Below are 57,589 nucleotides of genomic sequence, written 5' to 3'. Positions count from 1 at the left end.
GAACCCTTTGCCAACGCATGGTGACATGCATTACTGTATTTAAGAACAATGATGGATTCAAATACATAACATAATTACTTCTAACAAAAGTGAATTTAATAATGATTAGAAGTATTCTGATAAAGCCCAAGTTAACTTTGAATCAGTGCAAACAAAGAATCAAACCTTGTGGAACTATAGCTGAGGGAACTACAATAGTCTGCCTCTATCAACAGGTGATGCTGCTATTAAAGGACCAATCACAGTCCAGCAGGGTGTTTAAGACGCGAGGGACTTTCCGCATTTTTCATCTTTCTGATGAATAAGCCGGTGCTCCTTCCTCATTTCTAACACCGTTTATCAGCCAGACGCGCGGGGCTTTCTCCAGTTTGTTGCTGTGAACTTGCTTTGGACGTTGAGACAACCCTCCTAGAAGCAGATGGCCGACTCTGCAGAAGATGCGCCCCTGTCCAGAGGGAGTCTGGCGGGCAGTGAAGAAGTCCTTGTAGCCTCCGCCAGTCCCGCCGGGTGAGTGCACTTATATTAGTGAACTTATATTAACTCATATTAACAGCTGTCCGCTCGGTGGTCACATCTGTGCACCACTGAATAAAGCTCCCCTTTGTAAAAGATGTGTTAACTTGTTTAAGTTGTGATCCTATTGTTTTGTTCCCTGCATGGTACGAAAATGATGACTGCATTTAATTAAGTCATAGTCCTTAAAACGATAAAGGGATTTAGTTATATGTTTTCCTTTTTTCATGTGCAAAACATATTTGTAACTCATCTTTAGTTGCCTAACGTTGAATTCGGTCGCTTCACAGAGGTCGTCTGCCTAGTAACAGGTGATGTCGATTGGTCATTCGACATCACTGCATTCGATTGGTCCGAAAAAACAGCGAGAAAACATCGGCCAATGTCTGACATTTAGACCTCAAAATGAATATGGTTCATGAGAGTTACCAACTGTTTGTGTGACAAATATTTGTGTTATTTGTGAGGGATAAGGTTTATCTTTTCCCAGTTCAAGTCACTTATTTTTTCAGCTTTTCAGTCACAATTTAGATTTGGTGCCATTGTTTACATACTGATGTACAATAAGCTGCTGGGTTTCACTTTTTCACTATAGCTATACTGTTATAAATAATATAATGTTATATATATATATATATATATATATATATATATATATATATATATATATATATATAAAATATGACGTTCAAGTGACCTTGTGAGAAATATCATGTTTTAATAGGTGTTACATTTTAGTTGTGGGTGTACTTCCTCATAACCTCAGGAAATTTCTCTGCCTGGAGACAATTGATGCTCACATTTCATTGGGTGATTAAAAGCAGCCAATGAAATATATGTATATTTTATTGTTGTATATATATAGTATGTTATATATATCATATATATATAATATACAATATATAATGTACCAACTAACTTTTACAATGCAATCTTTTCTAAAATTCATTCAAAGTTCATGTGCCTGCCCCCCGCGTCTCTGCATATCCTCACATAGTTTTCTCTCTCTCAGGGGCTCCAACCAGCGTGCCTTTAAAGTGGCAGCGCTGACCACCATTGCATGTCTGCTGCTGGCCAGCCAGGTCTTCACTGCCTTCATGGTATTTGACCAGAAGCAGCAGATCCACTCACTGCAGAAAGACTCTAACCGACTGGGCAAACAGCTGACCCGCGCATCCCAAGGTAAGCGCAGGCATGAAAAGTCCCAATGATCAGACGTTGTAGGTTTAGCAGGAATGTGCCACAAATGAGTGAGCAGCCTTTGTCAGACAGGAGGAGGAGGAGCAAGAGGAGGCTGGAAGGAATGAGGAGGTAGGCAAGGAAGTGAAAGTGGATGTGAAACCTGGACAAAAGAAATGAACATTTGCTTCTGTTTTGATTGGTTGGTGTCACCAGCTTTGTGCTGCTGATGTTTATCGTATAAGTTTCAGCAGTATCACACATGGAGTTCCAAAACTTATCTACTATTCCACGCATCTGGTGTTGCTGTGATGAAAATCAGTCTTTGGAGGATTGATTATGTGTCGCCTCCATTTAATTCAGTTTATTTCAAGTTGTTTATGTATTTATTCATTCTGTGGCACAATTTTCTTGTGTATTGAAATGTGCGCCTGGTTAATAACAAAAACAACAAACCAGTTCATTAGCTTTCAATAAAAAATAAAAATAATAATTTCAAACAAGATCATTTCCTCACTATCGTAGTTTTTATTTTTTCACAATGACATATTTTGTTTCTTGGGGGAGATTAGGGATCTTTATTAATTATCAAATGTGTCTGTCTGTCTATTTACAGCTCCAGTGAGGATGCAGATGCCCATGAGGAGTCTTCCTCTTCTGACGGACTTCACTTCCATCGACGACGACAAGAAACCCCTGACTGTGGGTTTAAACTGGCTTCACATCAAATACAATACAAGACCTTTTGGATGATGTAAAATGAATTAATGTATTTCAAACAAACATTATTTTACTCCTGTTTTCCCCTCCTATCAGAAACTGCACGACACTGTCGTCAGCCTGGAGACCCAGGTGAAGAACCTCATGCAGGTGGGTCCTCGTGTCCTTGTGTGTCCTCACGTTGCTAACGTTGTGTGGTCACTGAGCTCTGGCCGTGTTTTTGACGCAGGGCTCCCAGCTCCCGCAGTTCAACGAGACCTTCCTGGCCAACCTGCAGAGCCTGAAGCAGCACGTGAATGAGAGCGAGTGGACGGTAAAGCCTCTCTGACGTTTACACGGAGACGACCGAAGCAAAGATAAGCAAGAATATATTAACTTGCCTGAATTACTACATTTTTGCAGAGCTTTGAGTCCTGGATGCGTTACTGGCTGATCTTCCAGATGGCCCAGCAGAATCCTCCCACCCCGACGCCTCAGTCAGGTTACTGCAACGGCCTTTCCTTTACATCTGAGTGTTTTCTTTAGTATGTCAGTGGGGCTGATGTGCTGCACGTGTTCATATAGCTGATGGAGTCCCCTGATGGGCGTTAATGGTAATCATTCACACTCCATGTTACAGCTTAAAATGTTTATATCAGTTAATATGATAAAAAACAAAAAACAGGCATCCTTGAATAAACATTCAAAACAAACGCTGATCATTTCTAGCATTGACACAAGTATACATAACTACTAGTTTCTGTCATAGAGTTCGGAAGTTATTATTTTCAGATCAATAGTTGGCAATATTTTTATATCGCTGTCTAAATAAAAATAAAATTTGATATGAGATGAATTACCTTGGTGGAAAAAGGTTACATTTAAATGCCAGATATTGTCTTTGAGAGGGTGTTACTGTATATTTTGCAATGGGTGACACGTTTTATTTCCTACACTAATCAAGTGAATAGTGAAAATGAAATCACAGATTTAGCCTTCAAGGAAGAAGTGCTTATTCGCTCACCGGAAGTGACTTACAGGAGAAGATGAGTACAACTTTCATAAGTGTCTATTAAATATGAAGTTGCAGCCTGTTAGCATAGCATAAAAACTAGAAACAAGTGATTGGCTCAGTCCAAAGATAACTAAATCCACCCGCAGAGTCTAATCCCCACTTTAACACATTGTTTAACACAAACTGGGTTTTGTGTATTAACAAAGAAAGTTTGATGCGTTTTTTTTGGATCATGTGGGTGTAATTTGCATACGTGCATTTTGGCCCCTAAATCCTTCCTACTCGAAACTTCTCTGCAGTCACCTTCTACTATTCAAACAAACTCACGTCCTCCACTATTTCTGCCTCTCAGCCGCTATGATCAAGACCAAGTGCCAGTTGGAGGGAGAGTCTGGAGTTACCAAGATCGGCTCCTACAAGCCCCAGTGTGACGAGCAGGGCCGCTACAGGCCCGTGCAGTGCTGGCACGCCACCGGCTTCTGCTGGTGTGTGGACCCGACTGGCAAAGCCATCCCGGGCACCAGCGTCCGCGGCCACCCCGACTGCCAGAGCGGTAGGAACACAGATCGCACAGATTAAAGGACTTGTCAGGCAAGATGAATCTAATTCCTCCCCACCCCTCAGGTTATCCCAGCCGCAGGATGTTGGCCCCCATGCGGATTCAGAAGACCCTCAGCGTTGATGGTGAGTGCCTCAAATCAGCTTTTTCAGTCCGATGCGGAGCTAATAAAGGATTATTTTATTGCAGTTGAACTATTTGGTATGTTGAAAACACCACTGAACACTCACTTGATTATCAAGTGCCTTTACCCAGAATACACCTGTCACCAATTATACCGATACCTGAATCAGAGCTTGATAACTATAGTTAGGACTCATCTGTTTGTTACCACACGTCATCGCATGTTGTGTTGTCTCTTTTTACAGATGAGTGAGACCAATGAAGCAGAAGGTGTGCGGTTTCCTTTCACCAAGCACAGATGTGGGAAGAAGTGTTTCTAAGCTGGATGCAGACGGTTATTGCTTTGAATCTTGATCAGTTAAAGCAATTACATGTGATTTTTAATTTCAACTATTTTTGCTTGCTGTTTGAAATCAAATCTCTATATAGGGCTACTACAGTGCATTGCTTTTACTGTGTTTTACAGTTTTGCCTTTTATATTAAACAAAGCTTGAAGTTGTTCAACATTTTAATTTTCCTATTCACATAACACGTGTAACCCTGGACCACCATGTAGACATGGAGGTAGTTCATTTTTAAAGTTACTGTTTGAGAACATTGAAGGCAAGTTGAAGTTTAGGATGGATACAGCGAGGGAACATCACATTTGAAACATGTTAAGAGACCAGACTCTTCCCCGGGACAATGTTTAGAATACTTTGATAGAATACAGGCCACACTTCTTTGATAAAGCAGTAAATCAGTATTTTCAGTGCTGTGTGTGCCACGAAAAAAGGCTGGATGAATAAAACCAAAACTATCTGCATGGCTACATGTGAGTTTAGTACGAAAATATTCTTTGTAATTTGGGGAAACGAAAAAAGTTGTGAAAGTAAGAGCCACCGCTAGCTAACGTTTGAGAGCGTTTGCAATACAATCTTTCAATAAAGTCTTTCTGATCACACTATTTAAAATGTCTCTTTATTGATGCAGAGACGCACTCGGTTTTACATATTTGCAATTCGAGAACTTAATAAATGTAGCAATTATGGATTTAATCTGAAGAACCTGAAATTCTTTTATTTTCACTGCTTTGTACATGGATTTACAAACGTAAATTACAAACATCACTACTTTTTTCCACAACAGAACAATCCGAACAACCGGTTTAAGCACCGAGACAAGCAATTAAATTTACCATCGCATCAGGAATTCATAGAATCAAAACCAATGTTTGTTCTAAAGGAGATTCCCAAGAGGAGGGCACACCAAAGGAATATGGTAAAGTAGTAATCACTACAACCAAAATACACACCTACTGACTTGAATTAAAGGTGATGAATTTGTATCTCATTAAATATAGTGCCACATTTCTCAGACATGACAGAGTAATGTCTCTGAGTAATGTCTACCAACAGTAATGTAACAAATGTGTATATAAACTCTCTGAACACACTTGCAGACAACCTTAGCTTGACTTGTTGAGTTAAATGTTCTTTCAATGCATTTTGAGATCCCGTTTTAGATTATTGGAGATTCATTGAACTTTTATATTTTTAACTCAAGTCATTGTTTAGCAAATTTAGTTTCAAACAACTTGGAATTGAGAAAACAAACAAACAACTTTTGACATTTCTATCGTAACCCCAAAAACTGTATACAAGTAGAGTTTATTTAGGTGAAATAATTCAGTAAAATGTCAAATTCTCTCTGGATCTCGACCTTCTCAGGTGACGATGACTGAATCAGAGCCCGACTCTCTTCCGTTATTACAGATTGAGAAACTCTTTTCAATGACGTCACTGTGAAAGGAAGCCAGCCTTCAGAGAGTCCAATCCTGCCAGCGTCTCAAATAAAAACACTACCTGAAGGTGTAAGAATGGACCCGGTTCTCCTACAGGCCTCGTTCCAGGGGCTCCGTCGCTGTTTGTTTGGCTCCCTGAAATCTCTTCACCTTGTTCGTTGAGATTGACTGCCGCTGGGCTCAAACAGTAAAAAAAACAGGCAGCTCGATCTGTCAGAGAACCTCATCTCTCTTACCAGCCTGCAGGTAATCTCAGATTGCTCGTCCCTTTCTTCCATCTAAAATCTCTTCATCTGAGACGCAGCACCCCTTCGCCTCCCTGCGGACTCTCCCAGCGAGCTGCTGAGACTCACCCCCGCCTCGCCGCGCTCCATGTCTGGCCAACCGGTCTCAGCTCCAGGAGCTAAAGGTGGACAACAACCAGTCGGCCATCTTGATGAATGGGACACGTCCAGAAGAACACAGCGCGTCTGTGGTTGACCTCCCTGAAGGTTGCCAGGGTGCCTCGCCTGAGGATCAGCAGGGTGTAGCGACCCTCCTCTCCGCCTGTCGTTCTTTACGGGTTTATTGTCGTACCTCGTTTTTGTTTGTTGATTGTTTGCAGACGGCATCTTTGTTTTTGCGTACCACTTTGTAATAACGCAAAATGGATTTAATTAATAGCTTTATAATAGGCTAATAGACTACTTACTACGACATGTTTGCGTGTGATATGCCATTAGTGATGACCTTTGGGTTGCCAGGTTGTGAAAATTGAAAATTGAGAAAAATATTAGTCATTCATTTATTGCATACACAATCGGGGTGCATCTAAATGACCACGTTATCATTACAAACTACGCACACTGGGCCGACACACTCCGAGCAGTGCAGTTAACCAGTTGCGCGCGCACACATGCACTAAAAGCACTAAAAAAAGGGACCAAAGCAAGCAGAGCATCGATAACGACAGTCGGAGGGAGAGACACTCCATTCTCTGCTCGGGTCGACACAGAACAAATAGTTGTTTGTCATATTTTGTTGTTTCCAACATCAGTAACTACCGTTTCCACAAGATTTTTTTCCCACCACCTGGCACCTCATAAATATCTCCAGAACTTTATGAAGGGTGCCATAGAAAGTGACAACCCTGTGAGTGATACAAATATAAATGAAGACAGGATACATTTGTTTCACATATTTCTTTTAATTCCTCCATTGTTTGCAATATCTTTGTATATTTAAATGATTTGAAACTGATTAAAATAAATGGGATGAATTCCCTCCTGTTACTAATCTACAATTGTGATATCTTTCTGTTATTTTGACAAGACACGGTAGAAGGGTTTTCAGGCAATTGTTACATAATTTGTTCCATCTTTGTGACGACCTCAAGCCGACCAGTGAAAGCAGATTCTGGCTCATTATTATTTCAGTGCGGTGTAATGAAACCCAGGTGATCTGGTGGCTGTGGGACACATACGCACGGGATGGCCGCTGCGAGCGCGAAGGCACCTGTAAGTACCTCCTAAATCAACCGCATCCGCGTGCAAACATGGAGGGACAACAGGGGATTTAAGGCGGCTTTGTTTCGACCAATGTCCATGTTTCTCCAGTTGTGTGAGGGAGGAGATGAGGTGAGAGTGGGAGTAGTCCTGGCTGCGCTTCCAGGTAAAGGAACCACAACATTTTCTTTTTAAAAAGGCTGTGAATTGGCCAAGCTGTTGTTGAAAATGTGTGTTTGAACGTTTCGTTTTAAAGACTATGTGGTTATTGACGAGGAAGGGTGTGGTGTGCACTGGAAGTTGGCAAAGGACGAGGTAAAACATTTGGATCCGCTTCCATCAACATGCAACAATTTGCTCTCTCAAACCTCTGTGATGTGATCTTAATGTTGTAACGCGTTTTTCAATCAGGAAGCGAAATCCTTCTCCTTTGACCAAGTTGTGACTCTTGACAACATACAGGTAAGAAAGGATTTTATCTGAGCTGTTCGCCGCTACGTCTCTTTATAGCTTTGCATCACATTTTTCTGAATGTCTGAATATAAATCTACAGAGTTTGCACCCTGAGTTCCTGCAGCCCCTCACAGAGTCCACATCAGGTGGCTACAACGCAACGCTGCTGATATGTGGAGCCTCTACCGAGGAGATCAACGCTCTGATTGACCAAACTATCATCAAACAGGTGGAGCTCAAAACACCAACTACTCTAAATATTGCCAGATTTTATTTTTTATCTAATCATGTTACCTTAAACTGTCTTAGGTCTTGGCAGATCTGTTGGGTCGTATGTCGTCACAAGGGGAGGAGGATTTGTTCGTCTCTGTGTCGTTCGTTCAGGTTTGTCCTCCTATGAATCACAGTATGGACACATTTTTGGTGCAGGATCTCACGATCGTTCGTCAATGTCAGTTTTACCCAGACGGCAACGCTGTGGATCTCCTAAACCCCAGCGGGAAGACGCTGGAACTCGTGCTACACCCCGTCCTCGGAAGGTGTAGTGCAGCCGATCACCATTAACACGTCCACCAACACCACGTGTGCACTTACCCGAGTATCAAATGTAAACCAAAGGATTCATCTTTGTCTATTTTCTCAGTCTTGTGGGAGGTTTATGCGAGGTGTGCGTGTGCTCGGCAGAAGAAGCCTGTGCTCTGTATGAGACCTGCAGGGAGGCCCTGAAGGCCGATGCAGCCGCCGTGTTAAAGAGGTAAAGCGCAGGTCAAATAGACTCTGGTCATGCAATCCGTTAATTCAATTACTTTGAATGGATTCATTACGTTTCCCCGGAGCCAAGTGTCTCACTGTCGCATTAGTAACGGGATTGTCACGGAGCAAATGCGTCGCTGTGTTTTCTCATTAGGAGGCTGTCATTCAAGTTTGAGCCCTGAGCTGCAGGACTGAAGCTCACTTTATGGGTCTCATGCTCACATGGCTGTGCGTTCGCTGCCCTTAGATGCAGTTCCCTGTTCTCTGTGGCCGTTGAGAGGAAACTTCATCCACAGGAGGAGCAGTCGGAGATCTGTCGCAGCAGACTGCAGCTGTTCAGACTGGCAGGAGGAGCCAGCAGCACCGACCTCAGAGGGTCAGCCGTGCACTCCGTTACTGTCAGATATCTATTACATGCGCCAGAAGGACCGGAAATGATAATCCAATTTCTAGCTATAGGTTTAAGCAATATTCTGACTCACTCATTTTTTCTGGGGAATTAAAAGGGTACAAGAAACAGGAAATTGAGGAGGAAATGATTTTATGTCAACAGTGAAAAAAGAAATAAGAATCAAGTCAAATAAAAATAAAGCAATTTGCTGACAAAGCAATATTATTATCAAAATCATATAGGATCATCCATCACGGAAAGACTTTATTCCAGGCTGATTTCATATACATTGTTTTAAATTAATTTCTAAACGAGCCTTGCAGCTTGATGCTCAAGCAATACCTCAAAAAACAGACCAAAAACAGCAGCCTTCGAGGTTAGACAGGATGTTTATAATCAGTTTTAAAAAGCCAGGAAAAGATAATAGTTCAGTTTAAACACAAACCCTGAGATCGTGGTACAGCACGGAAAGCTGGGCAGCTCTAAGAAGGTTAAAGTAATAAAGTGCTCAGCTTTATGAAGCACGGCCTCATATATTATCACATAATCCCACCACCAGTGTGGAGGCTAAACAACGAGTATTCCTCATGGGGAACGTCTGCAAGGTCCTGGTCTTTATCTGAACACCCACACACACACACGTTTGAAGAACTCCGAAGCCTCTTGAAAAACTGAAACCATGACAACACGTCTCATCTTTTTTTCTACCATAAACCCTCTGCAGAGTCTGCCCTCTGGTGAAGGTTGTGGACCAAACGCAACGTGAAGCCGCAACCAGTGAGAAGATCCTCCCTTTCCTCCTAGATGATGCCTTAAGGGGAAACAGCAGGACGGCCCTCATCTACTGTATCAGCCCTCAGGGTAAGTTCGGCCACACCAACTTACCGGTACCCATAATCCTTTGATCATAGGAATGACTCGTTTCTCATCCACCAGGTCTCCTAGACGACGAGACCCCCGCTGCTTTAGCTTTGGCCCAGAAAGCGAGAGGTTTGGTAACCGCGGCCACTGTTTATCGCTGGTGTCCGAGAGCAACGGAGCAGAAGATCAGAGATGACATCGCGGAGCAGAGAAACGCGATGATGTCGCAGGGGGAAAGTGACGTTCGGTACACAGTAAAGCTAGCAGGGCTGACCCGAGACCTGCAGGTTGTTCATTATTATTCAGCTTCCTCGTGACCCGTAGAGATTCAATGAGATTAAAGCTGAAGCTTCTGCCATCTTTCAAACAGGTTGTGAAGAATCAGTCTTGGGAGAAAAGGAGGGAAGAGTCAAAGAAGATAAAAGACAAAAGACAGGTTCATAGCAAAAGCCACAGTTTAACAGAATGAGAAGAGAATAAGTGCTTCTCCAACATTATGAAACGAGTACCATGCTGTGCATTGATTTGGCAGACTTGCCGGACTCCAAATAGAAATGTGCACAGCGGCGATCGCACAGCGGGTTCAGACACCGTGAAATATTTACAAGCCCAACTGAAAAAAGAAATGGAAGAACACATCAGAGGTGGTTTGCTGTTACATATGATACTTTGGCATTGAAGCACATTTTTCTGAGCATCTTTCTCATTCCCGCAGAGGGCAAAGGGGATGTGGAGAAAGTGCAGGAGAGAGTGGGACGAATCCAGCAGCTGAGCGCTGCTCTCAGAGGGGAGACACAGGAGGCTGCTGCAGAGAACTCTGACCTCTGCCAACAAGTAACGCTTTCCATGGATTAAATATCACATTGAATGCCTGTGTATCTGATTGGATAATGTGTTTATACGAGGCTTTGGGGTCGCACGCGCTCATTGATTGTGCGTGTGTAAGTCTCAGTTGGAATACAGCAAATCACAGGAACAGAGGAGGCGACTTAAAGAGGACCACTGGAGATTACTTCAGGAGGAGGTGGAGAAGATGGAGAGAGACTTGGCACAGGAACAGCTACCGGTGAGATAATGAGATACACTGTTTAACATTATTCACTCTGCGATCTGTCTTAGCGGAGGATGCTGAGTCAGTTTGAATTTATTTAGGGCTGGATTCGGGCAGCGGAACGCACTGCGTTTGCAACCTGATTATGCTGTTCCCTCGCATTCTTTTTACGGCTTCATCCATTCCCCTGCTAGACAGAAGGCCTCCAGAGGGAGCTGCTGGTGCTGACCAGAGAGAGGAGGGTCCTGGTGCTGCAGATAGAGGCCCTGCGCGCTGAGGCCCAGCAGGCTGAGAGAGACCTGCACCATCAATATAAAAACCACCAAGCAGAGCTGCGTGGTCACAGAGAGGAGAGCCTGGAGGTGAGAGAACACTCATTCCCGTTTAATTTACCGTGTTACAAGCTGGACAGTCCTTTACCACCAGGTGTCTGGATACCGCAGGTGTTCAGAGTGTTTCGTCAGGTAAGCGAGGAGCAGAGGAGGACGTCGGAGGGCAGATACAGGAGCGTGCTGCTGGAAGCTGTGCAGGACGCCGTCTACCTCTCTGCCCAGAACCAGCAGCTGCAGGCGGACAACAAGCAACTCCGTAAAGGTCGGCGCACCTGTGGATGTTGGGTTTTCGTTTCATTATCATGTGGCACAGAAGACAGGATCGGATTCTTTCTCCCAGCATTCTAACGGAGTCTTTCCTTCTTCAGCATTGGGGGCGTTAAAGGACACACTCGCTGTGCGAGGGGACCCTGCAGCTGGACTAGGACGCCAACAGCAGTGAATGGATGACGGGAAGATCACTGTGCTAAATATAGAAACCATTACACGATGAAACTGGTTTTCATGAACACACTTTATTTGGACTTCGACATTGTTCTTGGCATAGAATGAAATAAAATAATTACGCTAGCAGCAGTCTTCAGGATTTCTTTACTGAAGATATAATAATTCAGATTTATTGGTATTTACTTGAGAGTGAGAGGAAATTGTGAATTCAATTTAAAAATTGCTAAATCACCACACCAGGGCTCGGCTGACAAATGTTCCCACATGATGTGGTATTTTTTCACAAATACAAATACGCGCCAGATTTCAGAAGGCCGGCGAGATGTAGAAGGCTGAAAACAAATCACATCTAAAAAAAAACTAGAAAACAAATGTACATTCTGTAATGGGCCTTGCGGTTCCATTATTAACTACCTGTAGTACATGAAAGCCGCCAATCCAATCATAGACACCGGAAGGAGGAAAAAAGGCGTGAGCTGCAGCCCCAAGACGGCCCAAGACAACAGAGCGTTAACCAGCATGGAGCAGGAAATGACAAACAGTCTGGTGATCCCGCTGCCGTGCTTGAGCACCACGGACATCAGGAGTCCGTTAGCTGCCTGCCCGGCTATAACGGCCCAAACCACCCCAGAGTATCCCTCCAGAAAGCCCTTCTCCCCTGCTACGAAGGAGAGGGAGGAGGAGACGCCGTTGACAGCCACACCAAACCCGTAGAGGTAGAGATTCTGCAAGCTGAGGGGAAGCTTCTGGCCCTTCAGGACCCGCTCTGTGTAAACCGCCGCCAGTCCCGAAACACAGCAGTACACCAGCACAAGGAAAAGCCCCCAAGCGGTGACGTGGAGCCCGGGGCCGTCCTCGGCCCTCGCAGGGTCCCCTGCATCCAGGCTGCTGTAGCTGTGACACACCCCTGCACTCACGAGGAGCCCCACGGCCAACCACTGAGAAGGCCGCAGCCGCTTGCCCAAGCACAGCGAGTACAACAGGGCCGTGGAGGCAATTTTCAAGTTAGAGAGGACCTGGTATGAGCTCGGGTCCATGTAAGCCTGCATGACAACTACCAGGTTGTTGTTGAGGGCGTAGAGCACGGCAGGGGCCGCGTAGGGGGCCACACGGGCCAAAGATGGAGCCGCGAGTAAGGCGGATGTTCCCCCAGTTGAAACCAGAGTCACCAGAGAGATCAGGAGCTTGAGTAGCTCGATCATTACGACGCATGACGAGGCGCTGAAAGGGACGTGACCGTCCACCTTCGTGAGGGTGAGGAGTGGCGCATGAGAGCCATAGATGAGGACCATCAGCGCCAAGAGGACCCCCCACACGGTCCTTTTCAACACCGGCCTCCTGATCCTAGCTGGGGAACTGGGCCCCGCGTTCTGGATCACAATCATCCTCGATGATTCAAAATACACAATTTCTCACAACCTTAATACTTGTTATAGTGCAAAACAAAACCCAAAAAAAACTTGCTTTTGGCTTTTTAAAATAAATTAATCTTCAGTTTTTAAATACCTATTTAAAATGCTTGTGCATATCTTTATATAACTGATTATGCATTTCGAGCGGAACAATAGGGGTGTATGAGGGAATAACTGCCTGTTTTACACATACATGCTCAAACAAGCAGGCAAGTTAGGAAACATGATGGACCAAACACTAAGACCTTCCATTAGGTGTTAACATTACACCTTGCATCCCAACAGCAGTGTTCAACTGAACCCAGGAGAAAATACGCAAATAAAAAACATCAGGCTTTTACTTTGACTCCTTGTTGAAATTGCAGTTCATTGTATCCATAGTTCAGTCTGCAAGGACATCCTGAAGGCAGTTTGGTCAGTATTCCTTCTCTTGTGCCCTTTACGTCACTGACGAGACCAGCAGTCAGCCCAGATTATCTTGGTCCTTTTTTAAAGCCGTTCATATATTCCTTCACGGTCCTTTCGATGTCGGGCACTTGATAGTTCTGTGCGGCGTAGATGCCGGTGATGGTTCCCAGCAGCACTCCCAGGAAGGCGGAGGAGCGCAGCTTGGCCACCACGTAGCCGGCCAGAAAGCCCTTCAGAAACGGAGACGCCAACACCGAGCTCCCCTTCAACACAAGGAGAAGGACAGTCCCAGCAAAGACAAGAGGACAAACAGCTGGGTAAATACAATCAAATAGTCAATTTAACAATACAAAACAGCCAAAACAAACTTCATCGCCTTCAGTGTGGCAGAACTTATTATTTCAGAAATACAACAACAACAAAAAAATGTTTTCCCTATGCATTTGCCTTGATAACTACATTCACCAGCGCAAACATATTTGAAACAGTCCACGTTGGTGGACGGACTAAAAACGTTGAATTGATCAGAGACACCTTAAGACAAGCTACCTGTGGAATCCCCACAGAGACCTCGCTCTCCACTCGCCTCTGGATCTCCTCCAGCTGATGTTTGAGCTGCGTCAGGTCCTTCAGCTGTTTCAGAGGATCCTGCAACAAAAGCAATAACTCACCTTCAAAAGCGACAGATAGCTTCACAGTACAAAAGTTAATGAGAGGATTGAGCATGAAGAGCGGCTGAAAATAAACGGCACATTCTCTCGAGGTTTGCTGGTTTTTACGGTGATGACAACATAACTTCCTGAAAAGGTCGATTAAGTGAAGTTGGAAGCGGTCAACGGCGCGGCAACGTGATGGTTTAGCCAATTGCTGCCGGTGACTCATTTGTCGTCCTCCTGTAGCAGTTGCTGCCATCCGAGGAAATATTTAAGTCGAAACATTTCAAGACCAGAAACTCACTCACCTTATCACCCGCCATGTTTGCTCGGTGGGATTATCTGTGTTCGGCTCATCGGCCTGGGACACTCCGGTTCCCCCTTAAACTCGATTAATTCGGCCTAGCGGGTTATTGTCTCAGTGTATCTGCTATTATGTTTTATAAGATGAAATACTTTAAGATGAAATAAGTCATCCCGAGGAAAGGTGGTCCCTTGCCTGTGACGTGTCTTGATTTTATCGTTCGAAATATCTGGTTAAAGTTAGTTAAGTAACCCCCATGACACTAACATGTATGGGGAATAATATAATAAACCCTAGATGAGTGGGTTGCACCCGGTACAAATAGGTTTAAGTAACTTAATATAAATTGTGTTTGGATAACGGCGTTAGCTGCCGTAACGCTAATGTCAAACCGCTGATGAAAAGGGGCGGAACGACAGCTACGGGAAACATGCGACGCGATAGTTCCACGTGTCAAAAACGTCGTTCGTGATTGGCCCGTACTCATTCATTCCGGCATTTTATTGGTCGAAGACCATGGCAACAACCCGCCATGTTTTTACTAGCCGAGGAGAAAGGAAGCTACTTTACAGACATTTATGGAACGCAACTTATTGATTTATTTTGCACTTTAGTCGAATTGCAGCATTTCTCATCGTCGGAACAATACCTGACTTTGTCGGTGGCTTCTAAACGTTGTTGAGAGTAGTTTGTAGCGCTTCGGGTCGTCGTAGGTAAGGCTGCAATAAGAAAGCATTTCATTGGATAGCTCACTGACTGCAAGCAGTATAAGCACACGCCATTAAACCTACTTTTGAAGCAGGGAAGGACCATGCATGTTTAATGTTTATCGTGCGCTTTATTATTCTCTCAAGAGCCCTATGCATGACACGTTTCCATGATATTGTATTTAGACAAAGACACTTTTGTTCGATTCTCATTTTATGGGCTAAAATATTTTAGCCGTTGAGCTAAGATGAACTTCAGTGAATCAGTTCTGTCATTAAACTACACATGATGAATGTTGTTCAGTTGTAAGGAATTGGCACAGTTTTAGGCAAAGCAAGTGTGATTTGAAATCCCTGCAATAAACTTTCACGGAGCCTCAAACATAAGAAATCATCTAATATTATACTATTTTTCAAGATGGCCCGAGATCATAGAAAACGTGGACGTGTTGGAAGTTGTGAAACTTGTGAAAGTGACTGAGGAGGTGAAGAGCCACTGCAGTCAGATGGATGTGACTATTCCAAAAAAGAGGAAGAGCAAAGCTCAAGAAGACAATGTTGAGAAGCCTAAGAAGCCCAGGTAATGCACATAGTCCATAGGATTTGTTCACACTGCTGTTAAAATATGTGTTAAAATGTCTTTGTCCACTGTTGTGTCCCGATTGAAGATGTGTCTGTCTGTTTATAGGTCTGCCTACCTGCTATACTACTTTGATGTACATCAGATTATGCAAAAGGAAATCCCTAATCTACCACAGTCCGAGATCAACAAGAGAATCAGTAAGAACTGGAAAAGGCTCAGCATAGCTGAGAAAGGCTACTATCTGGAGAAGGCCAAGTCCGAGAAAGAAGGCACAGACACTGTGAGCCGCATCCTCATCTCTCTCTGTTCGTTAATAACTCTTATTAATAACACATCTGAGCATCCATGGCGACTTTCATTTTGTCTATAAAAAACCTCCTCATGCTAATAACATTGGAATAAACGTGCCTTTTCTGAAGGAAGTCAATCTTTGTTTCGATATCTTTCCATTGTCAGAATATCACAGTTTCTTATTTTCCAGGAGATACTCAATTGTGGTGATGCCACGTTAAACCCAAGACGTTTTGATCAATTCAAGGGTCATTCAATTAATGATCAAAAAACACAAATAATTAGCAGAAAACTCTAACCTCAATGATGACCTGAATGTACTATGATAAAAGATTCAGAAATGATTACACAACTTGTTCCTGTTTAATGAGTCCTGATACCTGTAGGAGGAATAATGAAATTCAGTTTCATCTGTACAACCTGAACCTGTAAATGAATGATGGTGCCAAGCAGAAAACCCAGGCATCGTTTCAAAATGTTTTCCCACAACTTAGTGCTGATTTTGTATTCGCTGTTTAAGAGATCAGAGACCGTCTCTGTGATTACGCACTGCGGAGCCCTCATGCAGCCAATCGGCTTGATTTATGTGTAATGAACACATTTGGCTCCTGTAACTACAGATCATTTCAGGAAGAAGAACCACCGCACAGATAAAGCAGCTTTTACCTTTCTTTCTCTAGAATAGCGTCTAATGGATCTACGTATAGGTATTAACAATGTTCTCCATTCTGCTTCTTCCCCTCAGTCGTCTCTCAGCCCCTCCTTAGACCTGCCAGGCTTCCGCAAAATCCTCCCCCGAGCCAGTTACTTCCTCCTGTCCAAAGGCTGTTCCTCACATCATCAGCTGGTGGCTTCTCAGTCGGAGGTGAGCTCGGACTCAGGCCCACCTTCCATCTCTCTGCCCCAAGAGCCCCCGTTCACAGCTCTTCAATTGGAGAGTGAGGTGGAGCTTTCCGAGCAGCAGATTGTTGTCGACGACATTGCAGGCGAGACAGAAGTGGCGTCCGCAGAACCCCAAAGCGTCCCGTTCTGCTTGTCCTCCTCTGTGTCGTGCAAAGCCCCGACATCTACGAGCACCCTCATGTCGCAGGGCTGCGGTGGCCTTGTGGCCAACGGGGTCACTCTGAAAGGAAATGAAACCAGAGGTACTGGTTTCGGTTACGGTGGTCCGGTGGTGCAGCAGATGCAGGGGGAAACCACACATGTAGTTTCCTTCGTACCCACACAGGTGAGACACAAAGGTCTTTCGGCCGCCTAGCAGAATTATTGATCCTTTTAATCACCAAAAGTGTTTTAGCTAATGCAGTGAAGCCATTTGTCCGTCACTTCAGAACCTGCTGGAGCACAAGTCTTTGCCAGGGGTCAGCTCTGTGGGCCCGGTGATGATGGTCTCTGTCGGCGCCAGCACGGAACAATGTGCCAAGCCGTCCTATAAAATGGTAAGAACCCCACATTATTCATCTGCCGTATTAATGTCAATACTGAAATTGGCGAGCAGGACGTCGACACGCAGAAAGAGCCAATGAGGAATGTCATCATTTAGAGTTAAGATGGCCGTGGGGAATGCAGCTGCTTGGAGACACCAACCTCCACAATTTGTCCTCCGTTGCAGTGCGTTAAGACGTACACCCGAAGAGGTCGAGGGAGGTGTCTCAATCCTGGATGTTCATTTGTGTATGTCACACGCCACAAGCCACCAAAGTGTCCTGAATGTGGGACCCACTTGGCAGGAAAATGGGTCCCTGCTGTAAGTATCAGACAACATCAGCACCGACAGGTTGGGAGGCTCAATCATATACCAACATCCAGTTTTTAGGTGCAGCCCGAGCCAGTAAACAGTCTACATTTATGTGTTAGGCAAAGAAGACGCAAGAGAAAGAAACCACGTCCAATCAACTGCCACAGAAAGCTGAAGCCATGATCAATGACAGCTGCCAAGCAACAGCTCTCCCCGTTCCGGAGGGGAACGCAGATGTCAGTGCAGCGAATGTCACTGCGGGCAAAAAAGTACGGCCCGTTCAACGGCGCTCCAAAACACCGCGTGCAGTTCCTGCTAAAAAGCCACCAGAGGGCGGCAGCACCGAGGAGCAGGAACAAACAACGTAAGCAACCATGAAATTTGAAGGCCCCGTTTGTAACGCTGTTGGTTTGGACCACGTGGACACAGTCGTGTGCAAACTGCTGTACTGTACCGATTCAGAATGTAGTCTTACATGTAGGCGAAAGTATGGCACAATGTAATGTAATGGCAATGTAAGACACATTCATGTCTTACTGAAGGCAGATTGCTGCTGCTCACTGCAGGTTTTGATGTACTTTCCCTGTGTGCCTCATTGAGTAGCCAGGTGAAAGACAGCTTTCAGAGCACTTCTCTCCAAGGTCCAGACAGAAGCAATGCTGCTGTTCAAAAGAGGCCCGTGAGACCCATCCTTCCTGCTTACTACAACACAGGTGCTATAGAACAGACAGGGCAAAGTAGTGTTCGAGCTGTTTTTATATGGATTTACACATTGACTTGTGTTTGTGTTATTAGGCCGAACTTTGTTCCAGATCATAACCGTCCCATCTGACAAAGGAAAGTGTCCGAGTGGAAACAACGATAGTTCATCCACTGGTACAGTGCAACTTTTTTTATTTTATTTGTGTGTATACCTGATGAATTATCATTGTCAGTGTGTTTGGATACGGCCAGTGCTTGTTATAGGCATAATATACTGTGCTACACGAAGAGGAAGAGATATAGATGGCCGCACCTCCTGTGCTCACAGCTCTTGGCTAATGTGGTCTTTATGGTGGTCTCTAATGTTGTGCCTTTAGAGAGTTTCTCAGGACTGAAACCCAGCACTTTGAAGCAGCTGGGCCAGACGCTCCCGGCATCAGGAGCGAAGCAGGTTGGCTCACACGCAAACACTGACATGCACATACAACACAAATACAGAGAGCAAAGATTCACCTCATGTTCTAATATGGTCTTTTTATGTATGTGTTTGGTAGGACTCTTCTGTCCCTGCAGGTGGAAGCCAGTCTATGTGCTCATTGGTTGATAAGGGAGTGAACATCCTGTCAATTGTCCCTTTCAAACAAAACACCATTTCCAGCTTTGTCAGTATTCTCGTTTCCTTATCTTTTATTATTGGTTTCTGCGTATCCCTTTTTATCTCGACCTGTGGGTTATCCATGCTCTTCCTTGTCCTTTAAGGATTTGGGACTGTCCACAGCTCGTGGACGGGGGCGATGTAAGAACCCCACCTGTGACTACATGTACAAGAACAGACACAAACCTGCAGTGTGCCCTAAATGTGGCTGTGAGCTGACCCAGAGGAACGCCAAGGGAACAAAGGTGAAAGCTCAATCCTCTCAGATTGCCCAAAAGTGTTGGATTATGTTTCCGCTGCATCTCTTGCACCTGTGTGAGGTTGATAGGAATCATAAAAAAAATCCCTCCTAAACCAGGTACACCATGAAAAATGATGATTCTCAGGTCTCAACGGATTCAATGGGCAGCCTATTTTCATGCGAATGTGTGTCAATGGGTTAATGTCAATTTCTTTTTTCCCTCCGTCAGTCTGAGACTCTGCTCGATCCGTACCAGGAACTGAGTCCCGCTCAGAAGGACATCCAGCGCCAAAATACCCTGCAGTTGCTGCACGGCTCCATGCAGATTCCCGAGGGCGAGACTGAGCTGCGGGAAATATTGACCCTCATCCAGGAGCTCAACAGTCTCCAGATCGTCCTGGTTCAACCGTGTGGGCAGGAGCACGAGGGCAGCTTGGAGACGGAGACGCTGGTAGAGTCCGGCTGGCCTCAGTTCTATGAGTCAGCAGCAACTCACTGTGGCTTGTGTAACTATCCTCTCTTCAAAGGAGATCAGAGGTGAGAAGACGGCTCTCTGTACGCCAGCCAACCGGCCTCTAACTTTAGTGGGTCAGTACCATCATGTGGTGGTGACGTTGGTCCACCTCTTATGCGTCCTATGTAGTACCGTCGCAGGACAGGAGGACTGCTGGCTGCTGACTGAGACACTAATCCAGACGGCCACTCTTCAGCTCAAGGTGTGTCTCAATGTCCAGTGTCTGGCTCTGCACAGCTTCACGGACCTACATCCAGGTAAACAAGCCCACTCACATCAACCGTTTTATTTATCGAGCGTTAAGTACTGAAGCCTTACAGGTTTCGTTTGTCCTGCATCATGTTCGGAATATCTCAAATCAGATTATGGTTCTACTTCTGTGAATGATGTGTATCACTTCTCCTTCATAACCTTCAGAAATAAGTTTAATATTACTCATAAGAAAAATAAAATATAATGAACATATTGTTTCATTTTAGAAGCTTCTAAATGTACAAACGGGTTGCTGATAAGATATTTAATTGTATATATTCAGTATTTTACCGAGGGACCATAAGGGGGCACCACAACTATGAGCTACGTGGGTAAACTGTATGAATTCACTGAATGGTACTTTATGCTTCTACGTTGCCACTCTTTTGCTCCCTTCTCCATATTTCAAACATGTTTACAACATGATTTACATTTCTGGTGAGTGCTGATGAAAACCAGCCAAATGCGTGTGATTTTGACATTAAAATACTTTTTCATCATGATATTTAGCTGCTTACTTCACACCCGGCATTATTGCACATTTGGAGATGAAAATGTATTAAATGCTATTATTGTTATAATTTAACACTAGTTTAGTATAAGACTCAGTAAGTGTAGCAGCTTTCCGTACTTTCTTTTGTTTGTGCGTAAGATCCCAGTTTTGCTCATGTACACATGGCAATCAATGCTTTTCCTGTAAATTCAATGGTAATGTTTTCTGTAACAGGTCTGTTCAACGTTGGGAACAGACTGCTTGTAAGTATCGACCTATTTCTGAAGATGAGGACCTGTATCAAGCAGGGCCGAGCCCCCCCCCAGGCCGCCAGGACCATACTTGACAACGACCCCAATCACCCTGGTAAAGACTGGAATCAACTCTGCTAGCATGTACTCTGTCAGTTTGTTAATTTAATGTCCCCCTTTCGTTTTGAAGCCATCTAGTATCTTCTGTGTCCCCCCCCCCCCCTCCATCAGTCCACACTCTGAGTCCAGAGGAGACGGCTCAAATTCAAGAGCTTCTCCTGAGTGGCTACTGGGCCTTTGAGTGTCTGACAGTGCGCGATTACAACGACATGATCTGCGGCGTTTGTGGTGTTGCTCCTAAACTGGAGATTGCCCAGCGATACACAACCAATGTACTGGAGCTGAAAAACGTGGAGGTGAGAGATTAATGTAAGAAAGTTAGTGGGGATTTAAAGTCCCAAATAGCGTCATGGCAGCCTAGTCAGAGCCCACCCGCTCCATCCTGAAGACACCTTTTTCACAAGCTCACACGCGTTATATTCCGTCCGCAGTTCACTTGGCCTGAGTTTTCAGTGTCCGATGAGGTGCTGGTGGACGACTTCTGGCTGACTATGGAAAGCGAGGCTATCGAGCAAGCAGCCTTCCCCGCGGACATCCCCGTCACGCGAGTGGATGCTTCCATCATCGCTCCCTTCATTCCTCCGCTGATGAGGAGTCCCGCCGTCATCAACACAGAGAAGAACAAGGTCGTACCGCACACGGGGCCGGTCTCAGGTACAGAGCTCCTTCTCAACACCACTGAGTCTTTCACAGCTTTCAACCGTTAATCCTGTGGTTGTGAATTATCCCGGAAAAGTTTTGAAGCATGTTGTTTGAAATAATGGAGATGTGGCTTTATAGAGAACAGGACGAAAAATGGATTGTATGCTTTGTGATGCAGCAAGTAACATGTAATAAGCTGATGATCTGGACACCCCCCCCCAAAATCATATTTTAAGAGAACGGTTCATCTGTTTTAGGAGATCCATCTGTTTTGGTGCGTCTCATTCACGACGGTCAGCTGAGACTTGATAAGATTGAAGATCACAGTGAGAACGAGCTGAGAACAATTCTGGACCGCTGCGCCGCGAGTGTCAGCCCAGACTCCACTAAGGTGTGTGTGTGTGTGTGTGTGTACACGTGTGTGTAACAATACTTAAAACACAAAGGGGGCCCGGCCTAGTAAATTATTTTGCCAGCGACCACGTTATGAGCATCATAAATTATTATCGCAGAGTGGCGCTGTTCTTGTCGTCTTATCTGCTCGTGCTTGTGGTCTCCAGGAGTGTAAAGTTTTGTTACAAAGTCATCCAGCATCCATGTAAAGCGACGGATACTCGCATGCTACTTACTTTAAACTAGTTAAAGGAAACACGTGGAGTGTAAAATACTTGCTACAATACATAGAAATACACCAATCATGTGATGATTTCTTGGCCTAAAAAACAGAAACCCCTCCCCTGCACCCTGGGGCCTGCAAAGACCTCATGTCTCACTCGAAGATATTTCGTCATGTTTGTTTGCTTGCTGTGACGGTCATGCTGTGAATGTGTTCATCCTCTCCCCATTCCCCCCGGTGTCCTCATATCTTTGAATAAAAGCCTCTTTTCTGTCTCTCTGAGTCAGAAGGAGCTACTGGCGTCCCTGATCTCCTTGTACACACTTGTTCACGGAGGCCTCTCCACGGCCCCTCCACCCCTCCCACACCTCACCGCTGGCAAGCTGTCCAAGGTCTGCCCCCACAAGGTAATGTCTGAACAAGGCATAAGTCGGATAAGTATAAAGGAAACTGGAACTGAAATGTCCCCTGTGTGATCTATAGGGTCTCGTGTTACTAGTCCTTCTCTCTCCCACACCTGTCTCCAGGTGGTGTGCGGCTCCAAGTACTTGGTGAGAGGAGAGACGGCCCGAGACCACGTAGACCTGCTGCTGTCCTCCCGCTACTGGCCCCCTGTCTATGTTAGCGACTGTCCCCGTCAGGTGGCGCTGTGTGCCGACGTTCAGTACCCAGAACAGGCAACCCAGATGTGGGGAAGGAACCAAGGCTGCTTCTCGGACCCTTTTGAAAAACCAGAGGTGAGTAATGGAAATTAAATCCAGATATGTATTCAGGAACTCCTGCGTGTGCTCGACGCAGGATTAATTTTATTTTAACATGAAAACAGGTAATATTTTTACATATGAGTGAAGCGAGACTGAAAATGCAACATCAGACTTTCTTTTAACAAACCAACGTTTCGAGTTATACCTCTCAATTCAAGAGCAAGTAAAAGCAATAATGAATTTCTTTTTTTTAAATTTGGGTTTAGCCTTTTACGTTGTGTGCAATAGGCCTGTAACACAGTACATCTATTTATATCAGGAAGATTGTCTTACTGTTTGCATGTATTTATTTCTTTAAAAAAAAGGCTCATACTGAGTGTTGCTTCCTTTTAGTTTGTGTCATGTGCTGAGCTACAAGAGCAGCCGTACAGCGCTGACCTCTCCTTGGTAGCAGAGAACCAGCAAGTCCACCCCATCACCAAATCATCCAGCTGCTGGCTGGTTCATCCTCCCGCAGCCGCCCAGGAGCGTCCTCCTCCTTCGTCAGAGCACCACTCGATGGTGCTCTGCAGAGATCTGGAGCCCCATGTCCACCTGTTGGCTGAGCTGGAGAAAGAGGGGGATGATGATGATGATGATGATGATGACAACAACGGCGAAGGACAGAAAGCCGAGGGCCACTCCGCTGAGAGCTCAGAGGGATGCTACTCGGTCAGCCGCGCGCGCCGCCAACCCGTGGTTTTCAACAACACAGCTCATTACTACCTTTACAACCGTCTGGTAGATTTCCTCACCAGCAGGGACATCGTGAACCAGCAGATCAACCAAGTGGTGAAGGCCTGCCAACTGGGGGAGGTGGTGATCAGGGACGCTCTGTACCGACTGGGAGTGGCCCAGATCAACACGGAGAGAGAGGAAGATGAAGGGAGTGGAGCGGAGGGACAGACGCAAGAGGGAGGGACAGAGCCATACGAAGTTCAGGATGGACATGAGGAAGAATGAGGTCCCCCAAAGAGAGAAGCAAGTACGACCAGAAGGAGCCGAGAGTTTATATGCGTTGCGGTGCTTTCCTTGTCAGTGGGGGAGATGAATTTCCTTTAAAGTAGCCTGTGCAACTGCAGAGATAATGAGTTTCTGATGGAACATGCTGAGAAGAATCAGTAGTGTTAACTGTGAAGACACTTACCGAAAACAGGTATTACTCAATCACATTCTTAGTTATCTGTACTTACAGTAACAGGGCGTGTAAGAGTTAATAAAAGGCAAGATGATGGAGAGTGAATGTGAGAATTCTTTTTTTCAAATGACTAAAGGAATGTAACAATATCTTTAGTTCTTTCTTTCTTTCTTTTTACTATTGTGGAGACTTAAAAAAGTGAAGTGTGGATAAAGGTGATGTTTCCTGTGATTTTAATAACTCTTGTAATTCCAGTTGGAATGTATTTATTATTGAACCACGAATATAGTACATTGTATTTCTATGTCAAGAAACCATTCGGTTTTCACCTCTCCCATGCCGCTGTTTTGGACTGAGGTTTGCTTTTGAAAAGTGATGATAAATGTTTAGCCGTTGATTGTACGGAGTGTGGGGGTGGACCTCGAGGCCTTCGCCTTATTTTATATCACGGTTTCTTCTCAAGATTCGCCTGCATGAGTTGCTTTAGAGAGATTATTTTTTTCTCAATAAAATAAAATTGATATTGCTGGGCTAACCAGACCTTTGTCAAGCATTGAAGTTTGTCCAAGTGGTTAAAAATGAGTGATCAACGGGACAACTGACGACAATAAAGCAACCATGTGACTGCCTGTGCACAGCGCTTCAACCTCATGCACGCTGCTACGACCAGAACAGTGAGGGTTTTCATCCATGTGGCTTAAGCCTTCAAGATCACTAAGATCTTCTGACACCAATCTGTTAGTGATTCCCAGAGTAAATACAAATCATGGGAAAGCATCATTTAGTTACTACGCAACAAACAGCTGGAATAGACTTCCTGAAGATTTAAGACTTGCCCCAACTCTGACCACGTTTAAAACAAGACTGAAAACTTTTATGTTCAGCTTTGCCTTCTGCTAAATTTTACCTACATTGCACTTTTAACCTCTGCCTTTAATTAAACAAATTAAAAAAGATTTTAATTTATAATTGTATTTGCTGTTTTTAATTGTCTTTTAATTCCTGCATTTTATTTCACTTTATTGTATGAAATGAAATGATAATGTGAAGCACTTTGAGTCTGCCTTGTGTATGAAAAGTGCTATACAAATATAATTGCCTTGCCTTGCCTTGCCTTAATTAAAACTCCCTGAATGACCACCAGAATAACCATCACTAGCATATCAGCCATGCGGTATGAAAATATCCTGGAAGTAAAAGCCCCAAATTGCAGTAAAAATAAGGGATTTTATATTTATTTTTGTTTTATTTTTTAAGCTTGGGAGTTGCTGAATTAACGCTCATGTTATTATTATTATTATGCCATACTCTGATATAAACTTATACAATAACAGATTCTTGATGGACAACTGAACAAATACTTTTGAGTACAAAACAGATTATATATCTGTTTTGACTACTTCAAAACAGATATATAATTGTTAGGGCTGTCCACATTAATGCATTGATCTATGAGATTAATGTGGCCTAGATTAATGTAACAAAATATTTTAACGTAGTTAACGTTCATTTGTTTACTTCCGGTACCGAAAAACAAACGAACGGTCCCGGAAGTAAACCGGAAGTTAAGCGTGGAAACGAAACGGCCGCTCGCTGTATTCTCCATCAAGATGGAGAGAGCTTTACGCATCTCAAGTAAAACCAACAGAGGCGCGAGAACTGTGCAGAGAAATTACTCCACGTGTCAAACACAAGGGGGGTGATTGTCAAACGAACCACTGCTATGCTAAGCTAGCTGCTAGGCTACTTCCATCTCAACATCTAACTTTACCCTGCGCGGCACCCAGTCTGCAGAGGACCACCATTGTGTCCCTCAAAGACCGTGGTTTGAATACGTTCTGGCTAAGTTTTGTGTGTTTGGTTTGGTTTGGTGTGTAAAATACTCATTACTTTTAAGATTTAGTCTTGAGAAAAAAAAACATTCATTATAAACAACACTGTAACAACAACAACATTCATTAATCGCAAATTAATGAGATTAATGACTGTGGGAAATTTTCCAGAGGAAATGCAGGTTGGACGTTATCCAATAAAAAAGGGAAGTGAAGAGAGATAAACACAAAGGCAGCACAGTTTCAGCTCAGCGAGGAACAACAAAGATAAACTTGAAATATCTGGCACCACATGATAAACTCGAAGTAAAAACCTTTGCATTGTGCAGGTTCAAAGGTAAAGCTTAATTCAAAGCCTCCACAGTTTTTCAGTGATTTAATATGTAGCCTTTGCATTGATAGTATCATCTGCACACAAAAACACAACACGTACATGACATATCGATGAACTACCATCTACTACCATCTGCTCTACAACATTCCAGCAAATACAAAGATAATTGTTGATTTACATCATGAGATATTTACATTATCTGACCTTCCCACCGTTAATTATTCAGATGAAGCACATCTGAAATGCCTGGATTCACCCAAATCTGCAGTGTCCATGTCTCACATAGCTTATATAATATTCTAAAGTCTTCAAAAAGTTGGCAGTAAAGGCTGACTGCTACAAATAGACATCATGCTAACACTCATCTAAAACTACAGAAAATAAAGATAAAGATGTGCTCCGCAAATGAAGAAAAAAAAAATGATTTCACATTGTAGCACTGTTCATTTCATGCATAACAGACCCATATATTTCTCCGCTCCTGAATCACACTGTGCAGTGCTTAATGAATTGGTTTGAAGTGGAACAATCACATGTTCCCACACAACGACAGCTGCTGGAAGCGTGTCACAGGAAATAGAGCTATGACCTCAGCACACAGGCGAAAACAACATGCTCATTCTTTGCCTTCTTAATGGTTGATTAAGCACGCTAAAACAGGGAAAAACACTCACTCTGTTTAGGTGCACTGCAAGGTGATCAGAGAATAAAACCTAACTTGTCTCGAGCACATAAACACAAGTATTCAGTGTTTGTGACGGCTGGCTTGCGTCTTCTGACAACCTATTAAGGCAAAACAAATGTGAACCTGCTGACGAACGGAACTGAAATCTACAAAGACGTTCATTGTTATGGGGAAGTATTATCTAATAGGAATAAACACAGTGCACGCTATATAATCAAGCACACTCTCAGAAGACAACTTATACCTCAAATACATATCAGAAAAGAGTGACGTTAAGGTACGCTCGCGCAGTTTGTTGACATGTTTCCTCCTCTTTCTCCTAGACGTTGTAATTACTAGTCATGGTCTACAAAGCAGCAAGTCACATGCTCGCTGCAGCTGCTCGTCCGTCTGGCGAGCAGGCGCAGCAGACAAAAAATAGCTGTGTAGGCGACTCTCTGCGACTGTCTGGCGTCTCGAGCAGGCTGTAGTGCTCTGGCCACAAATATACAGCTGATTCCACCCTTCTGATGCTCGTGGATTTACTCATTTACTCATTGATCGGCAGGGCTTTCAACAAAACTGGTAGTTATTGGTCTTCATCAGAGGCTGCCCCTCTTCCTGGCGGTCACAAGACGGGTCACGGGGGCTGTCGCAGTGCTTGAGCGCGTCGCTCACTTCACACTCTGTGACCTGCTGCTGCACATTCTGGTAGATTAGCTGTGGGGGGGCAGCATTGGGAGGGTGAATGTTAATAAGGTGTGATACGAGACGAAATTCTTGCATTCAAGACGTGTGTTTTAAAATCTCCCACCATGGAAAATAATTGGAATTGGTTTCACAGTTCTGTTGAAACCAGAATCAGTTGTATCTAAGGGAGGATTAGCTTTGAATAAGAAGGGTATTGTGGAAATTCTTTGGCCGCAGCATCACTGGTTTTGGCACACGCACATAGCTCTGCGTCACACTAACTCACCTGTTCCTGCTCAGGTTGTTCCCCGAGTAGTCTTTCTATCATCTGACTGATCTTGCTAAAAGTCGGGCGCTCCGTGGGCTCCAGATTCCAGCAGATCTTCATGATCGTGTAGCTAAAACAAAAGGGATCCATTTTATACAAAACTGATTTCAAAGTAGTTCACCGAACAAACAAAACCCTTGGTAGTAAACGTTTTATGGGGGTTACTAACCCAAACTGTACATTGTTCAAATCAAGAAACTGCATACCACTAAATTAGACAAAATAAGAGGAGGCTTATGGAGGTGGTGACACAGTTTGACAAGAGACCCGTTCATAAGAACCCACGCCCCTCCAGTCGCATTTTGCTGCCATGAAATAGCAGTTTCATGGCTTCCTTGCTGTGAGATCATGTGGCTAACAGGCAGAACTGAGGCCTGACACACAGCCGAACAACAGATGATTAGGCCCTGACTCAGATTCAGTCTCTTCTGTTTCCGTAATTACTCGGGGAGGAGTGACAGCCACGCTAGATCAGCACACACAGATGTTAGGGCCCTCTGAGACACTGGGAAAAACACTTTTTTGCTTGTCAACTTTGGCCTTTTTTGGATTTAGAGATAACCCGAAGCAAGTCAATTTAAATCAGGAATAATGAAAGTAATTCATGAGGTTACCACATCAGATTTAATAGCAGAAGACTGGCAGAGAAATAAGGGATCTTTGTTCTGTTGTGTTCCACATTTGAGAACATTACTTTTATAAACCAGTCATCGTTAAATTGACGTAAATGTACATGTTTGTTGTTGCCCCCCCCCGTGTTTGTAAGAATCTGATAAGCTATGTGCTAACATTTAATGAGTGGATACAGAAGCTCATCTGATAATCAGGTGACTTTTGCTGGAAAAATGAGTGTTAAAAAGGGATCTGTGGGAAAAAGCAGCAGCCACTCATCTTTTCATGAAACAGGCTTTATGTTGCTGAGGGGAAGAGCTTACATCTCGGCTGGGGCAAAGTTCGGTTGGCACATCTGGTACCCGCGCTTCACCATCTTGTAGAACCTAGAGTCCACAGCCACGCAGGGGTAAGGGCTCTTGCCTGATAGCGAATGACACACAGTCAGTTTAGCAAGCAAGTCACTGAAATACATGTAAATGTGGGGTACATTTGCCCACGTTCGTTCTGACCTAAAGAGAAGATCTCCCACAAGAGGATGCCGTAGGACCAGACGTCACTCTGGATGGTGTACACGCAGTCGAAGATGCTCTCTGGAGCCATCCACTTCACTGGCAGACGGGCCTTCATGAACAACGTAAAAAGCACAAACGTTGTTTTGTTTCTTGTCTAGACTTTATTTTTGGTAAATGTGAATTAAACTTTAGCTTTAATGTACTCAGGGGCTTACGTTGCCCTTCACCACGTAGTTGGAGTCATTCATGATGTCACGGGCCAGACCAAAGTCACAAATCTTGGCCACTCTGCGGTCGGTCAAGAGGACATTCCTAGCAGCCACGTCTCTATGAATACACTACACACACACAAACACACACACACACAGACACACACACATACACAGACAGTGTTTGTCTCTCACCGTTAAAAGACAAATATGTTGCTGAATATTGTTTCTCAATGCAACTCAGTTCCTTTTTCTAGTGGACAAATCACTTACGTTTTTGGCAGCCAAGAAGTCGAGGCCCTGAGCCACTTGAAAGGAAAACCTCAGCAAGTCATCAATGTCCAGGGGCCATTCACCTGTCTCCTCACACACAGAGTCTTGGCAAGAATAACACCGGAATGATGTCAGTGACCCACAGGGAAGTGAAGTGGCGGATCATTTTAATTCGCATGATGAAATCGGATCGGGGTTACAAAGCGTTTTACCTGGAGATGATTCCATATTGGGAACCTGGCTGGGTCTCATCTCTAGGTAACTGCTTGAAGATGTACTGGAGATCCCACTGTCACTGTTGGATGGAGAAAACAAGAGAACAAAGTGGTGTCAGAAATGTGACTGTTTTTCCCAAGTCCTCCGTCATCAGACTGCAGATGTCTGGCTGACGTACCTTCTGATGAACTGTCTCTCGCTGCAGACGTTCTTGTAGTCATTAGAGCGCTCCGTAATGTCAGGGACGCTCAGAATAAAGTTCTCAAACGTCTCTGCCTTGTGACGAAGGAAGTTCAGGAGGTCGCCGAGGCTGCAGTACTCCGTGATCACAAGCACTGGGCCTGAAGATGCGATACACCATTTTATGAGCCTCTCAACAAGTTTCATGCACATTACTTCAGTATACTGGAGTCTTTTGTGCAAAGGTTGACTTGCATATGCAGGCTCCTGTCTGACCTCCATAAGTGCATGCTCCCAGGAGATTGACGATGTTCCTGTGGTGACCCAGGTGGCTCAGGATCTTCAGCTCCGACATCAGAGCCTCCCTTTCATCTGAATGCGCGCTGGCTGCAGACATACAAAATTGATTTGCCATTGTGATCCTATCTGATCGCATGCAACAAACGATTTCACTCAGGGCAATTTTCTCTGGAGAATTTTCAGATTTGACGGTTACTCTGACTCGCTCATGAAAAACAATCCCTCTGTTAGATCTTAAAGGTCTTAAGATCGGCTCACCTTTTAACATTTTCACAGCTACACGCAACGCATTGTCTTCCATTCCAAGGCCGTAGGCTGTGGCCTCAACGACCTTTCCAAAAGCTCCTGCACCCAGGATCTTCCCTGGTGGGACAACAAATTATAACGAGAAAGGATTTTGAATATAACAAATTACATTTAATTATGTTTGTTTTCACTATTCAATCTTTCACCAAATTAGTGTTTAAAATATATGATTATGTTGGGCCAATTACATGATGCAGACCTAGCTTGAGCTTGTCTCTTGGGAACTCCCACTTCTCATTATAAGGGAGCTGAGTGGGGTCGATAAAGGTGTAGTGGTTTCCATCTCTCGCCTCAATGATCTGCCATCGGATCTCATACCTGGGTTTCTGAATATGGAAACGCAAGCAAAAGGAAGTGAACCACTACTACAACAGCCACAGAGTAGCCCTCTCATATGGAAATATTTAAATATCTAAACTATATTTTACAACTTGGACTGCTATATGTTTTAATGGCTGTTCACCGTACCTGCTTATATTTGTACAACAGAAAAACCAGTAGCACAAGCAGGATGGCCAGAATGCCTGCTGCTCCAGTCAAGGTGGAAGTGAACAGTTTGTCTGTAAAATCAGAGCAAGATCATCAACTCACTATTTAATTCGGAGCAACACATCGGAACAACCCTTTCAGAACAACTGCAAAGGAAGCTGACCATGTTGACACAATTTTACGAACCAAGATATAGTTTGCGAACCATGTGACTCCACAAAAAAACACTTGTGATCACATCCCGAAAAGGAACAAATGATAATGAAATGATCCGATGCTCACCAGAAACCTCCATGGCAAAAGTGTCGCTGCTGACGCCGACGAGGTTGAAGGCCACACACTCGACCGTCATCCTCCGGCTGGAGGGCCCGACGGTGAGGACGCTCTCCACCTCCACGGCCCCGTACTCCTCCCGCTGGACCTCCACTGTGGGAGCCTGCAGGGGGATTGCCAGCTGCAGCCCTGAGGTGTTTTCGTTGCATCTGCATCATTGCGAAAAAAACATACAGTCAAGCAAAGGACCAACGGCTGAGGGTTTAAATGAATTAAAGCACGAGACTCCAAAACCTAATGTAAGTTCGCCTCCGAGTGCGGTGATACTTACGAAGGCCGTATCCCAAAACATTGGTACCAGATGATTCTGGGGGCAGGAAAGCCAAATGAAGTGCAAGTGAGAGTGGTTATGTTTTCCCATCTCACCACAGCAACTGGTCTCTCTGCCAAGGAGAAGAAAATACGTATAAAGAGAGACTAACATGTATTTTGCTCTGACCGGAGAACTTGACCCCATTTGAGCTTTGTTTACAACGACACTTACGATACATTTGGACTTGGAATGTGATGGATGCATTGGTCAAGTCGCTCCTGGCGTAGAAGGTGTATATTCCCTGCTCCTGTGCATTCATTCTCTTTAGCTGCAGCGTAGCGTGGTATCTAAAACACACAAAAACAAGTAAGGAAAAAGAGGAATCTGAGGTGACTAATTCTGTGGTGTGAAATCAGACGGTTCAAATGTATCATCGCTGAGTAGCGAACACCACTCTTCTCTCTAGCGTGACGTATGGAAACATAATGACCTTGGAGTTCCATGTTAAATCTAGCCAAAATGCACTGACAGCATATTTCAAAACCACCGTCGCTTCCCCTTGCTACAGTACTCTTTATTGTCTGTGTTTTACATTTAAACTGCTGACCAATTGGAGATTTTGCACACAAACCTTTGAAGAAGGGCCTAATTCTCTGCTTCGTCACTTGTTGTACCTGTTGTTGTATTTGATGAGCTTGTGCTCCTGTGTGGACGTGTTGGGAGAAGTTGGGGTTTGCCATCTGTGCTCTGTAATGTGGGGGTAAGCTTCGATGAGCACGGTCAGCTCCAGGTCTTCTCCCTCGTTCACCTCCACTGAAAGTCCCTGGTGGGCTAGTTTAGGAGACAGCTGTGGCAACAGCCGTATGTAGGCTTTGTCTGTTTAGAAGAAGCAGAACGGTTGGCTTTCCAGCGGTCGATACATTTTTCATGCAGTAGCGATTGTTTCTGCAGCTTCATGCAGGAGCGATTGTTTCTGCAGCTTACCTACAACCAGCAGGTATGTCGTTGAGCTGTTCACGCCTGCTTCATTCGTGCCGTGGCAGGAAATGTTTCCCGTGTCTTTAAGGTCCACGGCGGGGATGGTCAGTATGCTCTGTATATCCAAGCGATTTTCTCCACTGGAGCGCACCCTCTCCTCTATAGTTGGTCTCTGAAGACAAAAAAAAAGAATAAGTTTGAGTTGAAATTGATTACCACAACAGTCAACAAGGTCCTTTAGACACGTCGTACGGACCGACTTGGTGGTGTATTTCCAGGTGACATTGTAGTTGAAGTTGGGGTTGTGTGTTGTGCAGAAAATCTTGAGTTCCTCCCCAACAATGCGCACATATTCATCCGTCTCCAAGAGTACGTATGGAGGGAAACGGAGTTCTAGAGCAAGAGGAAATCATCAATGAGTATCAAACTTGATGCATCACTTGAAACGACCATTTCAAAGCAACCTAGGGAACCCACTCTGAATGACGTAGACGGAAAAGACCTTGGAGATCATCTCCACTCCGTTAACCCTGGCTGTGCAGACGTAGTCGGCATTGAAGCCCGGGTGGAGCTTGTGGATGAAAATCCCACGGTGCCGGTTCACTGTAAAGTTCATGCCTGGTGGCACTGAAGTGCCGTTGTCCATGCGGAGGCCCAGTTCTGTCGCTGCCGGGTTGGTCAGCAAGCAGGGCAGCAGGTAGTCCTCTCCCTCCTTCTTCACCACCCGTAGGGACGTGCTGCTGGTCCAGAACGCACGGTTTGGATCTGGTTAAGAGAGGTATCACAACGCTTCATTAGAGCAATGGAATAACGTGAGATTTACACTGAAGTAATTCATTAAACAATCACAGAAATGCATAGCTAGCGTGGAAAATGACAGGTCAACATTAGGATGCTTGTCCTACTGTTCTGCTCTCATTGATCCGTCCTCACCTTTGACGTACACGTGCACCGAGGCGCTGGGATGCTGTGGCCCAGCGGTGTAAGCACACTTGTATGTTCCAGTAAATTCCGCAGAGGGACGTTCCACCCTAAAGGAGCGGACTTTCCCGTTGCCCCTGGACACGAAGCGTCTGTGTTTGGCCAACCTCGTATACCAGTTCACAGGCCCATCTCCCTCACACCTCAGATCCAAGGGGGTCCCAGGCTGGACCACCAACTCAGAACTCGCCACTTTAGAGTTGCACTTGATCACCGGACGCCTCCATTCCGCTGAGAAGGAACATTTCATGAGAGAAGTCATTGACTTTTTTTAAGCAATGGAATGAGAACAAATGAATCAAATCACATTATGGGTGGGACTTAATAATTGAATGTTTTAATAACTGAGCCTGTTCCATGATTCAGATCTAAAAAAAAATACCAGACTTCAAACCTGAGAAACTCCCTTTCTCCATCTCACTTCCCTTTTCACATCTCTACTCCTTTTTTACATAGACTCATGTAAAAATGTTCAGTATACCACTTCAGTCTCCCAAAGCATTTTTCTCTGAGTGTTTGATAATTACACGGACGCCCTGTGGGTTTGTGTCAGACGCCGAGAGGTGTCACACAGCGTCGGTACTCAACGCCCCGGCAATGCGAACAGGCAGAAAAAACTATATCAGTATTATAAAATGTTCAGTCTGATCCCTCCAGTGCTCACATAAAAGGTTTCTACATCTCAATGTCCCAGGCTGAATTTAAGCCCCAATGTGTCCGAGCTGAGGTCAGTTTCAATGTATTGTGGGGGTTGTATTTTTTATCTCCCCAGGGAGTGTCGCAGTTTTAATGGTGAAAAACAAAGCTCTGTTTGATGACTTTGTTGACGATTGTGGACGTTTGTGGAAAATAAGTTGGATAATTTCTAAAGTTTGTGGACAATGGACCACGTCTGTAAAGACCTTGAAGAAAATGACATGTATTTCCTTTTAACCCGAACAAACCCTAACCCATTTAGAACAAAGTACACACCTTCGGTTAAATATATAAAAGTTCCCTTTTAGAGGTTTGGACAGTGTGTTTTGAAGCTTAAAGCAGAACTCAGATTCTATGTTTAGCATTTTTCTTATTCACCACCGCAAGCAAGAAAAGGTCGAGAACTAGTTATGAACCAAATAAGCATATTTGATGTGAACATCCTGGCTGTCAGTGCAAGCGGTTGCCTTCCCTTAAAAGACCCTGTTCAATACTCTACATCAGCTATTCATCCAACCTCAACAGGACTCCGTACAATAAAGCAGCATAAGGCACAAGTAATTCATTCAGCCATAAGTAACAACAGATGCTTTTATCTGTACGTGAAATTACATTTTGATGCTTGATGGGTGAAATTCACATATGATGTGTTCAGAGGCAAGTAAAATGGAAGAAAAGAGAAAGAAAGTGTGTGTTGGATCTTGGTTAGAGAAGCATGCAGTGTTTTCTAGCTCTTTTGCATTGAACACGAGTTTCTGCCATGAAATGTACCATAAAATCATAGAGCGTAAAACATGAGAAGTCATGTTACTGTGTAGTATAACTTTTATAAGTTGGTCACTTGCGGTTCAGAGAAATGTGTAACTTATGGAATAAATCTAAAACCTTTTGGACCTTTTTTTTTACATATCAAAGATTAAAGAAAATCACATCTGTATGCTCCGAGTAAGCCTGTATTTTCATCACATAGTTGTATTCGAGATGGTTTAAATATATTATAGTTGTCAAAAAACTGCCAGAACAGGAAGAAAATCCACTAAATCCACATATGTGGTGACTCTTTGTTACCTGAAGCAGCAGAGGCCACGATCCCCAGCAGCAGAGCCAGGCAGGACTGCATCCTGGATCAACTCCCACCTGCGGGTTGAATGTTTAAGTTTGTGTGCTACCAAAGACTCTTCTTTTAATCTGTGACATTAGGGAGAGAAATGAGAAAAAACATCTCTGACCATCAGTCATCCCCCTCATCAACTTCTCCTTTCTGAACGCAACACAACGTACACTTGCGTATCCTCGCGAGTGTACGTTGACATAGCGTTCCACAACTGACCTTTTTCAAAAGTACTCACCTGCAGATGTCTTCAGTCCAACAAAGGGGCCGTGCTGTGATCGCTCCCCGGCAGGCTGTGATGGTTCCAGCATCCACAGCTCCCTTCTTCCCTTTCTGGTTGCCTCTGACCTTCCTCTCCCTTCAGCTTGTTTACAGTCTCTTCACCCGCTGAAGTCTCACAGCAAACACGATTTGTTTTCTTTTCCCGACAGCAAGTGGTGGAGGGTGGAGGGAACTGTGTTGTGTGTGTGTGTGTGTGCGTGTGTGTGGAGGCGGATCAGCACATCACGCTCAACAAATTAATGAGCCAGTTCCAATTTGCCACAGAAAGGCAGAATTCTCCCGAGACATTCGCTGAGGTGAGACTAATCACCTCCAACATGCTGGACCGGGGCCGCCGGGCTTTACAAGCCTGGATTTGTGGGAGAGTAAAGAAAAGTCAAATAAGTCTGATCTAGCAGTTAGAAAAAGGGTTAGAAAGAGAAAGAAAAGCCTTGATTTAAGTTTACTACAATAGTAAACTTGTAATAATAACTTTTGGCAGTTTTGACAGCGAAAAGAAATCGATAAAGACAGTATAGCAGCTAATGGAGAGCTGTTAAATTATTACAAAAGACTGACACTTAAAGTGCTACGATTATAATACACATTTATTGTCATATTAACAACATACAAATTGGCACATAGAAAAAATACATTTGTAAACGTTAAGAAGAGCTTTGGTACCATAGCTTGTGATACAGTGATCTTGTGCATTTTAAATTGCAGAAACAGAAAATGACAACGTGAAGGTTTAAAAGGGTGGACAGTTGTCAATAACACAACACTGAGAGTTGAAACGTTGTGCGAGTGAATGCTGAACAATGCGGTAGAACACAAAAAGCATCGGTTTTACATCTATACATATGAATATCTACATTTATTGAGTAGAGTGACAATCCGTAGCTGGGAGGCAAATATGGGTCAGTCTGTACAAAGACACTCATGTGCTATCTGGTGATAAGGCAGTGATACGCTGTATTTATTGTTCTTCCCTTGAGAGTCACCTGTCACCACAGAAATTGATTTACCGTAACAGCCACATGTTTAAGTAAAAACGTTTAAGTGACGAGTGGAACTTCTGAATCCATGTTTTAGTGTATATTTATATCCTCATTATGAATCCCCACATTTTTCTAAAAAAAGTGCAAATCTGACACAGCTATGAATTAAAACTATGCAAAAAAAAGTATTTAAAATTCACATATGACAGATTTTATATAATTCTCAAGAAAAAGAAAAATGTCTGGCACAAATGTAAGTAATAGTTTTCATAGTAAAACAGTGCCTGTAATTCACGTCCTTAAGAAAAATATGCAAAAAAACAGTTTAAATTCACTTCCATACATTCCATGGCTGATTGTGGTCTATTATATAATGTTAATAATTGCCACCACTACGGGAACTATTACACATTGTTTTTGATTGGACTGTATTCTGTGTATGGCTAAACTAAGCTGTGTAAAAATGAATTAGGAATGCACATATTTCATGAGTCCCTGTTCACAATACAAACACATTGCTTGAAACTGATTCTCTGCAGATTACGAGGAGAGTACTGTATTTATGATATGGCAACTGTCCGATAAATGACTGAATGATCAGGCTCATCAGTTGCTCCCATTTCGTTTCAGAGGTACTAAGTTTGATACAAAACTCAAAGGAAGGGCAAAACATTTTGAGTGCTTAGTGGAAATACAAAGTTTTCCATCTCGGCTTCAATTTTGCTACATTCTATTTTAGTCACGTTCGCTTTCTCACAGGGTTAAAAAAAAAAAAAGATACCAGAAAAAGGGTCGTTTCCTCAGAGTTCCTACGTGGCTACAAGAAGCTGTCTTCTACCTCGGGTGTCCCAGAAAAACCCAACAGGGCGTCTCTCTCACTGGTGTCCTCCAGCCGGTCCTCCTCTGGGAGAGTGTCTGCAGTGTCCTGAGACATGGAGTCAGTCTCCTCCTCCAGAGCCAGAGAGCTGAGGGGGGACAAACACAACTTCACATTGTGAGCTCAGTCACATTAAAGTCATAGAGAACACAACACCATCTGTACTTATTAGTGTTTATAACAAAATCCTGATATCCTCCTTCCTCTTTTTATCTGCCTTCCAGCAACAACGAGTCACACCTAAAAAAGGAAAACACTTGAGAACATTTAAAAACTTTGTTCTTCCGTACTTTTTCCAATGCGGTTCTTTCTTTGGAGAAATGATGAGTAGTTCTTGTGTACTCGTTTGAACACGCACCGAACAGCTGGTCTAGAACCAGTTTGCTGCCAGATTGATCTCTTCTTTTCTCAGGAATTACTACTTTCTTACTATTAGAAACCTGACGCTTGGAAATTGTTATTCTTGTGATATACTGCCTGACGTGCTCATGTCATCCTCCCCATGTGTCTGCGTAAAGCTCCTCGCCAACACCGAAACACCTCGAAACCAAATCACTATGTCTAAGGTGCAATCGCTGCCAAAATCCAAAAGACAGGGTTGGAATCCACTGATACTCTCAAAGTCTTTAAACATACATTTTAAATAATATCTAATATCCAAGTTTACGATGAGTTATATTTCTATATGTAAAGATATCTGGATTTCTTTGCACCGGGCCGGTCATTTAGCCTTCCTTTGATTGTTTATCTCTGGTGCCATAATGCAGCTGTTGTGTTTCAGCTCATCATCTGGATGTGTGGGTGTTTGCTGAAACAAAAGCGCTGCTCTTATTAAGCATCCTTGATTCATTCATCTGCAGCATCCTTTTCAGCGGCTCCGTACCTTGCAGGACTCTCTGACGGCCCGAAGGGGAAAACGTCCTCCGGCTTGGGGTCGGGGATGGGAATGATGTATTCGTTGTATAAGGTTATGACTTCCTGTGAGTCTGCCTCCTGTCTGAACTCCCCGGCGCTCTGGTTGTAGGGGTCCGGGGGGGCGTATTGTGGGGGTGGAGTGCCGAATGCCGGGTTGGCGATCGGAAAGGGGGAGGAGAGTCTGGGTTTCGTGCGGGCGACTGCCGGGTGGTCACTCTTCAGGAAGTTGTCGTTGACTTGGCTGTATTTCTGTTGCCAGGGGGGGAAATTGTTTGATTATTAGTTCAAGTTTTCTAAGCTTCAGGTTTCAGAGTGAAGATATGAGATGTTCTTCCATTTGAAGATAAAGAATACGCGGTGTAGAGAAAGTCCAAGCTCACAGGTCAGAAGCTGCAGATGTACCTTTTTATAGCTGTCTGCCAGCATGTTCCCAACACTGTGCACCAGACGGGAGAAGTCGGGCCTCGTCTCGTACTTCTCGTCCCAGCACTTCTTCATGATGTCATAACTGCAACCGAGACAACGTGCAGTTCATTTCTTATTCTACAATTTCATGTCTGAGTTAGAGGAGAGGCGACATGCAGTCTGTGTTTAAGGTTACGACGAGACTCACACTTCATCGGAGGCGTGTGCAGGTTTGGCCATCCGGTAGCCTCTCTTCAGAGCGCTGTAGAACAACTCATTCATGGGCAAGTCGGGGTAAGGGGTTCCTCCTGCAGGAAGAACTCAAGTCACATTGCGAAAAAATAGATGACAATACAGTGAGAGACGGACGGATGTCAGAGATGACAGGCAAGTTTTATGAAATTCAAACATTCAGCAACTTTGATACACAAATAGATGGACAGATAAACAGACAAACAGTGAAGGTTTCATTAGCTTTTGTCAACCGTAAAAGATAAACAGAAAAGATAACGGCACAAGGACAATATAAAAGTAACTGTGGGCAAGTACGTGCTGTGTCGTGTACACAATTAACAACATAAATTACACTGTAAGCCTACGGAGGGATGAATACGGATCACGTGGGACCGTCGGCTGGTTACAATAACTTGCTAGCTGCATGTTGAACCAGCCGTAAGCGGTAAGCGCAGCTTCACAGGTCACGTTGTAGAGGGAGTTGCATTAATAAAAGTGTGGATCACCAGCTCGAGGTCCGTCAAACACAAGATGCATCTGAATTTTTACAATTTTTCATAGCCGGCGAATGACAACGCCTCCAGTTAGGCGATGATCCAAAAAGTAGAAGACTGGAAAAATCACAAGTCTAAAGTCATACACATTTATTTTAAGAACTGGGCCAAATTATTCCAGCTGTCATTGAGATGCTGATCTGTAAAGAAAAAAATATCTGAAAAAAGTCTGATTCTGATGGGGAAGCGCGGAAAATCTTTGGTTATCTATTTACAGAGGTTGGATTGTGAGTTTGTTTTTAGCTGCCGATGCAATAAACTGTCTCCTTTGTTTCCATGGTAGCTTCAAAAATCGTTGGGAAGACTGTTTTTTTTCTTCTTCGTTTTTTTTAAGAGGAAATACTGATTTCAGAGCATGACTGTGCTTTATGAGGTTCAGGATCAGACCTGAGGTTTAAAATTTGCTTTGTCATTTTATTTTTGTCACTATGTCTTCATTTTCAGTTCACCAGAAATTGGGGCGTCAAGCAGGTGACATCTTTGTTGTGTGACTTACACAAGCAAGTAAAGGAGATAAATCCCTCTTGTGTGTTTACCAGTTGGATTTTGGTTAACGTATTTCTTTTGTGTTACTATGTGTAAATATGTGTGTTTGGACTGACCTAGAGTGAAAATCTCCCAAAGAAGAATGCCGTATGACCACACGTCACTCAGGGTGGTGTACAAATTATTGAAAATACTTTCTGGTGCCATCCACTTCAGGGGCAGGAAGGTCTGAAGGAAAGAAGTTAGACATTAGACAATTAAACAGGTTAGATATATAATATATTGTGCACTTATCTGCTACCATTGCCGATGATCATATTTGCAGCATTTAATTTAACTTATTATTGGTTAGATTAAATCATAAAAAAGTGAGTTTGCATAATGCGTATTTTCTAAAACATAACGGTTTTGTCACTCACGCTGCCTTTAGAGATGTAGTTGGAATCATGCATGATGTCTCTGGCCAGGCCAAAGTCACAGATCTTCACCAGTTTTCCCTCACAGATCAGAACATTCCTGGCAGCGAGGTCACGGTGAACGCACTGTGGTCGAACACAATCAAGGTGAATTAAAGTCTTCAATCATGGCTTGTAAAGGTGCTGGTTGCAGGCATGATCGTGGTATATGTTTCCTCTTTCAGATCTCAGGTGGTAAACATGTGGAACTATCCCTTTCAATTGAAACAACAGTCACCTAATCTAGAATTATATTGAATCAAATATCTCCATCTAAATATAATGCATCAATATTTCTCATGTCCTACATTCTTGGAGGCGAGAAACTCCATCCCCTGGGCCACTTGATAGCTGAAGCCCAACAGATCGTCGTAGGTGAGAATGGAGGAGTCACTGATGGCCAGTTCCAACCTGCTGCCACCTGAACACAAAGACAGGAGGAGAAGGTGAGTAACATCTGATGAATGAAGGCCTTGTCTTGCTCGGGGAACTCCGGCTGTCTTGTGACTGCATGGCCGGAAATTAAGCTCAAGCCCTTCATGTACTGTAACATTTGTATGTGCTTTTTGATCAAAGACCAGAGAAAATTAAAGTTGGATTCATTGATTTACGAGGCGAAAACAATGCATGTGTTCATGAAATGGACTATTTCTAGACTACCGATTAACAGTTCACACACCAATGAGGAGGATGCTTAGTGATTGGCCTCCCATCATGCTGCATATCATTCATCCTTGTTTCCTCATACTTAGTTGTATTTACAACTGAATTTTAAAATATTTTACGCGTAATCAATAGTAGACATGCAAATCAAACCTTGTTCCTGATAGATGTCCTGCTGGTACGGCGACTCGTATGAAGAAGGCTGGATGTCCGCGTACTTGATGTTGTCCATCTGCTCCATCTGCATGGGCACGTAGATGGTGGGCTCATCTTTACTCATGTCCATGTATCCTCCGTCGCTCTCACTCCCAAAGGACACGTAGCTGGATGCACAACGTGTAAAAGGATGCATTGTGATAAACTCCATTTGATCCCATGGGTCTTTACTTGAATTGAGTGTGAGGAATACGTATACATTTGTTCTTCTCACCCTTTCCTCTGGCTGAGCGGAGTGCTTCCTCCAGAGATGAGGCAGCCGTCGTCTTGGTTCTTCTCTGCTTGACACTGCAGGAGGGTGTGCTTGTTCCTGTGCAGGTAGTCCACCAGGTCGCCATAGCGACAGTACTCGGTCACCAAATACAGGGGGCCTAATTGGTGGTAAACATTTTGAGTTTACAAAACTTTAATTTCCCTATAGGCAGTACATACCTATTCTTTTGATTTTAAAAAATAAAAGCTTTTGAAATGAGCTTTTTTGAATCAAGATCAAAATGAGTTAATTAATTTGTATACGTTGTATACATTATTTATTATTATTTGACCTTATATGGAAATACATTTTGTTAAAATCATGTTAATTAGTTAATTTCAATGGTCCACCTTCATCACCAATCATACTTACTCAAACTTTGATATTTTAATGAAAAAATGTATTTACAACAAAGAAAAGAGTTACATCAAAACCACCAGAAAATCTTTTGCCTGAAAAAGCTACTTATAAAGTAATAATATAAAATGCTATGATAAAATGACCTAATTATTGTGTGTGTTAGCACAGTCCAGCTCACCGTGTTTGGTGCAAGCTCCCAGCAAGTTGACAATGTTGAGGTGAGGTCCCAGGTGACTCATGATCTTCAACTCGGACATCAAAGCCTGCGTCTCACTCCTCCTGGCTGTGGCTGGATGGAGAGAGAGAGACAGAGAGAGAGAGATGGATCAAAGTGTGAAAGAATGACAACAGGAGAAATGTACAAACTGCTCAATGACCCGGGCTGGCAACCACACTAAAGCTCAGCAGGCTTCTGCTTTCTTTGTGCTCGCAGGAATACGGCACAGTAGCTGTCAGCTACGCTCATGGCTTTAGACTGTGCTTTTTACATCGTATGTCTTACATTTCAGCATTTTCACAGCCACCTTTGTGCTGGACTGGGAATGAGTGAGACCGTACGCAGTCGCCTCAACCACCCTGCCGAAAGCTCCCGATCCAAGAGTGCGACCTGGAACACAAAGAGCGGCTCAGTGGGACAGAATGTGAATGGGGCACATGGTGGACCTAGAACAGAAGCAACGTCCCCGCTGTTCATTAAAAAAAATCAACGCTAATTCATTTCTCTGTTAAGTGGTTTGAGCGGATCATAATTGATTCTTGAGAGCAGGTCTGACCGTGGAGCTTCCTGTTTGTGCAAAGCAACCGACTGCGAATAACACATCGTCCAAAGGTTAAGAGCTTTAAAAATGAGGCAGGATTAGAGCCAAGAAGACTTTAACAAACATCACTTAGTAGTCCAGCCTCAACTACGCCTAGACGACCCAAACACCCCAAACTCCTCACAGCAACACGGCCGCCCCCCTGAACTCATTTTAGTCTGAGATGAACTGAGTGAACTCACGCTCACATTTTTAGTTGGGTTACAGTTACCATGACAACACCTTAGTAAAAACAAGAGCAATTAAAGACAAAGATTGAATCATATTCATTTCTAAAATACTATTTTTACATTTCATCTAAAAAAAACGTTCACGTGTCAATAAGTTCACATGTGTTTATTTTAACAAAAATGCAGGTCCCCTCGTGAGGACTCACCAAGCACCAGGTTGTCTCGTGGCATTTCCCAAGCCAGGTCGTAGGGCAGGTGGATGGGGTCCACGTAGATGTACTCATGACCGTCCTGGCTCACGGACTCTATCACCTTCCATCTGATCTCATAGCGAGGTTTCTAACAACAGACGCAGGGACAAACACACACACACACACACACACACACACACATAAGAGCAAAACTGAAACACCAAAATGAATGGAATCCACTTTTTGATGACAAAAGATGAGTGAAAGATACAAAAAATATGGATGGTTGAGTTCGTAACTTAGTGTCTCACCTTTCTCCATAGAGCAATGAGGATGATGATGGAGATGATAATGATGACCACTAAGGCTAAAACAGCAGCCAATACTGCCACCTGGGAGTACAGCGCTGCAACAGGCAAGATGACACAGCATTAGACGAAGAGAAGGTTGTAACCAAGTCGCCTCAAATATATAAACATAAAACTTCTTCCTACAAACATGCCGGCAATGATTTTGTAAATCAAGCTGACTTATACTAAAAGATTAGACACATCACACATTATTCACTATTTAGTGAAACCTCGTCCTGTAACTTTTCAGACTTTGTCTGGTTCACCATGTTTTTACATTATTTTTTAACCAAATGGGATTTAATTTCATATCAACACTTAAATGGGAAACTCTCATTCATGACACCTACTGCTGGACACCAGTTTGACGTCCCGTCTGTCCATGAGTCCTACTTGGTTGTTGGTCTCGCAGCGCACTGTGACCTGCTGCGGCTGGTGGAAGGTCACCTGGCTCCGCACCTGGCTGGTTTTACCAGTCTCGCTGTAGGTGACGTTGGTCAGGATGCTCAGCACCCCGGCCTCCGGTACCAGTGGATGCCAAACTGCTGTTTGGTTGCTGAACCTGCAGCAGGACACGGACGTCAGCGAAAAGACTCAAAGGAAGTCAAAGCAGACTCACAGAATTTCACAGTCAAATTATTTTTCTGTGAGTGGTCGGCCATCTCGTGTTTGTTGCGCGTTCAACGGCAAATGGGAGTCTTACTGGTGCACGCTGTCACAGCTGTACCACTGGATGGTCGGGGTTGGGACCCCCTCGGCCACACAGGTCACCAAATGTTTTTTCCCAGGGAGGTGGTGGTCAGTAAGGTCTTTAATCCGAGAGGGAACTACACATTGGGCGGTGTAATGGTCATTAATCATGAAAAATATTAATTCTGCCCTGATAGTTTTTCGTGTGCACTTTCAAACCGTCGGCGTCTCGAAATGCCCTGTAGGCTGTGATGGTGCTTAAAACAGCATCTCACCTTGCACTTCCAGGTCAAAGGTCACTTCCTTTGTGTCATCTCCGTTTGTGACGAGAACAGTGTAGCGTCCCTTCTGCTCTTTCCTCACCCTCACCAAGGTGAGCACAGTGACGTAGCTGAGGTAGGAGGAGAGGAAATACAAATATGAATATTCTCTGCCCTTTTCCCGTTAAATGTATGAGCTGCCTAACATCCTTTCCAAGGGGATGAAAAATTGGATTGGTGGATGTATAAAAAAATGACTGCCAAGAGGCCGAAGATTTGATTCGATTTACATGCAACAGACAGCTGCACAGGCCTCTGTTTATCTTTCACATAGAGTCACGCTCTCTCTGTTAATAAAGTATGTTTCCACTATGTCTGGATACTAATTTCAAGATTTATTTCAAGTGAAATTAGTGAGACAAATTGTAAATTTGCGTTTAAATCCAGTAAATAGAAGTAAAAGTAGAGTAGCGTGGTGGTGTTTGACTCATCCAGCTGTGAGCTGATCATGTGGATGATGTTTTCACTTTAGCTGTGTGTCGCACAAAAATACACGGTCCTGCCGCCATTTTGGGCATTTTACAGAAGGAGATTTGTGAGTTGTGACAGGGGTCTTGTGTTTATGGTTCCCCTGTGATGAATGATTGGAGTCCCGCCCTCCAGAGAGTATTGTGTTTCTCTCTGCGGAGGCCTTATCTGGTGATGACTGACGGGAGCGCGGCGCCTCCGGAGGCCGCCACCCGGACGGAGGTCCTCAGCTAATTATCTAAATGTATCAACTTGTATGAGATCCTCAATCACTCCATGGTGTGTCCGTGACCTTAGTATGTTTGGCTGAATGTTTTACCTGATCTCATGATCTCGTCTGGTTGTGATGGTTCTATCTCTCTTGATTAAGACGCCTTCTTTGCTCCAACGGACCTGAGGTGGCGGGTAGGCTTCAATCTCCACTCTCAACTCCACGTTCTCCTGCAGCTTCGCTGAAATGTTGTTTTTCCGAGCAGTCTTCACATCGACAAAGCCTCGCTCTGAAGAAAGAAAATGAGATTGTAAATGTAAATGTCAGGCACTTGATGTTCTGCTCAAGATGTTTGTTTTATTGGTTTAGCATGAGCGATCTTTCAATTAGTCATGTGCTCCATTGTTGATATAAAATCATTTAGCAGCCCAGTTATATAACTGATTCTATTTCAGTTGCTTCACCGGATGGCCGGATAGAGACACTACTGTACTGCTGCTGTCCGCTGTGACCTTCTGGGGCCAGATATATGTGTCTTTTCCTCTGAGATGTCCAGCGAGCTCTAAACTGTCTTCATGGAGCCGTTATTCAGGGCGTTCATAAACATAGCACACCTCGCTGCAGATAGAGTAAGCATTCACACACCCAAACACGTTGAGTCGAGAGAAGACAAGCAGGAGAAGTTCTGCATGATGAAACCTCGATTACTTGGTGTGTATTCTCAAAAGTCTAAATATAGAGTTGCCGCATCGCCACCCCATCCACGTCGCTTTGAAGCTATCCGCACAATATGAGCAGTTTATTTCACACTTGAAACAGAAATAAATAGGAGTCGTCTTCATTTCCTTCCAAAGAAGAAACCTCTTTCACGTTGACTTGTAAAGGTTTACATATTGAGCAGTCTTCTCTCTGTCAGCGGAATACAATAATAATCCGTCCGGCACCAGTCTGTTTTGGTTTGGTGTGCATGTGTGGGTACAGCCTAACCGAGCACAGTGACGTTAACGCTGGCAGAGGCCGTCTGGTCTTGGATGCTTTCGTGGACATGGCAGGCGTAGGATCCGCCGTGGGCAAGCGTGGCGCGAGGGAAGACGAGGCAGGAGCGCATGGTCGTACCAGGTAGGAATTCTGTGAGTGGCTCGACCACAACAAGCTGGAAGAAAGAGGAACGACATCTGCGTAAAGAGGCGTCCATAAATGAGCCAGCTGCCTCCTTAAGTCAAATCATTTTCAATAAAACGCCCCAAAAAATCTGAAAAGCTGAAACTTCCATGTGGAAATGAATCCCAAAGTTCGTGCTCATGCTGTCAGTAGAATTTCACTGGGGGATGGAAACGAAGGTGTGTCTCTGCATCTTGATGTTATTCAGCTCTGTCATGAGGCCTGAGAGTGACCACCGAGGGGAAGCTGAACAAAAGCGCTTGTTCGGCTCCACTCCTACTCACCTCCCTGTTGGGGATATCCCAGGAAAAATAGATCAGCTCCACTCCGTGCACTGTGCAGTTCACTGTCAGCGGTTCGCCCTGCTTCAGGATGGTCTTTGACGCATTGATGTAGGCGTCGATGGCCTCTGGGACTGCGCCGGGGGGAGAGAGGGTGTGTGGGACAAGGGGTGGGGGGGGGGGGGGGGGGGGAGAAGAGGTGGTGTGGATGACGGTTTAATGTGTGGAAACGTCCCCTTAGCTGCGTAATCAATCATGGAGTTGTTGAAAAAATAAACTAAACTGAGCAACTTTTTATTTTGGGAAGAATCGTTTCTCCCACCGAACTCTTTAAGCGGGACACATACCGACAATGCTGAAGACGTAGAAGTCCTGAGACTCTTTCACCTCGCCGTCCAGCTCTCCCCGACACACGTAGGTCCTGTCCTCCAGCCGTGCCTTGTACCCCTCACTCGGCACATAAAGCCCCCTGATGGGCAGATCGGTGTCCCTCTCGTACAGGGTGACGTTGATGGTGGGATTGGTGACCACACAGGGGATGGTGGTCTCCTCACTGGTCTTTGTCACCATGCCATGTGAGCTCTTTATGAACCACACATCTGCGTCTGCAGACAGAAACACCACTCGTTAGATTATCTACATCAAACAGAGATGTGTGCACAGTCCTAAAACCTCTTCTTCATCTTTTATCCTGAAAGCTGCAAATTATTGAGTACCAACTTATTGTTTTCCAAACTCTTTCATGTGCATTTTATTGTCAGGTGAGTATGTGCTGTGTGTCCAGCTGTTTTTTTTAGCAGTGAACATGAATCAGTCACTTTGCTTTGTGAGTCCGTCAGGCAGCTTTTACACTAAACTGGTTAAATGAACCCTTACCTGGGACAAAAACTGCCACCTCCTTGGTTTCCCCAGTGTGTCGATCGTTGCACTGATACACCCCCGTGTGCTTCCAGCTCAGGTTGTGCAAGGTCAAAACACTGGTTGTGTGACTCTGACCATCGTTTTGAAGTTCTTCCGCTTGGAAGTGCGGCGCGTCATCCCTCTTGAACTCCCACTTTGTGTCTTCTGAACCGGAGCAGGTGAGGGTGAGGGAGGAACCCTCGGCCAGGACGAGCTCCTCATCAACGGGGGTGATCTCCAGACAACGCAGCTCGGTGCAGAAATAGAAGAGAGCTGCCGTTGGCACAACAAGAAAGAAGGTCAGATTGGAGGGCAATCTGGCAGCGGTATGAGGTCAAAGGTTAAATCAACAATACGCGCGCCAGATCCTGTTCTATCTCTGAATGATGAAGGATATGAGTCGTGTGGTGGATGTGTAGGAGGTAATGATGCCTTATCACTGACAGATGTAGTTTAAATGACTGAGGTCAGTTTGATTGCATCGATTCAACTGTTGTCTTTTTGTTATCTCGCCAGCTGGACGGATAATAAATAATCTAAAAATATACATTCATGATATTTCATGCGTTGACTATATTATTGCATCCACAATACAGCCCCTCAATAAGCATAACTTTGTCATGTCTGCAAATCTAACTTTTAAGTTATGACCCTTTTAATCTCATTAAGTTTCATTTGGATTTGTTGTTAAAAGAAAACAATTCTCCCCCCTTCCCTGCAGGGAAACTTGGTCGTGCTCTGCGCTTCCCTGCAAAATAACCCGTGGAATAGATTTTCATTTTTAGTTTGTTTATTGAAATCGAGTTCTCACCCGTAACTGTGACAGTCAGATGGAGCGTGGATGCCGTCACCCGCCTCATGGTTGGGAGCCGTCAACGCACTTTATTCTGCTGAGCAAACAGAGGTTATAACAACGCTGGTTAAACCTCATCTACCCATTTTAAACTGTCGTGCCTTTCTCCAGGTCATCCTGTCCACAAAACGCAGGAGAAGCTGGTTTGTGTTCACTCAAAGAGACACCACCAGTTCACAGGAGGCTTCATATCATGATGGATTGATTCCTGCCTTTTTCAGCCCCCGCGCGTCAGCTGGAAGCTGACCCGCGCGTCAGGAAAATCTGCTTCCAATCAAAGAAAACGTTCTACTCGTACTAGAGGAAACAAATATTATTTAGTGTGTTCACAGTCTGCTCTCTTTAGTGTGTTTCTGGCCGGCACATGGAGGTGCAGATGAAGCTCACTCAGGAGGTATTTGATGCCTCGCTGCACCGGGACAGAGTGACAATGTTTGGCCCTTTTTGTTCCTGTTCCAACAGAATCCAGCCAACTAACAAGCAGGTCACTGTGTGCAGCTTTACAACACGCTCGCTGGTAACAATGCTGCATCCAAGCTATTCTGGAGCCGTGCTGAGACATTCATTGGTTTTGGGGAAAACAAAAGGGAAAATGAGGCCATTGACACAAGCGGCTGACGCAGGAGTGTACTCTTCAGTTTGACAGGATGCAAGTTGTACAAGTTGTACACCCATGTAATATTGTCATTATTTAAGAGCTGTTGGGCTCAAAGGTCACTAGTACTTGCTGGTTTGATCCTCCCATATGAAACATTAACCACCAATGCAAGTAAGGAGGCAGAAGGGAAGACGGAGGAAGGGAGGAATGGTTTGTTGTTATGTTTGGGTTGGGGGGGGTTAAGCTTTGCAGCACATAGACGTCTGGAAACTGTTAAGGATGGATCACAGGCCCGTACGGGAGAGGGTGGGAAAGAGAGAGAGGGCGGAAGAGCTGTGCTTGGGAAGAGCGAGGGTGGAGGACAAAATAAGGGAGAAAGGCAATGGAAAAACTGTGAAACACTTTCCGCAATAATGAAATCCACTTTTACGATCTCTATTTTAAGAAATTGGACTATCTTCAGGCATTGTGTAATAAATGTTTCGAAGATTACATTTCATATGTGCAAGTCGTAGGGGGGGTGTTTGTTTTTTGTTTATCAACTGAACGTGCCTTGCAGCACCCACGTAAGAGCGTAAGAATGTATCAAAGTTAGAGATCATTTTATAAGAAAAACAGTAAAGAAAGACCAGTGACACTGGTGAGGAGCTACAAGAATTTCCATGACTAACCCAAAGCCAGTTATTCAAACCAGAGATAAGCGTTGTCTCTCCAAATTAACTGCCTTTGGCACTTCCGTTCCCAGAAGGAAAATCTCTTGAGTTGCTTCAAAAACGCGAATGATGCATTTCCTCCCTCGCCTCCTGGTTCCAATAAAAAAAGGGTGAAGCTGCGGAAGACAGAGAGATAGAGAGACCACATCGTTGCATAATGCATTCGCTAAAGCACACTCACTGCTCACACAGGCGTGCGCTGCGTTGCACTTCAACCCGACTGTCTCCTTCACCCAACACACACAGATCCCCCCCCCCCCTCTTACCCTCTTTGTCACCAGTGTCACTGTACAGTTCACGTTCCCACAGAACCCTTCTGCAACTTTCCCAGGACCGCAGATACACTTGGGACCCTGCTAGTGATGACGCCGGGGCCGAGGGTGGGTGGGGGGGGTTGGGGGAGGGTTCACCTTATCCCTGTGGACCCGAGCAACAGGCACGGAGGGAACGTTTACTGAGGAAGCCACACATCAGAGTTTATGGGAACCAGCAGCCTCGCTGTCGGGGATGAGCCTTTTGAGCGACAACAGCCAGATGCGCTTGGCCAGTACTTGGCAGAACGAGGACCAACACATGATTTCGTAAATGGCTGCCGGTGCTATTTCTGCCACGGCCAAAGAGAAACATTAGATAACTGCAGCAGGATATACATTCAGCAGAAAACTGAACAAGAATCTCAGTCTGTTCAAATATTATTTTGGAGTCTTTGAAAAGGACGGAAAAATAATGTTTGGCTACTGCAACACGATGAGGTTCCATGTTGACCCATGAACAGAGAAGGAATCGGACCCTTAAAATAGGATGTGCTGACTAGGATCAGAGGGCCAAAGGGAGCCAGAGTTTGGAGAATGAACACTATAAGCAAGATTTGCTCCCAGATTTAAGAACATGCTAATATCAGGACTTTAAAAGTAATAGTCTTGGTGCAAGGAGACACTTATGGGAAGTTTTGAAAGCATCTGAGAAAGAAATGGCTGTTTTGTGGTCCTTTGTTGTCTGGACACCAGTGAACCTTCCAGGAAGACTTGGCAGCATCTCAGCGACTCCTTTCTCACTTATTAAAGCTGGATGATGGCCACTAAAACCAAAAGTAGACAACAGAGTGGTGGTTGAGGCAATTTACAGAAATAAACAGTTATTATATCCATGAGTAAAGTGAATCTCATTCGGATCATCTTTTAGATGAAAGGATCTGAAAACCTTTTCCTAACACACATGTTAGTTGTTGTCTTTGCTATCTTTGAAATGGGACACTCCAGTCCTGCAATGACCGTGGAGGTCCAAATCAAAAAGTCCTTATGTAAGCAGTGGCGCAGTAATCACTACGATGGATAAACTATCCCACTGCAGACCTTTTCCCACAGATGCTGGGAATCTGGTGGCTGATTGACCCTGCCTTGTTTCGATAAACAAGCTGCTACACTCTATGTGTCACAGGCTAATGAGGAAGAATGCCAAAATGGACCTCAGCGGGACACAGGCGGCCCACGCAACCCCACTGCAGCCTGTAATCCCACTTCCGAGATTGTCTATATATACTGTAGCTGCGTGTTTTATTTTAACATCTGGCAGTGATAAAGAACTCCTGGATGAGGTGGGAACTGCTTCGTGAACCCCACTTGCAGCCAACTATTTGCTCAAGCTTGTCCCAAGGGGGTCGCAGTTAGAAGGAGAAAGAAAGGGGTGTGGGGCGGCTGTAATCTATAACCGAAAAAAAAAGAAAAGAGAAAGACATCCAAAAGGCCTGAGTGCAGCTGGAGAGCTCTGACTTCCTGTATGGGTGTGTGGGTGTAAGGCTGTAATGCATCAGTGACACTAACCAAATACCCATGGAGACAACACGGGATGCCTCCATGACGATCTGCACACAATGACACTTATACAAGGAGAAAAACTGCTTTGAATAACAAGCTGCACATAAAACATGCATAGTCACACTCAGGAATGAGGGGAAAAACAAAAACAAAGGAAAAAGAAAGAAAAACAATCAACATGCAAAAACAGAGCAATTAGAGCAATGACAAAGGATGACAAACCATCAACACACCACAAGAGGACTGCACACAGCACCAGACAGTGGAAAAGACGACAAAGGCAGCATGCAGCCAAACAGAATACAATTTAGAGGAAAAGTCACATCAAAGCACGGAGTGAGAGAGCAGAGCGAGTGTGATGTTTACTCTGCTGAAGGACCCAGGAAGCTGTGATCTCCAAAACAAACATCTCATATTTAGCGGCGTCTTCTTTCCAATGCAAACAGTTACAGCTCACATCAGACAGTCTGTTACTGCCACTTTATTAGGAGCTATTCTAAATCATGCCACTAGAATAGCTGCAATGCAGAATGAATCAACGTGCAATACTCTTCTTTTTTTTGGTTTTAGAGGGGTGATTGTTTTTTCCTGACAGATTCCGGCGCGCTCTGTGGGAAAACAATGACCCGGAATGTCTTAGTTAAAACAAACTTTTTTTTTTTTTTAGCACTCCTCCAAGACAGAACAACCCCCCCGAGGAAAACCTTCTGGTCCCTCAGAAGCAGACCCACGCTGCCCTGTACCCCGCCGTCCCCTAACACGGTTAACACATGTACCGTGAATTACCAGAGATGGAGTAATGACGCCGAAACTCATGAGTAAAAGGCACTTTCAGCTGGGAAAGCCCCCATCCTGTCAACCTGCTGTCAGAACATGTTACTGTAAACAGGAAATCTGTGCAGTCTAATTAAGCCTGTGTTTGGATCATAATAATCCATCTTTAATGATATAAAAAGAGATACAACAACCTTCTAGTTTGTGAGTTCTCAGACATCACATCTCTCACATCTCATCTCTCACATCTCTCTCATCTCTCACATCTCTCACATCTCATATCATCTCTCACATCTCTCTCATCTCTCACATCTCATCTCTCTCATCTCTCACATCTCTCACATCTCATCTCTCACATCTCTCATCTCTCACATCTCATCTCTCACATCTCATCTCTCACATCTCTCTCATCTCTCTCATCTCATCTCTCACATCTCATCTCTCACATCTCATCTCTCACATCTCATCTCATCTCTCACATCTCATCTCTCACATCTCTCTCATCTCTCACATCTCATCTCTCACATCTCTCTCATCTCATCTCTCACATCTCTCACATCTCTCTCATCTCTCTCATCTCTCACATCTCATCTCTCACATCTCTCACATCACATCTCTCGCATCTCTCTCATCTCTCACATCTCATCTCTCACATCTCTCACATCTCAGCTTTCACATCTCTCATATCTCCCACATCTCATCTCTCACATCTCATCTCTCACATCTCATCTTTCACATCTCTCATATCTCCCACATCTCATCTCTCACATCTCATCTCTCACATCTCTCTCATCTCTCACATCTCTCACATCTCATCTTTCACATCTCATCTCTCAGTAGTTGTTGTAACTTTAGAGCTTGAAGCTGCACTTGAGCCATCTCGAGTTTGCAATATCAGACTGAGAGGTGCATTCGAAAAGTCATTCTTCCTGTTTGTGAAACCCGCCCTGGTTTCATTTGGTTCAGTATTGAGACACAGTTACTATGAGCAGTCTTTACTCAACAAAACACAGCGACTCTGCTCATGCTGAGGCTGCACATGTTTGGGAAACTGTGGACTTCGGTTTGCTCCCGCTCAAACAGAGTTGTAAATGCTGTTTGTAGTGGCGGCGGGGGGGGGGAGATCTAAAGGGCTTCTGGGTAAAACTGACGGTTGTACAATGAAAGCTTTTGATGTGGCAAGTGTTTGATTTCAGTTTGATGATCTAATTTTCTACTCACTTGAGGACTAAATGATGGAAAAATAATTAAGATGTCAAAAAACTAAAGCAGTCATTGAAGTTGTGTTCATTTTTCCCGTTTTCCTGAGCAGCAAGCCTTTGGTTTACTAACAGAGAGGTAATTATATGTGTGCTCAAACTGCTCATAAGGAATACAGGGACATCAGATAGATTTGCTGGCATAAGCAGCGCCACATCCTCCCACTCCGCTCCCTCCTTCTTCCTGCGCACCGGCCGAACACACTAACACGTGAGGGCACGAGCCCCCCAACGTTCCCCCATGAGAAACGGGCAGACGCCTACACACGCTTGCAGCCTTCACTGCGGCACCCCCGAAGGAAAGAAACAGAAACAGCTGAACACAATTAGGCCAGACTGGCTTTGAATTCCACTGGTTTCCCTGGACTTTATTGTGTTGTAAGAAAGAGCAAAGGGGGAGGGGGGCGGACAGAGAAGCATCAATCTGGGTGATAATTTATCCAACGTGTGGAGTTAACTTATGTTATCTTTGACACTTGCTGTAAAACAATCCTGGAATCGCTCACTTGGCTGTTGTTTTCTATGCTCAATGATGTTCGTACTTTCCATAAAAATAGCACAAAACCATGAGATGAATTTGTAAAGCCCCCATATTCCATTGTGTGAAATGATTGTATCTTGTAAAAGCAAAGGCTGTTTTTTATTTCTACCTCATGTCTAACTTCACCGAATCGGCAATTCAAGCATGTTTGTGTTGGACAACACAAACTCCAGTGAGATTAAGCGATGTTTAAAAGAATTTGGTGGAGACTGCAACTTCCTGCTTAAGGGTTAGGGTTAGTTAACCCTTATCTGGATTTTTCCATATTCAGTTGCATATCCTTTAACGTTATATGTGTAAATAAGGAGTCTAAAAGTAATAATGCCAGAGTATAAAAATATTGTATTTCAAGCAAAACTACTTGGTTTTAAATGTTGTGAAATACATGAGAAGATCAATACTCCCATGTCTAATTACTAAAAATGAAGCTGGAGCCAGCTGTCAGTCGGCTTACTTTAATACTTGGACTGGAAACTGGGGGAGACAGTTGGCTACGGACCGTTGGCAAGTTGTCCTTTTTGCACTTAGTTCTTCATACGGATTAAAGAAACTAGAAATAACGTCTTTATTGGCAAGTTTAAAAGGTGCTGATGTAATTCTGTATGACACGAAATATTCACGACTAAATGAGCGGTACTCAACTTAAAGTTTGAAAGGTCAATATTAGTTATAAATGATTTAAATCCTTTAAACTTAAAGAAAAGTGGCACCGTGAACATACAGTAGAAGGGCTTTGTGTTTGCAACTGTTCTATCCACTACAGTATAAGCAGTGGAACATTATTCCCCTCTCTTTTATTTGAGTAAATTCATTTTCATGTACAACTCAAAAAGAAATCCTTCCTCCCGGAGTTGTCCTGCAGGGGTGGACGTAACCTCTGGCTGGAGAGGAGATGCAGCTGCCTGTCAGCTTTATGTGAGTGGGAGGGAGGGAGAGAAGGAGGGAACGAGGGGGAGGCCAGATGGACGTGCAGCCGTACAGGATGCTGTATCACACCACTACTTAGTTCTGATCATTAAAGCTGTATGATGAGTGTCAAAGCACAATGATCTATTAGCGAGGGCCTCTTCGATCCATGTAGACCACTGGACCTCCAAAGAGAGAACAGCTCAGCTCACAAGTATGAAGAATGAATTATGAATCACCCAATAAGTGACTCAGAGGCCGCTGTATCTGAAAAGACTCCAAACTCCATACTTCGTCCAGATGTAAACAAAGCCTCACTGGTCTTCCGGGCACGATGGCTGAACAGCTGTGTGTCCATGTCACGAGCAATGAATCACACAAGGACAGAATGGGATCAATGTGTTTCAAAAACACGTTGCCAAGCTCAGGCTGTTACACATCCACACATGTGAGCCAAATCAGACTGCCGGCATGTTTTCTGCATGGTCATAATTTGAAGCACATTTTCTCAGGGGCGAATGGCATGCGGAGAGCCAGGAAACAGCTGATGACGAGGGATTAGGTCGAGGCCAGAGGAGTGGAGCTGTGCTGAGGTGCATACCAGCGGCCTGGCGCACAGGGTAAGGAATCCCCACGGGTCAGGAGACAAATTAAACTTTACTATGTTTCACAGATCCACGTTACAAAGATTTGTCAGAGTGCCTCTCTGTTCTTAAGGTGGTGCTGTGAAATGTTCAGCGGGAGACATCCAGCTGGCGGTGAAACTGTGGAATACAGTCTAATACCGTTAATGGTAAAAGTATGACATGCATGCAACGTTCTGACAGCTCACCAGAAAATGCCTGAACCGAAATATCCACAGAGGATCAAAAACTTCAAAAGGAAGGATGAGGAGGAGGAGAAGAGCAGAAGACACCAAACACATGCCAGAGTTGTTTTGATTACAGCTTATGCTAATTCAGATGTCCCCTTATCATAAAGGTCATCTGTATAAAGCGGATGGATGTACAGTTAACCAACCCAACAACTTCCCAGCAGCCCTTCAAAGCAGGGAAATGGGGAGGCTCAGAGAACAGTAAAGAGTCACAAAGGGGATAAGTTCCATATTTAGGCTGCCAGTGTTACCACTAAAAGGAGATCCAAAGGTCCAGTAACACCCCACAGCTCTGCAATAAGCATCTCCAAGGAGCATCGCAAAGACGATTGAGGGCCGTTCACAGGGGAGGAAAGAGACGGATGGTTGGTGAGGACCGCCGGTTCACTCGGGGTGACTGAAGAGCGTTGTATAAACGAGCTCTTTAGCAGTGAAGCACAAAGTGGAGTGCATACAAACAGCCAGGGCTATAAAACCCTGTGTGTGTGTGTGTGTGTGTGTGTGTGTGTTGGAGACCATGGGATACTGTGTCGAACGTATTCTCTCGGTGAGAAGATAAACACTGTTAAAGTTGTGCTATGTGAAGAATGACAAGGTGTCTATATACAGAGATGCAACCCATCACTGTGTTGACGTTTGAACAGGTTGCTCACACTCTTTCGCATTGTAATTCCTCGTTTGTACACAATCAAGTATGTGGGTAACAAATACCTCCAGAAGAGATTCATTACCTGTGACCAGCAAAGTCACACAGGAAAACAAAAACAGAAGTTGTCTTGAGTTGTTAAAGCACATTATTTGAAGTTAAATAGACCATCGGTGCAGTGTTGCAAAGATGAGGTGCATCTTGTCCGACCGACAGCCATGAAATTGAATCTGCCACAGCGGGCTGAATGTCTTCACCTCAGCTAAAGTAAAAATCCCTGACAGCGACAGAGCAGTAAAACCTCTTACCTTCAGAGTGATCCAAGAAGAATAGACAGGTCTTCCCTCTCTGTCCGAGGAGTTTTCTGGAGAGCAGTCGCTCCTCCTTCTGAAATCAGAGGAGGGATGTCTAGCTGGTGGTCTACAGGGGCCGCGGCCTCAGATGTGTAGATCCCTCAGATGTTCAGAGTCTGAGGTCAATCTCTACCGTCCCAGGAGTCCGCTGGATGAGGTACCGCTCCGAGCCCGGCTGTTTGTTTAGTCAAATCACAGCACCATGGGGGTCTCCTCTGCCCCCCCCCCTCTCTCTCTCTCTCTCTCTCTCCCACACTGCCCAGCGTTCCCAAAGAGTGCCGCAAGTTTGAAAAGAAGTGTTCTCAGGCGGGGACATGCGCACACACATGCACACCGCTTCCCTAACAGATTCACACAGAGGAGGGAACCAGTGGCCCGGCCCTGCTGGAGCTAGAGGAAGAGCGGGTTGAAGAGAGAGAGGCAGGGGGGTGGGGGGGGGGGGTCGTGTGTGGGAGTTGAACAAAAAAGCAATAGAGGGAAGTTTGAAAAGCGCAAAAAAAAAAAGAAGTGAAGGCAAAAAGAGAAGAGACGCAGGTCGGGTTCTGCTTGTTGTTCTCCGATAGCCGCTCAGCGGTCCTGAGCCGGGGTGATTTGTTTATGAATGAAGTGGC

The 57,589-nt window shown here is 44.4% G+C and overlaps 7 protein-coding genes across 9 annotated transcripts; 3 read left to right on the top strand and 4 right to left on the bottom strand.

Annotated features, from left to right (window-relative positions):
* Nucleotides 1-220: 220 nt before the first annotated feature.
* Nucleotides 221-5,035, top strand: cd74a (CD74 molecule, major histocompatibility complex, class II invariant chain a). Its single transcript, XM_040173505.2, has 9 exons — nucleotides 221-507; nucleotides 1,526-1,695; nucleotides 2,309-2,394; nucleotides 2,509-2,562; nucleotides 2,642-2,725; nucleotides 2,815-2,893; nucleotides 3,759-3,959; nucleotides 4,031-4,090; nucleotides 4,334-5,035. Exons 1-9 carry the CDS (start codon nucleotides 419-421, stop codon nucleotides 4,339-4,341), a joined length of 831 nt encoding a protein of 276 aa, XP_040029439.2. The 5' UTR covers nucleotides 221-418; the 3' UTR covers nucleotides 4,342-5,035.
* Nucleotides 5,036-7,350: 2,315 nt separating this feature from the next.
* Nucleotides 7,351-14,114, top strand: LOC120817355 (kinesin-related protein 1). 2 transcript variants are annotated; one of them, XM_078102193.1, is made up of 16 exons: nucleotides 7,351-7,671; nucleotides 7,768-7,818; nucleotides 7,910-8,038; nucleotides 8,119-8,193; nucleotides 8,266-8,348; nucleotides 8,453-8,563; nucleotides 8,810-8,938; nucleotides 9,678-9,814; nucleotides 9,890-10,101; nucleotides 10,185-10,250; nucleotides 10,347-10,458; nucleotides 10,530-10,648; nucleotides 10,761-10,880; nucleotides 11,060-11,227; nucleotides 11,309-11,459; nucleotides 11,566-14,114. In XM_078102193.1, exons 4-16 carry the CDS (start codon nucleotides 8,143-8,145, stop codon nucleotides 11,637-11,639), a joined length of 1,533 nt encoding a protein of 510 aa, XP_077958319.1. In that variant the 5' UTR covers nucleotides 7,351-7,671; nucleotides 7,768-7,818; nucleotides 7,910-8,038; nucleotides 8,119-8,142; the 3' UTR covers nucleotides 11,640-14,114. The 2 variants fall into 2 exon arrangements, with proteins under 2 accessions (XP_077958319.1, XP_077958318.1); XM_078102192.1 differs by having other exon boundaries at nucleotides 8,119-8,348.
* On the bottom strand, nucleotides 11,694-13,029 carry LOC120817356 (putative UDP-sugar transporter protein SLC35A4). Its single transcript, XM_040173501.2, has one exon. It carries the CDS (start codon nucleotides 13,027-13,029, stop codon nucleotides 12,055-12,057), a length of 975 nt encoding a protein of 324 aa, XP_040029435.2. The 3' UTR covers nucleotides 11,694-12,054.
* On the bottom strand, nucleotides 11,694-14,565 carry LOC120817357 (SLC35A4 upstream open reading frame protein). The gene is made up of 3 exons (XM_040173503.2): nucleotides 14,426-14,565; nucleotides 14,014-14,112; nucleotides 11,694-13,727 (listed from the first exon to the last, which is right to left on the bottom strand). The coding sequence occupies exons 1-3, from the start codon at nucleotides 14,438-14,440 to the stop codon at nucleotides 13,530-13,532; spliced, it is 312 nt and encodes a 103-aa protein (XP_040029437.2). The 5' UTR covers nucleotides 14,441-14,565; the 3' UTR covers nucleotides 11,694-13,529.
* A 260-nt stretch (nucleotides 14,566-14,825) lies between these two features.
* On the top strand, nucleotides 14,826-24,645 carry hmgxb3 (HMG box domain containing 3). Its single transcript, XM_040173496.2, has 21 exons — nucleotides 14,826-15,134; nucleotides 15,547-15,708; nucleotides 15,817-15,991; nucleotides 16,748-17,230; nucleotides 17,334-17,441; nucleotides 17,615-17,749; nucleotides 17,860-18,104; nucleotides 18,344-18,453; nucleotides 18,536-18,616; nucleotides 18,820-18,893; nucleotides 18,997-19,104; nucleotides 19,202-19,342; nucleotides 19,568-19,875; nucleotides 19,982-20,109; nucleotides 20,832-20,963; nucleotides 21,080-21,264; nucleotides 21,400-21,622; nucleotides 21,868-22,001; nucleotides 22,514-22,633; nucleotides 22,754-22,963; nucleotides 23,324-24,645. Exons 2-21 carry the CDS (start codon nucleotides 15,635-15,637, stop codon nucleotides 23,930-23,932), a joined length of 3,783 nt encoding a protein of 1,260 aa, XP_040029430.2. The 5' UTR covers nucleotides 14,826-15,134; nucleotides 15,547-15,634; the 3' UTR covers nucleotides 23,933-24,645.
* Nucleotides 24,646-26,298: 1,653 nt separating this feature from the next.
* csf1ra (colony stimulating factor 1 receptor, a) lies at nucleotides 26,299-35,892 on the bottom strand. The gene is made up of 22 exons (XM_078102180.1): nucleotides 35,646-35,892; nucleotides 35,365-35,433; nucleotides 33,553-33,831; nucleotides 33,097-33,384; nucleotides 32,876-33,012; nucleotides 32,626-32,791; nucleotides 32,316-32,517; nucleotides 31,873-31,988; nucleotides 31,660-31,771; nucleotides 31,338-31,537; nucleotides 31,035-31,126; nucleotides 30,766-30,892; nucleotides 30,519-30,623; nucleotides 30,237-30,347; nucleotides 29,959-30,121; nucleotides 29,777-29,859; nucleotides 29,565-29,668; nucleotides 29,298-29,420; nucleotides 29,080-29,191; nucleotides 28,891-28,990; nucleotides 27,914-28,025; nucleotides 26,299-27,657 (listed from the first exon to the last, which is right to left on the bottom strand). Exons 2-22 carry the CDS (start codon nucleotides 35,414-35,416, stop codon nucleotides 27,511-27,513), a joined length of 2,931 nt encoding a protein of 976 aa, XP_077958306.1. The 5' UTR covers nucleotides 35,417-35,433; nucleotides 35,646-35,892; the 3' UTR covers nucleotides 26,299-27,510.
* Nucleotides 35,893-36,258: 366 nt separating this feature from the next.
* On the bottom strand, nucleotides 36,259-57,329 carry pdgfrb (platelet-derived growth factor receptor, beta polypeptide). Of its 2 annotated transcripts, none has more exons than XM_078102179.1 (23): nucleotides 56,934-57,329; nucleotides 48,459-48,537; nucleotides 47,624-47,920; nucleotides 47,095-47,352; nucleotides 46,751-46,881; nucleotides 46,293-46,458; nucleotides 45,414-45,594; nucleotides 44,582-44,697; nucleotides 44,320-44,443; nucleotides 43,967-44,178; nucleotides 43,578-43,672; nucleotides 43,282-43,414; nucleotides 42,590-42,694; nucleotides 42,266-42,376; nucleotides 41,689-41,845; nucleotides 41,412-41,581; nucleotides 40,904-41,016; nucleotides 40,560-40,682; nucleotides 40,257-40,368; nucleotides 39,075-39,174; nucleotides 38,864-38,969; nucleotides 38,430-38,710; nucleotides 36,259-37,634 (listed from the first exon to the last, which is right to left on the bottom strand). In XM_078102179.1, the coding sequence occupies exons 2-23, from the start codon at nucleotides 48,505-48,507 to the stop codon at nucleotides 37,487-37,489; spliced, it is 3,288 nt and encodes a 1,095-aa protein (XP_077958305.1). In that variant the 5' UTR covers nucleotides 48,508-48,537; nucleotides 56,934-57,329; the 3' UTR covers nucleotides 36,259-37,486. The 2 variants fall into 2 exon arrangements, with proteins under 2 accessions (XP_077958305.1, XP_040029482.2); XM_040173548.2 differs by having other exon boundaries at nucleotides 48,459-48,534.
* Nucleotides 57,330-57,589: the final 260 nt, after the last annotated feature.

The sequence above is a fragment of the Gasterosteus aculeatus genome, chromosome 4 (genome assembly GCF_964276395.1).
Source record: "Gasterosteus aculeatus chromosome 4, fGasAcu3.hap1.1, whole genome shotgun sequence".
In the NCBI taxonomy this organism is placed as follows: domain Eukaryota; kingdom Metazoa; phylum Chordata; class Actinopteri; order Perciformes; family Gasterosteidae; genus Gasterosteus; species Gasterosteus aculeatus.
This window is presented reverse-complemented; position numbering and strand designations above follow the sequence as displayed.

Excerpts from the sequence above, each read along its gene's own strand:
- cd74a (XM_040173505.2), top strand. The coding sequence starts at position 419 with ATGGCCGACTCTGCAGAAGATGCGCCCCTGTCCAGAGGGAGTCTGGCG. Across the intron at positions 2,563-2,641 it reads AGGTGAAGAACCTCATGCAG|GGCTCCCAGCTCCCGCAGTT; the intron begins GTGGGTCCTCGT and ends TTTTTGACGCAG. Across the intron at positions 2,726-2,814 it reads TGAATGAGAGCGAGTGGACG|AGCTTTGAGTCCTGGATGCG; the intron begins GTAAAGCCTCTC and ends ACATTTTTGCAG.
- LOC120817355 (XM_078102192.1), top strand. The coding sequence starts at position 8,143 with ATGTCGTCACAAGGGGAGGAGGATTTGTTCGTCTCTGTGTCGTTCGTT. Across the intron at positions 10,649-10,760 it reads ACTCTGACCTCTGCCAACAA|TCTCAGTTGGAATACAGCAA; the intron begins GTAACGCTTTCC and ends TGCGTGTGTAAG. Across the intron at positions 11,228-11,308 it reads ACAGAGAGGAGAGCCTGGAG|GTGTTCAGAGTGTTTCGTCA; the intron begins GTGAGAGAACAC and ends TGGATACCGCAG.
- LOC120817356 (XM_040173501.2), bottom strand. The coding sequence starts at position 13,029 with ATGATTGTGATCCAGAACGCGGGGCCCAGTTCCCCAGCTAGGATCAGG.
- LOC120817357 (XM_040173503.2), bottom strand. Across the intron at positions 13,728-14,013 it reads TCTCTGTGGGGATTCCACAG|GGGAGCTCGGTGTTGGCGTC; the intron begins GTAGCTTGTCTT and ends CTTGTGTTGAAG.
- hmgxb3 (XM_040173496.2), top strand. The coding sequence starts at position 15,635 with ATGGATGTGACTATTCCAAAAAAGAGGAAGAGCAAAGCTCAAGAAGAC. Across the intron at positions 19,105-19,201 it reads AAAACACCATTTCCAGCTTT|GATTTGGGACTGTCCACAGC; the intron begins GTCAGTATTCTC and ends TTGTCCTTTAAG. Across the intron at positions 21,623-21,867 it reads GCACACGGGGCCGGTCTCAG|GAGATCCATCTGTTTTGGTG; the intron begins GTACAGAGCTCC and ends CATCTGTTTTAG.
- csf1ra (XM_078102180.1), bottom strand. The coding sequence starts at position 35,416 with ATGCAGTCCTGCCTGGCTCTGCTGCTGGGGATCGTGGCCTCTGCTGCT. Across the intron at positions 33,832-35,364 it reads CGTGGCCTCTGCTGCTTCAG|CGGAATGGAGGCGTCCGGTG; the intron begins GTAACAAAGAGT and ends GTTCCTTCTCAG. Across the intron at positions 31,538-31,659 it reads TGTTTTGGGATACGGCCTTC|ATGCAACGAAAACACCTCAG; the intron begins GTAAGTATCACC and ends GCAATGATGCAG.
- pdgfrb (XM_078102179.1), bottom strand. The coding sequence starts at position 48,507 with ATGAGGCGGGTGACGGCATCCACGCTCCATCTGACTGTCACAGTTACG. Across the intron at positions 46,882-47,094 it reads CTACGTCTTCAGCATTGTCG|TCCCAGAGGCCATCGACGCC; the intron begins GTATGTGTCCCG and ends CCCCCGGCGCAG. Across the intron at positions 44,444-44,581 it reads CTTTGACCTGGAAGTGCAAG|TTCCCTCTCGGATTAAAGAC; the intron begins GTGAGATGCTGT and ends CCCAATGTGTAG.